The sequence below is a fragment of the Delphinus delphis genome, chromosome 1 (genome assembly GCF_949987515.2).
Source record: "Delphinus delphis chromosome 1, mDelDel1.2, whole genome shotgun sequence".
Classification (NCBI taxonomy): domain Eukaryota; kingdom Metazoa; phylum Chordata; class Mammalia; order Artiodactyla; family Delphinidae; genus Delphinus; species Delphinus delphis.
In genome coordinates, this window is record NC_082683.1 from 95,565,718 (window position 1) to 95,619,083 (window position 53,366).

At 40.9% G+C, this 53,366-nt stretch overlaps 1 protein-coding gene and 1 long non-coding RNA gene across 4 annotated transcripts; one reads left to right on the plus strand and one right to left on the minus strand.

The window, feature by feature from the left end:
• Positions 1-1,606: 1,606 nt before the first annotated feature.
• PSMA5 (proteasome 20S subunit alpha 5) lies at positions 1,607-24,911 on the minus strand. 2 transcript variants are annotated; one of them, XM_060026717.1, is made up of 9 exons: positions 24,869-24,911; positions 20,686-20,752; positions 14,017-14,143; positions 11,709-11,776; positions 10,663-10,770; positions 10,463-10,521; positions 9,770-9,872; positions 8,462-8,548; positions 1,607-1,850 (listed from the first exon to the last, which is right to left on the minus strand). In XM_060026717.1, the coding sequence occupies exons 3-9, from the start codon at positions 14,063-14,065 to the stop codon at positions 1,773-1,775; spliced, it is 552 nt and encodes a 183-aa protein (XP_059882700.1). In that variant the 5' UTR covers positions 14,066-14,143; positions 20,686-20,752; positions 24,869-24,911; the 3' UTR covers positions 1,607-1,772. The 2 variants fall into 2 exon arrangements, with proteins under 2 accessions (XP_059882700.1, XP_059882691.1); XM_060026708.1 differs by having other exon boundaries at positions 24,763-24,889.
• Positions 24,912-25,084: 173 nt separating this feature from the next.
• On the plus strand, positions 25,085-43,183 carry LOC132421794 (uncharacterized). 2 transcript variants are annotated; one of them, XR_009518778.1, is made up of 4 exons: positions 25,085-25,504; positions 31,469-31,655; positions 42,634-42,829; positions 43,070-43,183. It is a non-coding gene; the product is annotated as an uncharacterized lncRNA (long non-coding RNA). The 2 variants fall into 2 exon arrangements; XR_009518773.1 differs by having other exon boundaries at positions 42,634-43,176.
• The last annotated feature ends 10,183 nt before the right edge of the window (positions 43,184-53,366 follow it).

The window sequence follows — 53,366 nt, forward strand, 5'->3', positions numbered from 1 at the left end:
TATTCAAATCATCAGAATTTGAAATCAGAGTACAACTTCCTACAAATGTTAGTGAAGACAATACACAATCAATTCTGCATTATTCACACGTGGATTAGCCATGTTGTGGATAGTACATTTCAAATCTCAATGAGATTTCCCTATTACTCAGTAGGTATCTAGGCTTCTCATGCCTGGCATTGTACCAAGAGTTGATGATTTAAAACCTGAGTTCAAGTCTCAACAGCTTAATTTTCTGAGTCCATGGTCACACAGCCTTACATTCTTCATCTGTTAAGTATAAGTAACAATATCTACTTCATGTGGCCATTCCTTTTAATAGATATTTATTGGACTATAATTGCTTCACAATACTGTTAGTTGCTGTTGCACAACAAATCAGCCATATGCATACACGTCCCCACATCCCCTCCCTCTTGAGCCGCCCTCCCACCCTCCCTACCCCACCCCTCTAGGTCATCACAAAGCACTGAGCTGATCTGTGCTGTGCTATGCTGCTGCTTCCCACCAGCCAACTATTTTACATTCGGTAGTGTATATATATCGATGCTACTCTCACTTTGCCCCAGCTTCGCCATCCCACCCCAGGTCATCAAGTCCATTCTCTATGCCTACCTCTTTACTCCTGCCCTGCAACTAGGTTCATCAGTACCATTTTTTTTAGATTCCATATATATGCGTTAGCATACAGTATTTGTTTTTCTCTTTCTGACTTACTTCACTCTGTATGACAGACTCTAAGTCCATCCACCTCACTACAAATAACTCAATTTCGTTTCTTTTTATGGCTGAGTAATATTCCATTGTGTATATGTGCCACATCTTCTTTATCCATTCATCTGTTGATGGACATTTAGGTTGGTTCTGTGTCCTGGCTATTGTAAATAGTGCTGCAATGAATATTGTGGTACATGTCTCTTTCTGAATTATGGTTTTCTCAGGGTATATGCCCAGTAGTGGGATTGCTGGGTCCATATGGCCATTTTTGAGGCTCCAATAGATTGATTCTTTAAATCATCTCAACCAGTCATATGCTGGCAGCTCTAACGGGGGAAGTTCATAGTATATTCCAAAGTCTAATGTAAACTACTTCTGAATTACCCAGTTCTCTCTTACTGATTTGTAATTGATTGCCAGTGAGGCCAAGATCATGAATTTGATGCTTTTATAGTCCTTGACTTCATAAAAAAAAAGAAAATCTCATTCCAAATTGTCTCTTAAGGCACAAGAAATAGTACAACATTGTAGCTGGCTTATTCCAAACCATCAGTTTTGGGGAGGGCCTCAAAACATGTTCTTTTGATGGTCAATTAGTAGCATCTCCTTCATATAAGGAAAGCAGCAAAAAATTATTTACTCAAGAAGAACTACAGAACTGAAGTTTACAGTGGTATTAGTACCTATAACACATGAGGAGGAGTTGGACTAGCTGGGAGTTCATCTGTCAACACCAAGGAATTCATAATATAGTTGATTCTGTTGTACAGAGCCACTAAAACAATTTTAGGATACTGATAGGATAGGGATGTTAATACCACTATCCTTTCTGCCCACAACACAAGTATTTTATACACAAGACTGCTTTAGAAGAGAATAGTCTATTAACAAATATTCAAAATTTTTCTTTATTTCAGAACTGCCTTTATGTACAGACATCATAAAAAAATGCACATACACTGGAGATTTTCCAAGGAATTGGAGCTGGAAATAAAAGTTAAGGGCAACTAGGAGAACTGAAACTGTCCCCAAGAAATTCTGAGGATCACGCTTCCTTAAATGTCCTTGATAACCTCTTCAAGTTCTTCCTTTGTGAACATGTGGAAATTCTGGCCAGGCTGCACTGTGGCTAGCTGGAAAGAAAACAGAGAAGGCTTAATAAGCTCGGCTCGATCACCCTGCTTATAGCCCCAGCACGGTCAGGAGAAGTTGTTGGTGACACAGCTGTTCATTAGAACTAAGGGATCTGCTGTCCCAGGGATATCCTTTCCAGCAGCAGTTCCTAAAATAGCTGTCTGACTCCAAAATAAAAATCTTCTTGACCAAATTTTCTATTTTGAGGTTAACCCACCACATAATAGTTAACCAAATGCCTGGCATCACTGTCACTTCTTGAGGTTACTTCAACAAGGATCACAAAAGCAGCAGCAAATTGGTGTCAGTAGTTTTTTCTGTTAAAGATTCCTTTAGAAATATATTAAAAGCATATTCACACACTTGCAAGTTGAACTTGTGTATGTGACCTTGGTATACTTGCCCACTCTGTGCCTCAATTTCCATCAGTAAAATGGGGATAAAAGCACCTAACTCATAGGGTAGTTGTGAGGATTAAATGTGTCAATCCATGTAAAGTGCTTAGAACAGTGTCTAGACATTGTAATAAGCACCACATAATTAACTATTATTGGTGGGTATTATTTTCTCTAAAACTGCCCATATGGTAACTTAACAAGAAAAACATTTGTTTTGTTTTTTTAAAAGGACTGGTGATGAAAAGATCTCATTAACACTGACCATAGGAAATCAGTTACCACTAAAGATATTAGTAATAACCAGCAGTCCAGATTATAATGTATTTAAGCAATAAAAGACTAGGGTCAGAAGATGGTTAGTTTCAAATTTAACCAAACCACCAGTTCTTCCATCATCTCTGCTGACAACATAGTCCCATGTTTTAGGGTAATACTGAGGAATAGGTGTCACTTCACTTTTCCCTTTAGCTTTTGTGTTTGTTTGAAATGTCATTTCCTTATATTACCTTTTTTTAACTTTAAAATTAAACATAATAGGGCATTTTTTGAGTAACATTCACTATTGATATTTAGTATAATTTGAAAACTGCCAAAATTAGCACAGCTCAGTTACATAATGTTTATTATTTTCTGCCTCAACTACAGGTAAAATTTAGAAGAAGACTACTACTGCACATCTTAAAACACCTGAAGATCTGGTCTGGGGACAGACTAAAAAAAATGTTCTCTCAAAGCCTGCAGTCTCCACTAGATTCTCCTAAAAGATCTATCCAATTACACGAAATATCAGAAGAGTCCCAAACATATTTGTAAAATGTATGTTAAATAATTTAGTGATGTCCATATAGACCATGAGTTCTATTCCAAGGAAATTAAAATATATAAATGCTTTTCTTAAGGACATGAGGACAGAGAGATACAAAGTCAATAAACCAGAGAAGAGTGAGAGCCTATAGAGTTTATTGTCAAGTCACCCATGGCTCACAGGCTAGTCCTCCCAAACCATTACAGGGGCTAAAAACCAGAAACTGGGCAACTCTGAATTAGAACAGTCCTATAGAACCAGGCTGCAAATCAATACTAATAGGACTTAAACCAAATACTGCCTTCAGGAAGGTACCCATCACTAGATGAGTAAAAATAACCCCTTGCCATTTACTTACATAATCTATATGAAAGCTACTTTTCTATTTATCTCATTTTACTTTCTTTTTTTAAAAATACATTTATTTATTTATTTATTTATTATTTTTGGCTGTGTTGGGTCTTCCTTGCTGCACGCGGGCTTTCTCTAGTTGCGGTGAGCGGGGACTACTCTTCATGGCAGTGCACGGGCTTCTTTTTCATTGCGGTGGCTTCTCTTGCTGCGGAGCACAGGCTCTAGGCGTGTGGGCTTCAGTAGTTGTGGCACTCAGGATCAGTAGTTGTGGCTTGCGGGCTCTAGAGCACAGGCCCAGTAGTTGGGGCACACGGGCTTAGTTGCTCCGTGGCATGCAGGATCTTCCTGGACCAGGGATCTAACCTGTGTCCCCTGCATTGGCAGGAGGATTCTTAACCACTGCGCCACCAGGGAAATCCTCACTTTACTTTCAAAAAACCTCTGTGAGGCAGGTAAAACAGATATTTTCTTTTATTGATTTGATCAATAATTAATTGCTAAGCACCTGTGTACTAGTTACAGTTGTACAAGGCACTAGAGATCCAAACATGAAGAAAGTCTGTCTTATTTACTAAGAGCTCTAGACACCAAATGCTTTTAAAGTCAGGTAAGTGTTACAACAGAGCCAAGCATACATAAAGGCACAAAGGAGTAATCTAGGGGGAGTCCAGGAAGGCTTCAAGGAGAAGCAATCTTTGAGTTGTATCTTAAAGCACTACAAGAATGGGTCAGTCAAGGAGCAGAGGGCAGACTGAATATGCAAATGCATAAATGCACGAAACAAGATGATGCATTTGCAAAACTGAAAGTAATTCCAAATGACTAGAGCAGAAGTTGCATATGTGATGAGATGAAATGGAGAGGTAGCAGGAGTTCAGAGCTCATACAGAGATAGTGTATTAAAGTGTTAAAAAGTACAGGACCGGGCTTCCCTGGTAGTGCAGTGGTTGAGAGTCCACCTGCCGATGCAGGGGACACAGGTTCGTGCCCCGGTCCGGGAAGATCCCACATGCTACGGAGCAGCTAGGCCCGTGAGCCATGGCCGCTGAGCCTGCGCGCCCGGAGCCTGTGCTCCGCAATGGGAGAGGCCACAACAGTGAGAGGCCTGCGTACCGCAAAAAAAAAAAAAGGACAGGACCCCAAATCAGACCTGGTTTCAAACCGTGACCCCACCATTTACCAATACTGTTACTTTGGGCAAGGTCTTGCCTTCTCAAAGCCTCAGTTTCCTCCTCTGTAAAATGGAAGTAGGAATACCTATCTCATAAGGCTATTGTGAGGATTAAAAGATAATTGCATGTAAAATTAGCAAGGTACCTAACAGGTTAAACATATGCCTTAAGAAGTAGTGAACTACTATGACATGAAAAGAAGTTTGGAATTTATCTTGCAGACAGTTAAGAGTCAGAAAAGACTTTTTACAAGTGGAGGACAATTGAGATTAGATATGCAATTTAGAATATCCACTTCAGTAGCACAATGGCAGGGGAAATGGAATGAAAATGAGGAGGGTAAGGCTAGAGGCAGGAAGACTACCTAGGAAATCTCAAAACATACAAGGCAGGAGAAAAATGAGGGCCTGAACAAGAGAAGGCCCTAGGAACAGGCATGAAGAAGAGGCACTGATATGAGTTATTTAAGGAGGCAAAGAAACAAATCGGTGAAGGCAAAGGGAGGTCAGAGTCTTCCAGGTTTCTGCTGTGAATGACAGGTTCACTGAAGGTGTCATCAACCAGAATTAGAAATAAGGGAAGAGGAAATGGTTTTCAGGAAAAATGATGAGTTTAGTTTTACAACGGTCAAAAATTTGAGGTGTCTGCTTCAGAAAAGGTCATATAAGAAGTCTTAAAAATGACCATGAAATCTGATAAAGAGGAGTTATGTTAGCAAGGGGCAGTCTCAGGGAAATAATAACAGAAACCAAGGCAGTGATTGAGAAATAAATGAGCGCGAGGCAGTGAAGACAATGAATACAGATTCATCATCTAGCAATTAAAGGTTAAAAGATATGATGAATGGAATAGCAATAAAATGTAACAAACTCCTGAATTTCAAAATTATTAAGTGAAAGAAGTGAGACACAAAAAGAATACACACTGTAAGATCCATTTATAAGAAATTCTAGAACATGCAAAACAAATCTATAGTGACAAAAAGCAGATCAGTGGGAAGGAAGTGACTAAAAAGGGGCATGAGGGAACTTTTGGGGATAACAGAAACGTTCTGTATTTTGTGGTTGTGGATACAAGGGTTATACCTTTGTCAAAATTCACTGAACTGTAAACTTAAAACAGGCACACACTACAGTATGTACATTATGCCTCAATGAAGTTGATCTTTTAAAAAAGGATACTAGGTAGAGAGAGGGGTTGACAAAGGTGGGTTTTGTTTTTTTGTTTCTCTAAAGATGCAACTTGGAAATTTTCCCTTTTTGAGGGGAAGTGGCTGTTGAGGAGAGGCTGGTGACGCAAGGGACAACTGGAGGAGCAGGGACCTCAAAGAGATAGAGGAGGGTGGGCTCTAGAGCAGTGGCTCCCAAATGCCTGACCTTCTTAGGCTGAGCATCAGAGTCACCCAAGGAGATTTCACAAATAGAGATTTTTGATGGACAGCCAAAGACTGATGGACAGACAGGTTTGGAAACCATGAGTTAGAGCTTGGAAAAGTGGAAGTGCCCCTGTGTTAAAGGGAAGAAAACTCTAGTCAGGGATTAATGATAGAGCGTGGATGGGACACACACCTGATACTCTCTTCAAAGCAACACTGTAGTTGCACTGAAACTGAATGAGCTAAAAAATATCTTTGAAGTTTTAGTTGAACCAAGCAGGGCTTAGAACCTTCACTGTGAGATCAAAAGAGCTACATGTGAATTACTCTGAGGTAGCAAGGAGATAGTCTTAGTGGAAATGCCAAGACCCTATCTCATTCAGTACCACAGAAAACAAAGCACAAAAGGAACTGACAAAATCCCTCCTAAGGGTCAATATGGGCTATCGTTGCATATTTTGCGCCTCATCATCTCAGAGACTGGCACGAAGGGGAAGCATTTTCAAATCTTTGCTGAGAAGGTGAAAAAACAACTATTTATGAAGTAAGTTTTCCATTTCCATTCCATAACCCCCTCTCCCCATGCCTGCTGAAGAAGCAAGCCAAACACCCCTCCCGCAGCCCCAACCTCTCTCCAACTCTTCTCAGACCTTCCCACCATTAGGCCAGCCCCTTGTTCTGGTGCCCAATTTTGCCCCTTTCACTGCAGCCTAAGGAACCGGGCTCTATTGGTGACAGATTGACAAACAATACTCTCCAGTACTCTCTCCATTCTTCTGCCCATAACCAGTCAATCCTTTGCCAGAGATTTATCTAAATATACATTTTCTCAATCTATGCTGAGTATAGCTGAAAAGTATCCTGGTAAGTGCTGATCGGTTTAATTACTGATTTGTGATTCCAGCTTCAGTTGGCCTTTAAAATTTTTTTTTTTTTTTTTCCTTCCTGTGGTACGCAGGTCTCTCACTGCTGTGGCCTCTCCCTTTGCGGAGCACAGGCTCCGGATGTGCAGGCCTAGCGGCCATGGCTCATGGGCCCAGCCGCTTCGCGGCATGTAGGATCTTCCCAGACTGGGGCACGAACCCGTGTCCCCTGCATCGGCAGGCAGACTCCCAACCACTGCGCCACCAGGGAAGCCCTAAAAACTTAATTAAAATATAATATACATACATACCATGCCTCCAAGGGTAACCACTATCCTGACTTTTCACAACAACTTGTTTTGTGATTTCAGCCTCAGCTAGCGTATTTTAATGTGACCCAGCAATCCTTTTACTCATCCCTGTCTTCCCTTTTCCCTATCCATAATGACGTTTCCAAATATTTTCCATTCCTTTTAATTTCACTGTTGCATTCACCCACCTTCAGCAGATGATCTAACAATCACCAGGGAAATATAATACCTCTCTCCCAGTTCACCTCCAAGCCTGCCTTAACTTTACTCATCATTACCTCCCATCCTGCTGTCTACTCTTAGGATCCTAAATAAGGGCATTCAGAATCTGGTCCACGTCTCTCCAGTGTCATCTCCCTATCTCACATACATCTCACACTCCAGCATTCAGATAAATCCCTCAGAGTCCCCTTTTACGCACAACGTTATTTTACATGTCCTGTTCCCTCTTCCTGGAATACCATTCTCTTCCCTTCTCCTAACTTCACCTCTTCCAGTAAGCTTTCCTAACGCCCCAGTATAAGTTATATGTTCCTGTGTCAATCCATTCATATTGCTATTACAGAAGTATCAACCCAAGCTGTTATTATCTGTATGTCCTCTATACTACTTAATGGGAACTGGATTTTCTGTGTCTGTATCCCTGGCATCTACATAGTACCTGGCATGTAATGGGTATTCAATATAATGCTGAATCAATTCTATTTTTCAAAACCAACTCCTTCATTTGTACCATGCCTTCTCTCTTCTAGAACTTTTCCATCACTATCTAACTTCCACTTTTAATTCTTTTTTTTTTTTTGGTGGTACGCGGGCCTCTCACTGCTGTGGCCTCTCCTGTCGCAGAGCACAGGCTCCGGACGCGCAGGCCCAGCAGCCATGGCTCACGGGCCCAGCCGCTCCGCGGCACATGGGATCCTCCTGGACCAGGGCACGAACCCGTGTCCCCTGCATCGGCAGGCGGACTCTCAACCACTGCGCCACCAGGGAAGCCCTTAATTCTTTTAACATTTTTCTATCCACTACTTGCTTCTCAGACTATAAAAGTATTTTCAAGTCTTTCCCCATCCTTAAAAAGACAAAAATCCTTTTCTTTAATGCTGCCTGCTGCTGACATTAATTACTTCTTGAGAAGGCAGCATATTCTTGTTTTGTCCACTTCATCACTCCCTTTTATTCTTTAACTCACCAAATTCTGGCTTCTGCCATACCACGTTACTAAAGTTGCTTATTCACAGGATAATAACTTCTTGAGAACTGAGCATACAAAAATGTTACTATCTTGATCTTCAGCAATGAGAGCTATGATATCTGAATAAAACAGAAAAATACCTCTATGTTAGTTGCATTCAGCTTCTCCTCCATTACTTGTTTGAGGATTATGAGTGAAGATTTGATGGCTTCTTTCAGTGTCATAGACTTGAAACAAAGAGGGCAAGAAGAGTAGCCATTAATTGTACATAATCCCTCCTTCCTTCAAAGATTTCCCCTATATCTCCCTGAAGAAATGATTTAGCAAATATTAATAAATCAAACATCTCAATAAGTACAGTGCATTACAAGTATCTCCAGAATTCAGGTAAATGGTAAATAAGTAGAGTACCTTTATTCAGAGAAAAAAAAGTCTTATTTTGAACCAGAACAAAGTTACCAACTTTAATATGTTAAGTGATCTTTGAAGAAGGGGAAAGTTAGACTTCTCTAGTTATTGTCTTTTGATTTAGAAGCAAGATAATATTGATGATATCCTGTGAATAATAATTCCCAAATGATCTAGAAGGTAGCCCAATGGTTTAGAAAATCTGCTCTTTGCTTACCCCATTTTGTATCTAATTTCCTGCACACGTAAAAGCAATACTAGAAGTTGATTTAAGCAGGCATCCCTGTATGAACCACCTGAATGACAAGTAGGGCAGCCTTCAGCCACTACAATGAGTTACCCCAAACCAAGGTTTCCCATCCCACAAAGATAAAAAGTACCAAATGCCCACTTGCTTGGAGAGCCAGACTAGGAAATATAAACTGCTAAGTAAAGCTGTGAAGATAAAGGATAAACAAATTGTGGTATATCTATACCATGGCATACCACTCATCAATAAAAAGAAACTACTGAAATGTGCAAAAATACGAACGTATCTCAAAAACAGTACGTTGAACAAAAAAAGGCAGACATGAAAATACAAACTGTATGATTCTATTCATAGAAAGACCAGACAAAACTAATCTACAACGGTAAATGTGCCTGAAACGGGGGAAGAGACTGACTGGAGAGGAGGCAAGCATTCTGGGGCAGGGTGATGGAAGTGTGCTATATATATATGTATCTATTTTAAATTATTTATTTATTTATTTGGCCGCGCCGGGTCTTAGTTGTGGCATGCGGTATCTTTTAGCTGCGGCCTGTGGGATCTAGTTCCCTGACCACAGCTCGAACCGGGGCCCCCTACATTGGGACCGTGGAGTCTTAACCGCTGGACCACCAGGGAAGTCCCTATATTTTGTTTTAAGTGCTGGTTACAAGGGTGTATACAATTGTCAAAACTCATAGAACTGAACTCTTAGGTCTGTGCATTTTATTTTATGTAAATTATACCATGATTTAAAAAAAGGATAATAGAAGTCGTGAGAATGCTTAATTACCTTGTGGTAAACTTCTTGCAAGGAGCTCTGGGCACCCTCTGAGGCAGAGCCAATCGCTCGAGCATCACACTGTACAAAGGTTCCAGATGGGTCCATATGAAACCTGCAAAACCACCAAAAAGAAGAGGATTAAAATGCTTAAGAACGGTGGCATTTTATGTAACAAACGTCTCACTAAAAAATATAAATGCTTGGCCCTGCAGCCAGGAAATACCGAGGCACAAATCCAAAAGATGTTCTATGGCTGGAGAAACCAGATCTTTTAAAAAGTGTTTAAGAAAACTAATAATAATTTCCTCAGGGATTTAGAAGAGAAGTATGTATAAGAATACTTTATATAGAGAGTATATATAAATATGATACTTATGTATGCCTATCTAAATACTATTTGAGGACAGGAATCAAATCAATATTCCAAAGCAAGGCTCAAACACATTTTGACTATAGCAACAAAGTTACTTCTAATTTCTTTCCAGAAATAGCACTGATTCCAGTAGAGGAGTTCTTCATAAAATCCCCAAATTTGTTTTTGTGTAAGCAGCACAGAATCAATGAACTTTATAGAATTAGAAGCCCTTCATTTTTACAACTCTACAATAATCTTCTCACTTGATTTAAACAACCAGTCCCATCCCAAATGAAAATAATTCTCCCAAAAAGGAAGCAGGAAAAAAATGGCCAAATGGTACTTACAGCTGGGGTCCTTTTTCATCAACTCCTCCAAATAACAGTGCTACTCCAAAGGGACGAGACTAGAACCAAAAAGCAGGAGGTATTAAGATAAATAGCTATGAAGTAGGGGGGCGAGAAGAGACAGGAAAGACATGTTCCGAGGACAAATGTCATCAGTTCCACAGGACAGCAAGAAAGCTTCGCACAAGCGTCAAACTCACCATGGCACCTGGATCTGCATCTTCTTCTCCAAACTGTAGAGCCAGATTTGACACAGCCTGAGTCACACTCTCCACTGTCATGGTCTCATTGTAGGTGAACCAGTGGTTCTAAAAGAAGAGCAAAGCATGGTCTACCTTTCGTAAGAATGGCATTAAAAGTAGCCCACCATCTCACCACACACATCCCTTTGAACTGTGGTTAAAAACTGAATGCTCAAGCTCTGGTGTGTTTTCCTTAACATTAAACTCAAATGCTCGGGACTGCATGAGAGGAAGAGAAATAGCTCTGGAAATAAAGTTATATCAAAAGGACTCTAAGCAATGACGACTTTTCAAGGGAGAGGACTGCTCCCTTGAAAAACAGAGTTAACCCTTCAGAGCACCAAATCTAGTCTTTTCACAAAGTGAAGGCTAATAGCTGAGTGCCGCTTTCCCTCAAAGGCCCTATCTTAGCATTCTGTTGGAGTTTAAATTAAATGACTTATTCTTACATAAGTACTGACAGCAAACCTGCAAATAAGCACAAAAAAAATTTTTTACCAATCAGATATTTTTTTCTTACCAGTCTACTACTCTGTAGGCAGCAGGAGCTCAGTTAAAAAAAAAAAAAAATCAGTATTCCTAACCAGCATTTATCACCTGGTACATATCATTACTCACTACAGGAGAGCTGTCATTTGCAAGCCTAGCTGCAAAGGCAGTTGGGGTGAGAATTCCTTTAGCTATTTCTACCTCTTGCTATGGTGCTCCCACAGAAAGTCAATTAGGGAACAGAATACAGTGCAATGCTTGCTTTATATAAGGCAAGTCAAAAAGAAGCAAGAGACTGTCAGCACTATTTACCAGGGCTTCCTCAAAGCTGCAATGGTTGGATGGCTAGACTCCAAGCCTCAGAAAGTTGTAACTAGGGATTCTACCCAAAATCACTCCCAAGAGCTACATCTGATATTAACACAGATACCTGCAGTACAGCCCAGGCAGTTATATCATCACTAAACAAGGAACACAAGCATCATGGTAAAAAGGAGAGATGATGCTAATTTTACCTGTGTTTCCACTCTGGCTTTATCAATTAAAGTCTTAGCATCAGCAATTAGCCCACTCATGGCACAACCTGCAATGTAAAAGCAACAGTGACCCGATAGCCAAATCCTTGTAGAACTCTTTCATCCACTCAGGAAATACTGAAATTCTGGAGTGAAACCATGGCAGCCATTCAGCAATCCCATAGCAATATACCTAAGAGATTAGATGGGAAATTATCTACACTGAACACAAGTATAATTATATCACTAACAAATAAAAACCATTCATAATGAAACAGAAGTCTAGCTATTAAGGTAGGAGACAGAGAAGAGCAGCTACTCAAACATGAATTTCCACACGTTACATCCTCAAGCATTCCTTCAGCACTCTTTGGTAGCCCGTGATGCACTTTCAAACTAAGCAAGCACTAACAGTCCAACAGGAGAAACAAGGGAAAAAAAATAACTATCTCACTATGAGCTACAATGGAAGACCCTAGAAGAAAATCAAGTCTTTTCACTTTCTGACCAAACACAAACTAGTTATATGAGAGATGGCCCAAGATGCCAAGATTATGGCTGTGACGTTACACGTCATGACTCAAATCTAAATTTCCAGCCTGGGTCTCACTCCCACATTTCAGACCTATAAAGCCAAACGACTCCCTTAATATATCTACTTGGATATACCACAGACTCAACTCATTTCCCTTCTAGGCTCCATCTTTTTCCCTGGCCCTCACAACCAACTGAATCCCAAATTCTATCAATTGCTGTCTGATTAGCCTGTCTGGCATTAGTCCTTACCTCTCCGTCTTCTGGCCACCACCTTGGTTAATCCTTCATTATCTCTTTATTTGGACTATTAAAAAAATTTCTGACCTGGTCTCCCTGCCTCCAGTCTCAGCCCCCTTCACTGTACCTTCAACACTACTATCAGAATGGTCTTTCTCAAATTCTAATCTGATCATATTTCCTCAGTGCTCAAAACCTTGGCAATGCAAAAGGATCAAGTTCAAGCTCTTTAGTGTGGTAAAAAGGACTTCCACTGTTTGATCCCAGACTCATTTCTTGCCACATTCCACCTGCCAGTCATGCCAAACTGCGTGTGCCAGGGTATTTTATATTTTACACCACCACAGCTTTGCTCTTCTATTCCCTCCGACCAGAAAGCTCTCCCCTGTTACACCCAGACACTTATTCACTTGGTAAACACTTCCTTGTCTTTTAGAATTCAGTTCAGCTCAAGCATCACCTTTATGGAATCCTTTTCTGAAAACCTCACTACCACTGGCCCCAGGGAAAACTAATTGTTTCCTCCATTGTACCCCTACTAAGCATATACTACAGCCTTTCTTAATACCTACTTCACTTAATTGCATTGACTTATTTACATATCTACCTCTGTTATTAAACTGTATGCTCCTGGAACACACGGGGACTATGTCTCATTCCTTTGTGTGCCCCTGGTGTCTAGCACAAAGTCTGGCACATAATAGGTTCTCAATTTGTTGAATGAAGTGACACTGACCTACCTCCAAAAGGTAGATGGCTTCAGAGAAAGTAGATAAAATGTTCTAATCTTAAAAGACTAAATCTCAGTTTCTGTATCTATGAAAGAGATAATGTCAAGCTCCCTGAGTCACTATGGCATTTGATTCTGACGCCCTCAAGCAATTAATTATTTTACCAATGTTTCAGTAATTAGATGACTAGATAGGTTAAGTAAATGTGGGCAGTCAACTAAAATGCCATGCTATAAATAAGTAGAACTACTCATCATGCTACAATGATGCCAGAAGCCACGGCAGGGGAATTTAACAGGGACCCAAAAAAGGGAGGAAGGGAAGGTGAGGGGAGATAGACTGAAATGATAAATCTGAAAACAGAGGAAGAGTACCGATCTGGGTCAAAGTCTATCATCCTTATACTCTCTGCACCTTGGTCACTCTGAAGATCTTTAAGAATTTCTCTTTGCTTAGTGGACACCCCTACCTTCCCACACAATCCTCTGCTCCAGGTAGCCTCCTAATGTTATGCATCGATGAGGACCCAGCCACCATAGGGAGCTGGCCTATGATTCAACCTTCACATATTTCAATAACCATCACATTTGCCAAGTATAAATCTGAGGGAGAAAGGAACGTCTGGGAGTAGGTGAATCCTATAACTGCTTCCTACTACCTATATTATGCACAATGGCCTACTACCTGGAAAATGATAACTAACAAGGGATAAGATGCTCACCTAATGAACCTCCCTTGAAACATCAAAGAAGACTGATTAACCCAGGCAAGATCCTACAGAACAGCCTTCTCCTACTCCTTACCTATGTGAGCATCAATCTCTACAATTTTCTCAATGCTGCTGGGCTCCATGAGTGGAGAGGTAATTCTCTTCTCCACAGCTAGGCACACACCCTCTGATGTCTGGATCCCAATGGCTGTAGAACCAAGCTAAAGAGAAACAGGTTATGGTTATCATATAGAAGTCAAAGAACAATCTCACATACTCACCAGGAATCTCTCTGTATATCTTCACATGATAGAAGCTTCAATCAGCCATATCTAATACACAGAGAAAATAAGGAGCACCCTAATAATGTACTATTCCTGTCAATGGCAAGAGCACTGATTTACAGAATTTTGTGCTTCTAAAGGGGAAGTTCAAGGTCTTGAAAATGTCCGGAAAATGATCAACTCTAATGCCAGTTTTTTGGAGAGGGGCAGATTCTAAAGTTCTAAACATAGAGGGCAAGAAGTAATACAACTCTAATGTTTTTTCTGGACTTGGTATCTTTTTACCTCTGCTACCTTGATCTATCCAAAAAGGTGATATCCCTCAAATCTATGTGACTCCAGAAAAGTCATTTACTTAAAAAAAAAAAACAAAGAAAGAAAAAAGAAAAGATAAAGAAACACCAACAACATAAAAATATCTTTCAAGGTCACTAGCAGTCTACAATATAGCTTGATTTCATCTCTCCATCTCCATGTCACCATCCTAGTCACCCACCCCTCTTTGTCTCAGTTTCCTTATCTACAAAAGGGGGATAATAACAACAATACCTACACATCAAGAGGGGTAAACACACATACATAAAATGCTTAAAATGGTAACTTGTACGTAATAAATGAGCAACAAATGTTAGCTATTTTTTTATATGCCAAGATTACTTCAATAGCCTCCTTAGTCTATCTTTAATCTCTCTCTCCCAATGTATCTTTCATATTATGGCCTGACTGATACAATAAAATACTATTTTCATTATATTTCTCCTTCTCTAAAGAATTAATATCTCTCTATACTGCCTGTAACATAAAATCCAAGTAAAGCTTCCAGAGTCCTCAAAACCTAATCCTACTTTACTCTTCCAACTTTATTATTTATCATTCTCCAGCAAAATCCCTCAGGTATAGCCAAATCCATTTTCTCATGCTATATTATCCGCTACCCTTGTTCTGCCCATGCTGTCCCACCTGGAATACGTTCCTCCCTTTGCCTATCCAAATTCCACCCATCATTCATAAAGGCTTCCATAACTATGCGTGCTCTCTCCTCTAAATAATCACTATATTTACTTACAGTAAATCACTATATTTACTTAGTTCTACAAAGCAATGACTATCAGTGTGAGCATCAGATTCCTGGCGTCTGTTATTGCAAAGTATTCCAAAGAATTTCATAAATCATTGTGCATAACATGCTTAAAACGCATGCAGACTGAATGATCATGTCTCTTACATATATGTATTATTTTTCAAATGTGTAAAGTTGTGACTTTATTTAGAAGTGTTATTAAATATATATACCTGCTTTTCACTGTATATTTTCTTAATGGTACATGCATAACTACAGGAGATAAAATGTCAAAGAATTTTATGTAAAAAATGAGTGCTCTTACTTCTAAGTAAAGGTGTAGACTGAATACATACATTAGCTCTACTCCTTCTCCAAGCCTTAGAACAGGAGATTAAAAGGCTTAAGCGGGGACTGGATAAATCCACTAGGACAAAGAGTGGACAAAGACACAGACACAAAATTTTAAAGCAAGAAGATGGGTTAGTGATTACTTACTTAGCAAACCTGAGAAATCCAAATCCTAAGCCAGTAGTAAAGAAAGTCAAGAAACAACCTGATTTCTATCATAGGACCCCCCAAAAAGGGAATGGTGGCAACAAGGACCTCTGGAAATAGAAACAGAACAGCTAAAAATTATAAAATTAGTTCAACGTTTGCTTAAGAGACAGATTTCCAGATCTCTTACCCTACGTTGTAAAGCTAGATGATGGCCCCCACTCCCACTCCTGTAGAAGACTCTGGAGAGAGTAAAACAGAGGGTCTCTAGATTGGGGGATGCCACCATCGAAGGCAGAGTACTACAGGAAAACGGGAATTAAGTAAAAATTGACAAGTTTAATGTTAAGAACCCCAGCCTTCTTTCCCTGCTCAGCTCTCAGAAGTGAGCAGGCAGAAACACCTTCAAGGCATGAAATGAGAAGAGGCAGTTTTCTCTAGAGCAGTAGTTTTCAAATTTTCTGACCCAAATCTACATTAAGAAATATACTTTATATCATGACCAAAATACACAAACAGGTACAAAGAAATAAATATAATAGAAACAAAGTTTCATGCATAAAAGAAAACACTCACCAATACTATGAGCAAAGCATTCTGAGATCTACTGCTCCAGTCTACGTCAAAAAGAAATGCTCCCATGACCTACTAAATTGATTCAGTGCCCACTAATAGGTCAAGATCTGCAGTTTAAAAATATATATCTCTAAAGAATCTAGCTTGTTCAAGGGGAAAAAGAAATCTAAAGAAAAAATTTTTTTTTAGTCCTTGAAAAAGGTATTTTCATCCATAAAACAAGAACAGGACACTAATAAGAAAAAGGAAAAAAAGCAAAAAAGCTTGGAAATTGAAAATACTTTCTTATGAAATCATTGGAGAATGGGTTCTACCAAATTGAAGGAATACATCAAAAAAGAAAATGACTTGCGATCTAACACAAGAGGGAGTTAAAGAGAGTTCCTAGGATGATGATGATAGAAGAGCCTAAGTATACAGCTGTGCAGCAGGCCCAGAGAACCAGTCCAGATTAGAGCTGGTCAAAGGCTCAAAGATTTCTTTAAGAATCTTTCACAGGATACTTAATGTGCCTGAGTGTTTTGAGAGGATATACATAACTTGGAGAGACCTTGGGGATGAATTATTGATATTTACATACTAAATTAGGCAAAATTTTTAAAGAGAATTACAAACTCCCAGGAAAACACTATTGTGCAGAAACAGAAAAACAGCTCAGGTATGAAAAGCATTTACGTAGTCTTACCAATAGAAATGTTGACTAATGATCTAACAAAATTATGATAGATATGACATACATTGAGAGGGTTGCCCTATCTCTACCCCAGTAGGAAACTGTGTATCTGTGTGTCACTGGGGGCAGAAGTCGTCATCCTTCATAATGAAAAGTCTGTGGATAATACCTAGGTGAAAAAAATGTAAGTCTGTGTTCCTATCTTAGAGATATGGAAGTAAATGCCAAGAAAATTAGCTAAAAGACTTTAAAATGTTGCATCTGAGAAGCTGAAGATAAAGAGGGGCAGGCTCAGGGATTTCTGCTTTTGTTACAAGGTTTATAAAACTATTTTACCTTCTGACTAAAACTACATGCACGTATGCCTTAAAAATACAGTTGACCCTTGAACAATACAAGTTTGAACTGTGTAGGTCCACTTACATGTGGGTTTTTTTTTTCAATGGTAATACAACAGTACTGATCTGTGGTTGGTTGAATGGGTGAATGAGGAACCACAGATATGGAGGGCCAACTATATCAATAGATTATAGGGCAATTTTAGACTGCTTGGAGGGTCGGTGTCCTTAACCCTTGCCTTGTTCAAGGGTCAACTGTAAAATAAAAAAGTCAGAAACCATTGTCAGAGAATTTAATTTGGCACTTAGTTGTCCTCTAATTGTTTTGTGTATAGTGTATTGATCTTGAATCTCCAACTGAACAGAGCAGAACAGAATTCATACCTACTTTGTAAATTTTTATTTATTTATTTATTTACTGCTGCATTGGGTCTTCGTTGCTGCGCACAGGCTTTCTCTAGTTGCGGCGAACGGAGGCTATTCTTCATTGCAGTGCGTGGGCTTCTCATTGTGGTGGCTTCTCTTGCTATGGATCATGGGCTCTAGGTGCATGGGCTTCAGTAGTTGTGGCATGTGGGCTTCAGTACTTGTGACTCGCAGGCTCTAGAGTGCAGGCTCAGTAGTTGTGGCTCACAGGCTTAGTTGCTCTGCGGCATGTGGGATCTTCCCGGACCAGGGCTCGAACCCGTGTCCCCTGCATTGGCAGGCGGATTCTTAACCACTGCGCCACCAGGGAAGTCCCCATGCCTACCTTAAAATTTTATCTAGCAGAGTTATTCTCAACCGAGAGCCATTTTACCCCCTAGGGGACAACTGACAAAGTCTGGAGACATTTCTGGTTGTCACAACTGGAGGAGTGAGTGCTACTGGCATCTAACGGGTAGAGGCCAGGGATGTTGCTAAACAGCCTACAATGCACAGGTCTGTCCCCCACAACAAAGAATTATCCGTTCTAAAACGTCAATAGTCCCTGTAATTATTTTGTGGAGGAAGTTCTCATAGCACAAGAAAAAATTTTCAACTTGTTCAATTTGGCCTCCAACTTAAATAGCTTTCTAGGACTTCCCTGGAGGCGCAGTAGTTAAGAATCCGCCTGTCAGTGCAGGGGACACGGGTTTGAGCCCTGGTCCGGGAAGATCCCACATGCCGCGGAGCAACTAAGCCCATGCACCACAACTACTGAGCCTGCGCTCTAGAGTCCGCGAGCCACAACTACTGAGCCCACGTGCCACAACTACTGAAACCCGTGCACCTAGAGACTGAGCACCACAAGGAAGAGTAGCCCCCGCTCGCCGCAACTAGAGAAAGCCCGCACGCAGCAACAAAGACCCAATGCAGTCAAAAATCAACCAATCAATTAATTAAAAAATATAATTTCTATGCTTCTACTCCAAAAAAGGGTCAATATTTTGAGACAGGCTATTTTACAAAATATATCAAGATAATTTTCTCTTGTACATTATATTTATACCCAGACATTTCAATATTACGATTCTGACTAAACTCCACCCCCACCCTGGGTTGGGACTGGGGAGATGGAGGAGGGAAGAAAGGGAACACTTGAACTGACTATGTATTATTTATTTAATATAATTCACTAGCATAGTAACCAATGTCCAGATGCTCAGAATAATACAATAATTTTGACACTGTCACAGATTTCCATTTCTTCCCCCAAACCTAACTCTAAAAGGCACTCTGCTCCCATCTCTGCTGGCTATATCTCACCCATGCCATCCATACAGCACCTCTACGTGATAATTTCTATTTGTCAGCCATTTTCAGTCATTTCTCCAGCTCCTTTCATACTACTAAATCCTTATAGTTATCAAATTGCTTTCACATTGGCTAAGTTGCCAAGACAACAACAAGGTTGTTTCAACACCTAGGAGTATGAATTTTTACACAGGTTAAGCAGCATACATTAATGGCACTACTCCATCCTAGCTCAAACTAGGGCTACAGAGATCAGATACTATCTCGTTATCTCTAAGCAACGTGGAAATTACTAGCACTAACGGGCTTAAGGAGAACCAAAAAAACTGAGAATTACTCTTCGCTTGCACATCTGGATAGAACTATTACCTTAGCTGAGGCTCAAAATAAATGCTACAGCTTGGAATTGTGATAATCTCAGACTTCATAGTAACATATGGTTTAAATATAGGGCACACATGATTAGAAATAGAAAACAGGCACTTTTTGTAGCTGGCCCATCGTTTTCTGCCCACTATCTACTACAATGCTTCCACCTTCACTTCTATGTCTTCAACTAAGAATCTTCTTTGCCCTTTCCAGATTCTCATACAACTATTTTCCCCAATACACTCTTTCTAGAAGAGGTAACTTAGAGGGAAACACAATAGTTCTCTTCAAATATGTGAGGAATTGCCTTATGGAAGAGGTTTAAACATCCTGTATGGTTCAAGGGCAAAACTAGGGCCAACTGAAGGAAACTTCAGGAAGCTAGACTTTCAATTCAATATAAGGATAAATTTCTAAACCATTATGAACGATTTCCAAACAGAATGAGCTATCTAGTGAGAAAATATTCTGTCACTAGATCTATAAAAACAGAAGCTGTTTGGGGATGCAGAGGTGATTGAAACAGAGTGAAGAGTTGGACTAGATCAGTGATTCTCAACCGTTGCTAGACACTAAGAATCACTGAGGTAGTCCTTAAAAATACTGATGCCTGGACCTTATCCTAAACGACCTAATTTAGATCTAAAGCAGAATTTAGATTATCCATAATCCAACAAATAGAAGATCCCACATAAGTAACTTTAGTATAAATAGCTTACTTTCTAACTAATTTTTTGAATACTGGTTTGAACTATTCGATTTTGTTGTTAGATTACAGGACACATCTCTTATTCAGACCCCAAAATGTCTAGTACAAATTGACAAATTTACCAACAAGAATACAGGTGATCAGTTAAATGATTTGTTCAAGATGATAAAATATCTCCCAGGTGCTAACTCAGGAATTCTAGACCCCTTTCTTTATAGCCAAGAAGATTATAAACACAAACATGTCCTTCCAACCCCACTAAGAAAAAGCTACTTACATAACTATGAAGCAGTTATTTGTTTAAAAAGTTCCAAAGTAGTTGTTAGGAATGGGATTGAAATTGTTATACAAATGGTTAATTGTGCCCAACACTGTAAATCAACCATACTTCAATAAAAAAATAAAATAACTGTGGTTGATTAAAGGGAGATAAAGAACATTTTCTAAAGGAATAGCTAAAACACATTTACTCCAAATGTTCTGCCAGCAAAGTACTAAGTTGCCATGAAATTTCAAAAACGACCCCACTTGATACTATACCTTGATAGCCTCAATGGCATATTCCACTTGAAATAATCTTCCTTCAGGAGAAAAAGTATTCACACCCCTATAATTAAAAAAAAGAAAAAAGAAAAAGGTATTAAAATTGTCAGAAAAAATAAGCATAGAGACACTAAAGTCAAGTTCCTTGACATCTAGCTCAGATGGCTACAAGATGTGCACACTGTCTTTATGCTCCTTTACCCACAACAATCTGTAGCTGTTTTTTGGTACACTAACAGTTTTTCAAGAGAATGGAACCTATACATAGAACACCTCTGCCCCACTCCCAAAGTATCTTCAAACTGATCAAATGAAAGCAGGTGACTTTCTGCCTCTATCTTGAATCAATTTGGAATCCCTCTGGTAAATTCATGCCCCCAAACTATCAGGCAATTCCTAAGAAAATGTGCATTTATCCTTATCCTCTTCCCATTACGTGAATTTGATGTTAATATCTTACTTTTTAGTAAAAGTCAGCCACAGGGACATTTCTCTATTTATTTGTATGAATTAGTATTGTTATCTGAAAAACAGACTGAGATCTGTTGCAGTTCCTAAAGCCTAACCTAGTTAATTCACTCAATACATTATACATGCCAGACTGCTCTTCTCCCTTAAACAATTCCCAACCTTTCCTTGCTCATCTGTTAGAAATCCCTTTGGAAAAGAAGCATCATGGTCTTAGCTATAAAAGCTTTCCGCACACAATGGACACTTTAAGAATATTTGAACAAATGAATGAAAATAGTTGTGCTCCTTGGTTTATGGAGTCTGGAGTTTATAACGTGTAAGATGATATAGAGCAGTGTTTTCAAATTTGTTTTATCAAAACCTCTTTTTTTAAAAAAATAAATATTTTTAATATATATATATATATCCCAAATATAAAACAGATAATAATACAAGTTGACATTTACTGAATATGTACTATATGCCTGGCACTGTTGCAAACCTTTAAATGACAACACACTTAATTCTCAAAACAATCCCATGAAATAGTATTCTAAAGCGATACTACTTTAGAGATGAGGAAGTTGAGACACAAAGAGGTTGACTAATTTGCCCAAAGTCACTCAGCATATAAGAGGCAGAACTGGAATGAGAATTCAGGCAATCTAAAACCAAGCTTTCAACTATCAGGAGTCAAAAGAGAATCTCACCATTCCAGCCTCCCATTTTCCCCAGAGGTACTATCCCTAATGTCATTTAAAAGGAAATTTAGGACTCTAAGAAACAGCTTTTAAAAATCACTGAGAGGAAAGTCCGAGGGCAGAAGACCTGGGATTAAATTCTAGTTCTGCCACTTACTAACTTTAATTTGCTCAAATGAAAAAAAAAAAATCTATCCTGCCTCTGTCATAATACAATTGGTATTGAATTGCACAGATTATGAAAGCACTTTGTAAAGTGTAAAGTACTGTGTGAATACGAATACAGTATTTTCACCCTAATTCAGGAACTTTATCCTGTTGAGGTATTACTAAGTCTTTCCTAATGTGGGCTCTGCTCTTGGCCCTGTTTTCAAACTTTCTCTGGGTTATTTCATTCATGTCAAGCACTAACTACTTCCAAATCTCTATTACCAGTTTGACCTCTTTCCTGATTAATCTGAAAGCCTCCTGAGCATTTCCATTTCGATATCCCATTAGTGCCAAACACTTGACATTTTCCAGTCTGAAATATACAGTCACCCTTGCAAAATCAGCTACATCTCCTGCCATTCCTACTTCATTTTTACTTTAAAACACCTCGCATCTCCCAGTTCCCCAAACTATAAAGTTCTGAACGATCTGACTCACTCCTCCCTTTTTCCCATAATTAACAATATGCCAAGTCATATCAATTCAAATCAGTTCCCCCCATGCCCCCCACACAGTAACTCTACACTCCCTTCCATTCTCAATGCCCTCATTACCTTTCAACTATTTTAATAGCCTTCTAACTGGTACTGATTCTCTTTCCTCTAATCCAGTCAATTAATCTCTATACAACGCAATTATGATTATGTAACTTCTTAAAATTATAATTTATGCCACACAGATGCCTACAAAATAAGACCCAAACTTCTCAACCTCATATTAAAAACCATCCAGTATCTAGCACCATAGTGTTTTCCCAGATCTCCCCCCATTCCCATATGTGTATCATATGTGCCAGCAGACTAGAATTTTCGCAAACACTATGTATGCTTTCCCACTGCCCCTCCTTTGTTCATCCTATATTCTCTGCCTCAAAACTATTCACTCTCACTCTCCATATTTATTAAAACCTTACATCTAAGACTCAGTTTATTTATGTTTTTTAAAATTTATTTATTTATTTAGGCTGTGCTTGGTCTTATTTGCAGCAAGTGGGATCTTCATTGCCGAATGTGGGCTCTTAGTTGAGGCATGCATGTGGGATCTAGTTCCCTGACCAGGGATCGAACCCGGGCCCCCTGCATTGGAAGCGCGGAGTCTTAGCCACTGAACCACCAGGGAAGTTCCTAAGGCTCAGTTTAAATATCAGCTCCTTTTGAAGTTTTCCATAATACCCTAATATTGAATGCAATCTCTCTCGTCAAACTCCCATAGTGTTGATTTGAGCTTCTCTAATGACATGAACACATTTCTGAATTATACTATAGTTACTTTTGTAAATAGTTCTTTAAAGGACAGTCTCCCATATGAGAAAAAGGAACATGATATTGTTCACTGCCATATGACAAGCATTCAAGTACCTTAGCTAAGTGAATAAAAAAGGACTGTTTTAGGCATTCTTTAGAAAGATACAAAAATGAGTAACACAAAGCAGTTAATAAAGATGTTAAGTAAATGATCACAAAAACCTTAATAAAGGTTTTCTGATAAGAATAACAATTTCCATCATACACACCCCTTACTCAAAATTATATCACCCAAAGATGATTCTTTTCAATGCTCTGGAAGCTAAATACTGACTAACAAAGTTATTTTATAGGACAGTAGGAAAAGGAGTCCGTTTTTTTTTTTTGTTTTTTTTTAAGGAGTCAGTTTTAAAACCTCACATACATCTTCTATGAGTCAGTAAAAGGATTTTTTTCTTAAAGTGGTAGTTCTAACTGATAAAACTTTTGACAGGTTCAACATATACTTGACAAGAAATGCAGCTTCTCAAGCCATCTAGTACAAAGAAAACATCTGCCTTTCCTGGCTTTAAAATTTAAAAAAAACAATAGCTATGTGAAACGTAACTGATCAAAACAGAAACTGAAAGTAAAAATGTCTACAGCATAAGTATGTACAATTTAATATTACTTAACATTTCCAAGCTCTGAAAGATTTTTTGTTTTATACAAATACAACCACCTCACAGCTTTGATTTCAAAAACAGATCTGGCTGCAACACACATTTAAAGTAACTTGCTTTAAACTGTTTAAAAAGTCAGAAAAGCTTGGGTCTAGTTGAATCAGCATGATGACAAAACTCTTGAGAACACTCTAAATTCCAGTTCCCATAAAATCAGACACCATACACTATATCTGGGCGAAGCTGAGACTTCCTTCGCGCTTCTGCAGAAACTATACATCACATCACGCCCCATTACACCTCAATCAAAGGAATGGCTGCTCTGTTCCCACAGCTAAGAAACGGAAAACGAGGTTGTGCTCCTATAAGGAAAAGGGAGCTGAAATGATCAAACCCATTAAGTGATCTCTAATTGCTTTTTCTTCCAGGCACACGTTTACATTTTTAAAAAGGCAGTCACACTCAGCACAAAAAGATGAAGGGGAGAAGGGGTGACTCCTGGCCTTTCCAGGTTAAAGGTCGGAGTCGCGGCGCGCCAGCCGCCTTTCCCCAAGCACAAAGCGGAGCTTCACGCTTCCGCACCGACTTCGGACCCAGCAGTGACTCAGCGGTAGGACAAGTGCGGCCGACAGGCGCAACTCTAGCCTGGGGAATCACAGCGGGCGGCTGGGGAAGGCGAGAGATCCCCGGGCCGGGCCAGACTCGGGATCCTGGGGCGCCCCCATGACACGGCAGAACCCAGGCCCAGACCGGGCCCCGGGCCCGCCGACCCGTAACTTCCACCCCATTTCCCCCAACCACACAGACCTGTCGTACTCAGACCGGGTGAGAAACATGGTAAGGGCAGGAGAAAGCGGCAGCGGCCACTCGGGGATTCTGAGGGCCAAGACGAGTCCACCTGCACCCAACTCACCCACACCGCCACACAGCCAAGTCTCCGTTACCAACTGCGCGTGCGCTCGCAACCCCTTCAGCCCGCCCTCCTGTACCTGCCTTCTATTGGTTGGTCGGAGTTCCCGCCGAGGTGACTGGGCCAACGCGCTTCCCCCGCCCGGCCTCGGTAGTTCCAGAGAGGGCGGGACAAAGGTCGTTCTTCCGCTTTTAATTGCTTGTGGTTGCTAGGGGCGCTCGGAACGGTAGGTGTGTGGTGAGAGTTCACGTTTTAGAGACGTTGTGAAGCCATCCCAAGATTGGCAACTGGGGAACTTGTATGGAGAGTCGGTCTGTCTGAACCCTGGTTTGATAGGTCCCTCGCCGACTCCCGCAATCCCCGCCAGAGCACGTTGGTCCCAGTCTCTCTTCGCTCTTCACCTGCCCGGCCTTTGGCGGGACTCCTCGCTTTTCCGGCTCCGGCGCGGACTTCCTCCAGGTGCTGTGTGACGGCTTCCAGGACTCGACCTGGGAGGTGATGAGGTGCGCTCCGGTGCGTCTGAGCGGGCGCCGGGGGCGAGTCCAGTCGCTTCAGCACTCCCCTCTCATGGCTCGTTTGTTGAGAAAAGTTGGTGAGTTCTAGTCGGTAGGAATGTCTTCAAGTTTCCGCACGGTCAAGGTAATTTTACTAGCATTTCCTTCCATTTCTCCCCGCTGCCCCCAGTACAGGCTTTCGACCTGGTGACCCAGAGCTCTGGATGTGGGATTCAAATTGTTCACTGTTTTTCTGTTATTCATGAATTAGCTGAAGGTGCCGTCTTTTTTGTGCTTCATGCTTCCATTCCCTAAGCATAGGAGAGCAACTTCACAGCTTCATAGAAAGACTGTAAATGAATTATGTGTTCAAGAAAGATAACCAGTTAGGGAGTCATTTAGTGGGCAGTGTATGACTGAAAGGGAAACGCAAGGGTTCCGATTCTGGTTAAAGATATACCACTGGTCAAGGCCTTAACCTCTCCAGGCCTGTCTCTCTCAAGTTAAGTTCATAATTTAGCCTTAGATTAGGTTTGTAAATGACCAAGGCAATTCAGTGGTAGGGGAAATGTAGAAATAAGCCTTTTGGGTATTGACATCTGTTTTGCCCAACATTTATTTCTTTCCCTCGTAAATTCGACAGGAATTTCGTTTTGTGGTCCCTAGCCAATAAGAAGTTTGGCACCAGTAAAACTGAGGAGAAATTCCAAGTGGCAATCCTCAGGGACCTTTTAGATTTCTGAGAAAGGAATGGTATCCTTTAGTTTCTGGTCAGCTTAATGTGCCCTTTCTATTAAAAAATTTTAGTTAATTTCAGTATGCCCTCTCTTCTGAAGTTCTCTTGAAATTAATATATAGTAACTACCTATATACCTACATAAATATTACCTATGTACCTATATAGGTACTTGAGCATAATAGTATTTCCTGAACACCCAGGGATGCAAGGTGCTCTGCAGCCCTTACTCATATCAGATGTGGTGGTGAATGTCTCACAAGATTATTTGAATGTAGACTCCTCTGGGTAAATGTGTTTGTGCCTTATATATCATAAGTGAAAGGGAGCCACAGGTAGCTCTCATTGTGGATAAGAAGGGAAATCTTGGTTTCTCCCAAGAAAGTGGACGATTATGGAATAAAAATCCAGCACCTACGGACTTCCCCGGTGGCGCAGTGGTTAAGAATCCGCCTGCCAACGCAGGGGACGCAGGTTTGATCCCTGGTCCGGGAAGATCCCAGAAGATGCCGCAGAGCAACTAAACCCGTGCGCCACAACTACTGAGCCTGAGCTCTAGAGCCCACAAGCCATAACTAGTGAGCCTGCACACCACAACTACTGAAGCCCGCATGCCTTTGAGCCCTTGCACTGCAACTACTGAGTCCATGTGCTGCAACTACTGAAGGCTGCACGCCTGGAGCCTGTGCTCCACAACAAGAGAAGCCACCGCAATGAGAAGCCCATGAACTGCAACGAAGAGTAGCCCCCGCTTGCCACAAGTAGAGAAAGCCTGCGTGCAGCAACAAAGACCCAATGCAGAAAAAATATAAATTAAAAAAAAAATCCAGCACCTAGTATAGTTTCTTGCCTATAATCAATTCCATTCAATAAATGCTTCATTAAAAGTTGAACCAGCTGTCCCTCTGAAAAAATGAGCCACAGAAGACAGAAAGGAAAGGAATGGAGTAAAGCATGAGAGAATGAGCTAGATTCAGAAACTGAGAAAGGTGTATAAACATCTCGGAGAGCTAGGCACATGGCTCCTGGAGCAAAATAAAGTGTGGCAGAATGGTCAGGGTGGACTGGAGACACTACTGGAGAAACCAGTAAGAACTGATCCCCAAACTGAATTCTTTATGTTCCTGTAACTGTCTAACTTATAAATGACTGAACATGGCTAATGTGCTTCATTGCTGTAATGTTTGGGTCTCTGATGGGCAGTTTTGGCTGGAGAACCCATCATCCTAGCTTGAACTTTCTTCAAATTGTGCTGTGGTCTGAGACCCTGCCTACTCTCAATCCTTTCTTTTCCCTCTCCTTCATAGGTGTCAGGCCTGAGTCACAGTTTGCAGACTCTCCCACCTTCCCTTGCTCCCTTCCCTTTTATCTTTCACAGATAGTTCCCCTAAAAATATCTTGCATGTTGTTATGAATTGTGTCCTTCCCAAAATCCATATGTTGAATCCCTAAACCCACAATACTGCAGAATGTGAGTGCATTTGGAGATGAGTCCTTTAAAGATGTGATTAAGTTAAAATGAAGGTGTTAGGTAGGGTGAACCCTAATCCAGTTTGGCTGATTGCTTATAAGAAGAGGAAATTTGGACACGTAAGGAGACACCAGGGGCATGTTTGCAGAGGAAGGGCCATGTGAGGACACTGTGAGAAGGTGGCCATCTGCAAGCCAAGGACAGAGGCCTCAGAAGAAACCAAACCTGTTGACACCTTGATCTTGGACCTCTAGCCTCCAGAAATAAAGGAGAAATAAATTTCTATTGTTTAAGCCACCCAGTCTGTGGTATTTTGTTATGGCAGCCCTGGCTAATACACATGTCAAATCCCACCTTGGCAACTGCCTCTCAGAGGGCCCTAACTAGCACAAGTGGTACCAGGAGAGGTCCAAGAAAACATAAAAAGTTGAAGTTTCAGGACTGGCACACTCATTACCTCATAAGCAAAGACGATGCTATCCTGAGCAGTTTAGGGGCATGGGTAGCTCCTAGCACAAGGTGGTGACCCAGTTGCTAAAGATTTAGTCAGTAGTGACCTGGGAAAACATCCCAGTGGAGGAGAAAGCCCTTGCAGATAGAATTTCAGGCATGTGAAATATATGAGTGGGAACATGCCTACAAGGACAGTGGAGTTGGCTGGTTACTGCTAAGTTGTATTGACACTCTGAAAAGGAATAAGGAGAAAGCAAGGGTTCTCCCTGGGTTAATGCCTAAGTGTGAGAGACAGAAAACCTCTTTAGTAGCTTACAAAGAGGCTTTTATGTCCTATAGTGGAAGAGCTGACACAGTTAAGCCACAGACTCAGGTCGTGATAGAGGCAACAGAGTTCCAGAGACATTTAAATGTGCAACCAAAGCAGGTCAGGGCCCTGGTTGCAAAAACCTGAAACCCTGAAACAAGGGATAGGACTTCTGGATGGACATCTGTAAGGATGTTAGTTCTGCAAACCCACATGAACTTACAAAGTTTGCAGAGGTGGTTCACCTCTTCGTATTATTCTCTGCATGCTGAAAGACACTGCAGAGCCACTGCCCCATGAGGCAACATTGAAGTTGCCCCTACTTCCTGTCCTGGCTGCCAGGCCAGTAACTAGAGTTAAATCCTAACAAAACCCAGCTGAGGGACTTCCCTGGTGGCACAGTGGTTGAGAGTCCGCCTGCTGATGCAGGGGCCATGGGTTCATGCCCCGGTCCAGGAAGATCCCACATGCTGTGGAGCGGCTAGGCCTGTGAGCCGTGGCCGCTGAGCCTGCATGTCTGGATCCTGTGCTCTGCAGCAGGAGAGGCTACAACAGTGAGAGGCCTGCGTACCACAAAAAAAAAAAAAAAAAGAACCCGCCTGCCAATGCAGGGGATGTGGGTTTGAGCCTTCGTCCGGGAAGATCCCACATGCCGCGGAGCAACTAAGCCCGTGCACCACAACTACTGAGCCTGTATTCTAGAGCCCACGACCCACAACTACTGAGCCTGTGTGCCACAACTACTGAGGCCAGTGCGCCTAGAGCCCATGCTCCACAACAAGAGAAGCCACCGCAATGAGAAACCTGTGCACTGCAAGGAAGAGTAGCCCCTGCTCGCCACAACTAGAGAAAGCCTGTACGCAGCAGCAAAGACCCAACGTAGCCAAAAATAAATAAATAAATTTATATTAAAAAAAAAAACCCAGCTGAGAACATACTGGGCCTGATAACGGAGGAAAGAGATTAAATACAAAGAGCTGTAAGAATTAGCTCGCATATATAGACAGAAGCCAGGGGAGTACCCTGCAATTGAAATTTGAGGTTGCTTGATCAAAGTGGCTGGAATATAAGACTAGACAATCAGGAATTCATTGAATTGGGAGCACTTTCTTGAGGCACAGGATTTAACACCCTGGCAAGAACTCTTGGGGATGAAGAAAACTCACTGCCGGGAGGCTTTTAGAAACCTAGAGAAAGTGACGGCCAATGCTGAGTAAAGTAGAAATGCCCCAGTTGCCCTGGCATATGATACAATAATGAAAAAAAAGACAGGAAAGTGGGCATGCAGGAATAGGTTTGTGAAGCCAGAAGACCCATCAGAAGATTATGTTCAACAGGAAGGCCCAGAAAACACACCATTCACTGAGGCCATCAGAAATCTGGTGAGGGGCAAGAGCATCACCAAGAAGTTCTCTGCTGCCTGGGCTGACAGTAGAAACAGTCACAGAGCTGGGGCTCATTAATAACTATGGGAATGATATTCCCCTTCCCCCAGGTAAGAGAGACCAGATGGTGGCACTTAGTCACCAGAAGCCAGGAGGCTACAATTATGACAAAGACCAACAACATCTGACAAGAGTGGCAACCAAGGGGGCCTGACCCACAGCGAACTGTGGAGATGGATATAGAACTTGGCATCTCTAGGGGCAAAGTTAACATCTACAACCAAAAAAAGGCCAAAATGGAGAAGCAAGAGCCTGAGTATGGTTCCCCCCCACTGCACCAAAAGTCATTATCCCTTGTTCAGTGTCTGGATTTGAGCCACTCTTCAGATCTGAAACCCATTGACTTAAGAGGTGGCAGATCCTGCAGCACTGCAGCAAGTATACATGTAATGATTCCTCAGTCCTTCCCCAAAGAGACCTGTGGCCATTTACTTTGGTGACTGTACACACTGGGGAAGAGGAATAACCAGAAAATTTACTCAGAGTCTGAGTTGACATCAGTACCCTGAGACCCAAAGCATTGTCGTGGCCCCTGTTAGAGTGGGGGCTTATGGGGGCCTTGTAGTAAATGGGGTCCTGGCTAAAGTCCAGCTTACAGTGGGTCCATTGTGTCTATGCACCCACCCGATGGTGATTTCTCCGGTTCCTGTGTGTGTAATTGGAATTGATATATTTGGCGGTTGGAGTGATACCTACCTACATTAAATCCTTGACCTGTGTGAAGTAAGAGCTATCATAGTGGGGAAGGCCAAGTGGAAACACTCACCCCTGGCCAACATAGTGAATTAAAAAAACAAATATCACATACCAGGGGCATAATGGAAATTAGTGCCACCATTAAAGACCTAAAGAATGTGGGTGGAGGGAGGATGGTCCCTATCATGTCTCCACTTAATTAGCCAGTCTGGCCCTTGCAGATGGATCCTGGAGAATGACTGTAGACTACTGCAGGCTTCAGTAGTTGACCCATTACATAAATAATATTATGCTTGTCAGACAAGCACAAGAAAGAGGTGGCTAGTATGCTGGAGGTATTGGTAAGACCAGTGCTCCAGAGAGTAGAAAAATGCTACAAAGATTCAAGGACTTGCCACTTTGGTGAATTTTTAAGGGTCCACTGGTTAGAGGTGTGCTAGTAGTATATCCTTCCAAGTAAAAAACAAATTGTTGCTTCTTGCATCCCCTACCACAAAGGAGAATTCACAGGGCTTGGTAGTTCTCTATGTTCTGGAGCAATACATTCCATACCTGGGAATACTGCTCCAGCCCATATACCAGGTAGTATTGAAGATTTCCAGCTTTGTGGCCCAGAACAGGAGAAGGGCTCTTCAGAAGGTCCAGGCTCCTGTACAAGCATCTCTGCCACTTGGCCATATATTCCAGTAGACTCTTTTGTATTAGAGGTGTCAAGAATGGGAAAAGATGCATTTTGGAGCTTGTGATAGTTAATTTTATGTCAACTTGACTGGGACATGGAGTACCCAAATAATATGGTCAAACATTTTCTGGGTGTGTTGGGGTGGGGGGTGTTTCTGGATGAGATTAACGTTGGACTGGTAGAATGAGTAAAGCAGATTGCCCTCCCTAATGTGGGTGGGCCTCATTCAATCAATTGAAGACCTGAATAGAACAAAAAAGCTGAGTAAAAGGGAATTCCTCCTGCCTGACTGCATAGCTAGGACGTTGGTCTTTTCTAGCCTTCAGACTTGGACCAAAACATCAGCTCTTCTTGGATCTTGAGCCTGCCAACTTTCAGACTGGAACTTATACCATCGGTGTCCTGGTTCTCAGGCTTTTGAACTCAGACTGGAACTAAACATTGGTTCTCCTAAGTCATCAGCTTGCGGACTGCAGATCTTGGGACTTCTCAGCCTCTCTAATCATGTGAGCCAATTCCTTATAATAAATCTACATCTATATCTATATCTAACTCCTATTGGTTCTGTTTCTCTGGAGAACCCTGACTAATAGAGATACTATCAGTGGAGTGCAGCTGTAAAAAATAACTAAAAATATGGAAGCAGCTTTGGAACCGGGTAATGGGTAGAGGCTGGAATAATTTTAAGTTACATGCTAGAAATATAGACATTATGGGCAGATCTAGTGAAATCTCAAACGGAAATGAGGAATATGTTATTGGAAACTGGAGGAAAGGCGATCCCTGTTATAAAATGGTAAAGAACTTGGCTGAACCGTGTCCTAGTGTTTTGTGGAAGGTAGAATTTGAGTGATAAAATTGGATGTTTAGCTGAGGAGATTTCTAAGCAAAGTATTGAAGGAGGGGCTTGGTTTCACCTGATTGCTAGCAGTAAAATGTGAAAGGAGAGAGATGAATTAAAGAAAGAATTGTTAAGCAAAGAGGAACCAGAACTTGATGATTTGGAAGATTCTCAGCCTATCCATATTGCAAAAAATGAGAAAGCATGTTCAAATACCAATGGTGTGATGAGATTATCACTTGATAAGGAGTTTACAGGATTACATGAGCAGAAGCACTGCCAGTTTGAACTGAAGGGGACAGAGATGGGGAAAAATGAAGGACGGCTGTTAGATTTATTGAATTGGACAGGACAGAGTGATAGATGATCACCAGGGCCACTGCCTCAGTTTTGACAGGCAGGCGGCTTCTGCCTGAAGCCTTGGGAGTGGGACTACCCAGCAAAGCCTTGGGGGTGATGCTGCCACCCCACTGGACCTGGATGGCTGAGCACTGAGCCAGAGGATTATTCTCAAACCTTAAAGATCTAATGGAATTTTCTTGCTAAATTTTGAACTTGCTTAGGACGCATCCCCCCTTCCTTCTTTCCTGTTTCTCCCTTTTAGAATGGGAATGTCTATCCTGTGCCTCTCCCACCACTGTATTTTGGAAGCACATAACTTGTCTGATTTTACAGATTCACAGCTGGAGAGGAATTTTGCCTCAGGATGAATCATACCTTGAGTCTCACTATATCTGATTTAGATGATATTTAGATGAGACTTTAGAGTTGATACTGGAGTGAGTTAAGACTTTGGAGCCTATTGGGATGGAATAAATGTGTTTTGCATTTAAGAATGACATGAATTTTAGGGGCCAGGGGTGGAATGTTATGGACTGAATTTGTCCCCCTGCCCAATTCTTATGTTGAAGCCCTAACCCCCAATGTGATGGTGAAGAAGAGATACCAGAGAGCACTTTCCGCCCACCCCGTGAGGACAGAGTGAGAATGAGAAGGTGGCTCTCTCCAAATCAGGAAAAGGGATTGCCAGAGCCTGAACATGCTGGCACCCTGATCTCAGACTTCCAGCCTCTAGAACTGTGAAAAAATGAGTGTCTGTTGTTTAAGCCACCAAGTCTATGGTATTTCGTTATAACAGCCCAAACTGACTTAAGACAGAACTTATGGTAAGCCTCAGTGGAAAAATCACAATGCAGTCACTGGAACTTGAGCAAGGCCATGCCATCTGCAGCAGAGAATTATATACGTTTTAAGAAACAGCTACTAATGTGATACTAGGCCTTGGAAGAAACCGAACACTTAACCGTGGGACTCCAAGTAGTCATGTGTCCAAAACTGCCTATTACGCCCTTGGTTCTTTTGGTGTTCAGATGGACCCAGCAGCATTTATTGTAAGATGGAAATGGTGCATCTGAGATGGAGCTCAAGCACAACTGAGGTACTTGTAAGCTGCATGACCAGGTAGTCCAGACCCCCATGTCACCCACCACAACTGCACCAATACCGTGACCAGCTGAAGGAGGGGTAAAGCCTGAGTTTGGTTTATGGGTGAGTCAGCTTAAGATGTGGATGTAAGCCAAAGTTAGACAGTGGCCGCATTATAGTCACATACTTGAGAAGCTTTGAAAAATAGTGGAGAGGAAAAATCTTCCTAATGGGTAGAGTTAGAAACATTGTCCCTGGTCATCTGGTTTGTGTATAAGGAGAAACAGACTGAAGTAAGAATATATATAGATTCTTGGGCATGTGTCAATGGCCTGGCCCGCTGGTAAGGGGCCGGGAAGAAAAAAGACTGGAAGACCAAAGACAAGAAGGTCTAGGGTAGAGTCTTGTGGGTGAATATACATGAGTGGGCATGAAGTGTGAAGATTTTTGTATCATATTTTGCACCCACTAGGGAAGAGGTACTAAACAATTAAGTAGAGAAAATAACTCATGTAGTTGTCATTACCAGCCTTAATCATTGGCTACCTTGGAACCAGCCTGATGGGCACTGTTGTGGGTTATATTGTATCCCCCCCAAATTCATACGTTAAAGTTCTAATCCCCAATACCTCAAAATGTGACATTTGGAAATAGGGTTCTTGCTGTTGTAGTTAGTTAAAATGACATCATACTGGAGTAGGATGGGCCCCTAATTCAATGTGACTGGTATCCTTATAAACAGAAGGCCATATGAAGACAGAAATATGCAGAGGGAATGCCATGTGAAGATAAAAACAGAGATTAGGGTGATGCAGGAGAAGCCAAGGAACACCAAAGAAGCTAGGGGAGAAGCATGGAACAGATTTTCCCTCACAGCCCTCAGAAGGAACCAAGCCTACTGACACCTTGGTCTCAGACTTCTAGCTTCCAGAATTGTGAGACAATAAATTTCTGTTGTTTAAATCACCAAATTTGTGGTACTTTGTTAACGCAGCCCTAAGAAACTAATACAGACACATAAATGGTGTGGCCTCAGTGGTAGAGATAGAAGCTATATATGGGCCCAGAAAGTATGGACTCCAACTTTTTAAGGCTGATCTAGCTACTAATGCCTAAATGTCCAACATGTCAGCAATAGAGACCAATGCTGAGCCCCCAAAATGGAGCTATTACTCATGGAGACAGTTGGCTACTTGGTGACAAGTTGACTACTTTGAGTCCCTTCCATTCTGCGGGGGCCAGTGCTTCATTCTCACAGTGATAGATAGCTATTCTGGATATGGGTTTTCCTTTCCACCAACAGATCCTCAGCCAACATTACTGAATTGGGATTTGTGGAGTGTCTGATCCACAGGCACAGAATCCTGCATAACATAGCATCCAACCAGGGCAACTGCTTCATGGTAAAAGAAGTGCGAGAGTGGACCCATGACCCAGTACCACACCAGCCAGAAAAAGCTGACCTGATAAAGAGCTGGAATGGCTTTCTAAAGTCTCAAGTGAAATGCCATTCATTTCACTTATTCATTATTCCAGCCTCCCACATGCTGCAGAGGCAACTCTGAAAAAACAAGATGCTATCATTCAGGATATGTTATACACATTAAATCCCAGGCCTTTATGAACCCAATAGGAAAAGTACATGGGTCCACTAACCAAGGAGTGGATGCAGGAATAGCTCCATTTACCTTTACTACCAATGACCCACTAGAGGATTTTGTGCTTCCTGTACCCGCAAACCTGGGATATATAGGGCTGGAGGTACTGGTCCCCAACGGGATTGCACTCCTGTTAAGGGACACAGCAAAGGTCCCATTGAACTGTAAGCTATGACTGCTGCTGGGGCACTTTGGACTCATTATTCCAGGGACCAGTACGTGAAAAGAGAAGTCACCATCATGACAAGGATAACTGACCCTGATCAGTAGGAGAAGGTATCACGGCTTTTTACAGAATCCATGTGATCCACTTGGGCATCTCCTGATACTCCCTTGCCCCACTGTAACTGTGAACACATGCAGCAACTCTGGACTAAGAAGGGTGTGGTTACTAGGAGCTCAGTCCCCTCAAGAATAAGGGTTTGGATTATACCACCACATAAGCCACCAAGACCTGCTAAGATGAAAACTGAGGGTGAGGGGAATTTAGAGTGGATAGTGGAAAAGGGAGAGAATGAGTATCAGCTGTGGCCTCCAGACCAATTTCTATAGTTCATTCCACTAACCTTCCTCTTTCAAGTTTCTCATCAGGAAGAGAGGCCCATGGAAACCATGGAAGAGCTTCTCCCCAAACCAACAAGAAGAAGTGTATAGATCAGTGGGTCAAAGGAGTGGACTGTGGTGTTTCTGAAAATGTGCCACTGGATTTCCTGCTGTGCATAGCATAGTTAACTGATGAACCCAGATACTGATCTGGATCCACCAGTGTGTTCACATCTGAGGCCACATTTCCCACAACCTACTCCTACCTAACTACTGAGCATGGTAGAGTAATAATGCAGGTTCATTCCTTCCAGACTTGGGACTCCTCTAATGGGACACTTTGGCTTGAGAACTACTGTTGGGATTCAGAGCTCAGAGGGAAATTGAGAGAAAGGAAATTTTTGCAAAGACAGTTTAAAAAGAAAATAAAGGGACTTCCCCGGTGGTGCAGCGGTTAAAAATCTGCCTGCCAATGCAGGGGACACGGGTTCGAGCCCTGGCCCGGGAAGATCCCACATAATGCAGAGCAGCTAAGCCTGTGTGCCACAACTGCTGAGCCTGCGCTGTAGAGCCCGTGAGCCACAACTACTGAGCCCGCGAGCCACAACTACTGAGCCCATGAGCCACAACTACTGAAGCCCGTGCGCCTAGAGCCCGTGCTCCACAACAAGAGAAGCCACTGCAATGAGAAGCCCATGCACTGCAACGAAGAGTAGCCCCCGCTCACCACAACTAGAGAAAGCCTGCGTGTAGCAGCGAAGACCCAACACAGCCAAAAATAAATTAATAAATTAATTTTTAAAAAAGAAAATAAATATAAAATCAGAAATTGATAAAAATAGAAAGCAAAAAAATGAGAAAATCAACAAGAGCAAAACTTATTAATCTCCAAAAAGACAAAAAATTAATCACCTCCTAGCAAGGCTAATCAAGGAAAAGTTTAAGAGAACACATTACTAATATCAGCAATAAAATAGGGGCATCACCACAAGTCCTATAGCTATTAAAAATATAAGAGGATACAACTTTATACCAATAAATTTGGCAATTCAGATGAAGTGGAAAATTTTATTGAAAAATAAAGCTTATCAACACTGAAACAATAACAAACAGGAAATTCTATATTTTGTATTTTAAAGGAATTGAACTAATCATTTAAAACCTCTCTACAAAGAAAACTCCAGATAGCATCACTGATGAATTCCTTCCAACATGTATATTTCTTTCAGAAAGGCATAAAAGGCATATTCACACTTCCTGATGCTTATATATCACACAGTCTATTTGTGGATTAACTTCCCCCTGCTCCATGTCTCATTCATTTAGCACCTACTATGCATTATGTTAAGAGTTGTAGAAACGAAGATGGATAAAGCTTTTGGCAGAGGGAGCCTTCAGGTTGGTGGAAGAAGCAGATATATAATGTAAATGCAATGAAATAAGTGCTAATGAAGATTTTTGTAAAGTACTATGAGAGATGGGTGTGAATCCAGGGAAGGAAAGGCTTTAACAGGCATGAGAAGTGAAACAATATGCCATGTGCTGTTGTCAAAAAAAAATTGATACCTCAGGATTATTCCTTGGCTTCTGCTTTTCATTCTTCCTAATTTCATCCACTCTCATATTTGTCCCTTTCATATATAATTTAATCATTACAAAATTTGTATCTCTAGCCTCTACCCTCTCTTGAGCTCCAGGCCTAAATATTCAAATATCCAGACAACTCACCTACTCAAGGACTTTGCTTCCACACTTATTCTCCTCTCCTGCATCACCAGTCCTCCCTCCCTTCTTGAAGAAACCCTCCCTTGATGGCATATGTCTCTTCGGCTACTACACTACTTTTCTGCTCCCCTTTATATAGAGAATCTTCTCACTTTCTTTCTACTGCATCTTAACCTTTTATGATACTTAAAAACTTTTTTTTATAAATTTATTTCTTTTTTTTTTTTTTTTTTTTTTTTGCGGTACGTGGGCCTCTCACTGTTGTGGCCTCTCCCGTTGCGGAGCACAGGCTCCGGACGCGCAGGCTCAGCGGCCATGGCTCACGGGCCCAGCCACTCCGCGGCATGTGGGATCTTCCCGGACCGGGGCACGAACCCGTGTCCCCTGCATCGGCAGGCGGACTCTCAACCACTGCGCCACCACGGAAGCCCTATAAATTTATTTCTTATTGGCTGTGTTAGGTATTCGTTGCTGCGCGTGGGCTTTCTCTAGTTGCAGCGAGCAGGGGCCACTCCTCGTTGCAGTGCGCAGGCCTCTCACTGCAGTGGCTTCTCTCGCTGCAGAGCACAGGCTCCAGGCATGTGGGCTTCAGTAGTTGCAGCACGTGGGCTCAGTAGTTGTGGCTCACGGTCTCCAGAGCACAGGCTCAGCAGTTGTGATGCACGGGCTTAGCCGCTCCGCAGCATGTGGGATCCTCCCAGACCAGGGATTGAATCCTTGTCCGCTGCATTGGCAGGTGGACTCTCAACCACTGCACCACCAGGGAAGCCTGATACTTAAAAACTTTTATGAGTCTTTTATCCCTGCTACTCTTCTAAGACTACCTTTACCTGGCTTCTACCCTCTTGATCACTACTACTGTAGTCCAAACCACCATCATCTCTCACCTAGACTTATCAAGGTCACCAATAACCTTCGTGTTGCCAAATCCAATTCTCAACTTACTTGACCTAACAGCAGCATTTAAGCAGTTGATCATTTCCTCTTTCTTGAAAGACTATCTTTACCTGGCTTCTACCCTCTACTGATTTTCTTCTCACTTCACTGGACACTTCTCAGTCTCTTTGTTGGATCTTCTTTCTCTTCTCAACCCTTAAGTATTAGAGTATTCTAGTGTTCCATCCTTGGACTTCTACTCAGTTTTAGCTTACACTCATCTTAGAAAATCTTAACCAATTCCATCATCTTAAATGTCACCTATAAGCCAATAAATCCAAAAATGTATATCTATAGATTTAACCTCTCCCCTGAACTCCAGACTCATATCTCCAATAACTATTCTACTTGGAAGTCTAACAGTATTCCAAACTAAACATGTCTAAAATCAAACTCTTGAGTCCCTGTTTATCAAACCTAATTCCCTTCAGTCTTCTCCATCTCAGTAACTGGCTCTGTGATTCAGCCTGTTGCTCAGGCCAGAAATATTGGGGTCATTGTTGACTGCTCTCTTTTTCTACTACCCTCATTCAATCCATCATCACATTGCATCAGCTCTGCCTTCAAAATATATCCCAGGGCTTCCCTGGTGGCGCAATGGTTAAGAATCTGCCTGCCAATTCAGGGGACGTGGGTTCAAACCCTAGTCCGGGAAGATCCCACATGCTGTGGAGGAACTAAGTCCGAGTGCCACAACTACGGAGCCTGCGCTCTAGAGCCGGTGAGCCACAACTCCTGAGCCCGTGTGCCACAACTCCTGAAGCCATCATGCCTAGAGGCCATGCTCCACAACAAGAGAAGCCACTGCAATGAGGAGCCTGTGCACCTCAACGAAGAGTAGCGCCTGCTCACCACAACTAGAGAAAGCCCACATGCAGCAATGAAGACCCAACACAGCCATAAATAAATAAATACATTTATAAAAATATATATATATATCCCAAGTCTGATCAGTTCTCACTAACTTGATCACTACTACTCTAGTCCAAACCGCCATCATCTCTTACATAGATCCCTTCCTTGTAACTGGCTACCCAGCTTCCACACTTCCCCCATGATAGTCTTTTGGGAGTGATCCTTTTACAGTATAAGTTAGGATATGGTACTCCCCTATTCAAAAATCCTCCAACAATTCACATCACACTTAAAATAAAACCCAAGGTTTTTTCCATGATCTACGAGGTCTTTTGCCATATTCTGACATTATCCTCTCCCATTCTCCCCTTCCTTTTTTTTGTGCTTCAGTCACACTAGTCTCATTGTTATTCCTCAAATATATGACAAGCACATTCCCATCTCTGGACATTTGCATTTGCTGTTCACTCTGCCTAAAATACTCTTTCTCCAGATATTCACATGGCTCATTTCTCTGTTCAAATGTCACCCCCTCACAGGGACTACTTCATCTAAAATAACTCCTTCATTTGCCGGGATTTTACTCTGCTCTATTTTCTTTCATAGCTTGTAACATTAAAGGGATTATATCATGTATGCATTTGGGTTTTTTAAATTATTTTTTTTTATTTTTTAACATCTTTACTGAAGCATAATTGCTTTACAATGGTGTGTTAGTTTCTGCTTTGTAACAAAGTGAATCAGCTATACATATACATATATCCCCATATCCCCTCCCTCTTATGTCTCCCTCCCACCCACCCTATCCCACCCCTCTAGGTGGTCACAAAGCACCAGGCTGGTCTCCCTGTGCTATGTGGCTGCTTCCCACTAGCTATCTATTTTATGTTTGGTAGTGTATATACGTCCATGCCGCTCTCTCACTTTGTCCCAGCTTACCCTTCCCCCTACCCGTGTCCTCAAGTCCATTCTCTAGTAGGTCTGTGTCTTTATTCCCACCCTGCCCCTAGGTTCTTCATGACCTTTTTTTTTTAGATTCCATATATATGTGTTAAAATACGGTATTTGTTTTCCTCTTTCTGACTTACTTCACTGTGTATGACAGACTCTAGGTCCATCCACCTCACTACAAATAACTCAATTTCATTTCTTTTTATGGCTGAGTAATATTCCATTGTATATATGTGCCACATCTTCTTTATCCATTCATCTGTCGATGGATAGTTAGGTTGCTTCCATGTCCTGGCTATTGTAAATAGAGCTAATGAACATTTTGGTACATGACTCTTTTTGAATTATGGTTTTCTCAGGGTATATGCCCAGTAGTGGGATTGCTGGGTCATATGGTAGTTCTATTTGTAGTTTTTTAAGGAACATCCATACTGTTCTCCATAGTGGCTGTACCAATTCACATTCCCACCAGCAGTGCAAGAGGGTTCCCTTTTCTCCTCACCCTCTCCAGCATTTATTGTTTGTAGATTTCTTGATGATGGCCATTCTAACTGGTGTGAGATGATATCATATTGTAGTTTTGATTTGCATTTCTCTAATGATTAATGATGTTGAGCATTCTTTCATGTGTTTGTTGGCAATCTGTATTCCTTCTTTGGAGAAATGTCTATTTAGGTCTTCTGCCCATTTTTGGATTGGGTTGTTTGGTTTTTTGATATTGAGCTGCATGAGCTGCTTGTAAATTTTGGACATTAATCCTTTGTCAGTTGCTTTGCATTTGTTTATTGGATATATTATCTGCCTTCCACACTAGAATGCAAGCTCTATAAGGGCAAGGATTCATGTTTTGTTCAGTCACCAAGTCCTATCAATTCTACCCCTTAGAAATATCTTCATTCCATCTTCTTCTCCATTATCACTACCTTCGCCTTAATTCAGTTGCCATCACCACTTGCTAGGACTATTATAGTATTCTCCTACTTGACTTTCTGCCTTCACCTTCTTTTGATGTCTTTCTCTCCCGTTACTTACCAGTTTGATAGCACTGTAGTTGATATGTATTCATGTCTCTCCTACGTAGAATCCTTTGTAGGGGACACCCTCTTTGCCTACTGGATAAAATTCAAGCCCCTCAACACAGCATCCAAGTCACCTCCTGCAACCTCCTCACCTTTACCAGCAGCACCAAACTGCTTATATCTCCTCATGTCCTTGCCTGTGTCCTTGGGACATACTGGTTCTTCTACTTAAATGTCCTTTCCTGACTCTCAGAGATAGATAAATACTTCTTCCTTTGGCCATACTTCTATTGCATTTATTATACTATGGTGGAATTTTTTTCTTTTTTTGCTTACATGTAGGTCTCTTATTAATCTATGAGCTCTTAAGGGAAGAGAGTTGTGTTTTATTCAGGCCACAGCTTCTGTCACACAATAAGGGGTAGATGAAGATTGGAGTAGGGCATGGAGAACGTTCACAGTAGAAGGGACTGTGTGTGTAAATACTCCGAGGCATGAGGGGGCTTGGCATCTTCAGAAAAGAGAGAAGGGCTGTGTGACTGACCCAGTGAATAAAGGGGAGAGCGGCAGGAGGCAAGCTAGAAAGACTGTGGGAACCAGATCACGCAAGGCCCTTGTCGAACATGCAAAAGATCTTGAACATCATCCTATGAAGCCTCTAAAAGATTTTAAGGAGAATAAAGGTAAAATTTGCACTTAAAAAAAAAACCCTCATGAAGCTTGCTATGTAAAGAATGGATTGAATGAGTACAAGAACAAATAGAGAGAGACCTGTTGGACACTAGTGCAGTCATCCAGGTGAAAAGGGATGATGCATTGGCCTGGGTTGGCAGCAGTGGGGATAGTGAAAAGTAAACAGATTCAAGATATATCTTGGAGGTAAAATGAACAGGACTTGATAGGACAAAAGGGGGTGAGGAAGATAGATGGCACAACTGAATGGCTCATGGTATCATTTGCTGAAATGCAGATTTGTCCTAGGAAGTTCAAAGGAGCAATAGCTAAGTTTTGAGAAGTTGAGTTTGAGATGCCCGAGTATGAGACATATAAAGGGATATGCTGAAAAGGCGGCTGAATATGGAGGTACGAATTTCAGAAGAGAGGTCTGAGCTGGAAGAATAGCTAGGAGTCATGAGCACACAGACTGTGTCTAAAGCCATAAGAGTTGATACGAGAGCCAAGGAGACATGGTAGCATGAAAACAGAAGAGGATTATGGATGATGCAGAGTTGAGAAGAAATTCATGGGATTGGAGATAATGAGAACAGGAAGCTAAGAGGCCACATGGACTTTATAATTGCCCAGGGGAGTGGCAGAAGTTGAGGGGACAGGAAGGCCATGAGCCAGGTGCTTGCAGATCTTCAGAGAATGAGAAAAGTGGCCAAGAGTTTGGAAGATCATTGCATTCAGAAGGGAGAAAAGATGAATGGATAGATGACATGAACCTGAAAAAGGCACATTTTGCAAGAGGGAGAGGGAATAGTGAGGAGAAACAACCTAAATTTCCCCTTAATTGTATTCTCTCTTTCAGATAATGAGGATCTTCAAGAATGTCTTCGAACTGCAGGTTAAATAGGCTCAAAGAAATCCCACCCCTATTGTTCCAGACTAAGCCCATCCCCTGGGGCTTAATCAAGGCAGAGAAGCTGCCAGAGCGAGGAGGCCAAACCTGTGGGAAGGTGGCATGGAATAAGAATGGCAACTAAGAAGCTGTACTAAGAGTTCAGGTGAGAGCAGGTGAGAGATTGAATGAATGCAGAGGCAGAGGGGACAGCAGGGAGAGAGAGCTTGAGGAAACATCTCTAACATAGCTGGAGACTGAGTTCAATCATGTGACCAATGATCCAATCAGTCATGCCTTCCCAGTGAAATCCCAATAAAATGTCTTGATGCTGAGGTTCAGAGGAGTCCCTGGTTGGTGAACACGGGTGTGCTGGGAAGGTGACAGACATGTCCTGGCTCCCCAGGGAGAAGATATGGGAGCTCCATGTTGAAGACCCTCCCAGACCTCACCCTATGTGTCCCTTCATTTGGCTGGCCCTGGTTGTATCCTTTAAATAAAACTGTAATTGTTAAGTGCAGTGCTTTTCTGAGTCATTTAGTTCTGTGATTTATTCTTGTGAATTATTGAACCTGATGGGATAATGGGAACCCTTGAATTTCTGCCAGTTGGTCAGAAGTGTGGGTGACCTGGGGACTCTCAAAGTGTGGATGGCATCTGAAGTAAGGGCAGTCTTGCTGAGGACCATGCCCTTAAACCTGCGTAGTCTTACACTACCTCCAGGTGGTTAGCATCAGAATTGTATTCAGTTGGGGTTTGTGTTAGAGTAACAGGTAACAAACAGAGAATTCTACTCAAACTGACTTTAAAAAGTGAAGGGAATTTATTGGTGCACATTACCAAAAACATCCACAAGTAACATGGCTTCAAGCATGGCTTGACCCAGCAACTCAAATAATGTGACCAGGACCTAGTTTTTCTCTCCTAGTTTTTCCTGAGACTGGCGTCATCCTCAGCAAACTCTCCCTTCCTGGTGCAGGATGGCTGCCAATAGTTCCTGAAGCTATGTGCATGTGGATTTACATCCAATTAAGAGAGAGATTTTTATTCATTCAAATAGATGTTCAAGAATTGAGTATAACTGGCCAAAATTGGGTCATATTCCCATCCTTGAATGAATTATTATGACCAGAAATAGTGCCATAAGTCAATCAGAACCTACTTTTAAAACCAGAGGTGGGATTTATCTTACTTAAACCATTTGGCCATAAATGGCTTGCCTTATACAAAATCTGGGTACTACTGTTGGAAAAATGGGGAAATAAATACTATGGAAGCAATCAGTAATGGAACCGTGTTCAGCTGATATTTATTTAATTGACATCTCATTTTGAAAATTAGCTGCATTCTGGAAAACAATCCCAGATTCCTTTAGTTCTTAAATTCTACACTTAAGGGTTGTTCTGTCTGTACTCCAGGTGGCTTAGATACCCTGTGAGGTTCTCTTTACAACCTAATGATTTGCTGGTACAATCCCAAATGAGAGAAATACAGCTTGTCAGATTATGGTACAATTCATCTTCTCCAGAGATCATTTATGTGACAACTTAATTATTCAGAGAATAAAACCCTAAGATGTGCCCACACTTAAAGAGCTGACAGAAGATGATTCTGCAGAAGAACATCTCCATGCCCTCAGTTCTGAAAAATCACTTGAAACTACTGAAAGAGATGTCACAAAGTTTACATACCAGAGTTCATGGACTTTATTTATGGGCAACATTCTTCGATCCTCTCTTAGAGTCAATTTGCCATGATTCTAGGTGCAGTTCTAACAGGTTTGTTATCTGATGTAATGATCAACTTTGTTTTTGCTTGTTCACTGTTCTTTATTTAGGCAAAAGCACCCTGATTTTCCGTTGGGGAAACTAGTTCTCTCTAACTTTCAGTTTTGTGGTTTTGATAGGACTGATACTACCCACAAGGTCGAAGAATGAGTACAAGGATCTGGCCAGTCCCTTGGCCACACCGTGACTGATTCTGAAATGGGAATGCGGCCCAACCTGGGCTATTGAGAGCCCTACCCAGAACTTCGCCTGCAACTCTTATGGGGTTGCTAGGTTGTTACGATGTTAAGACCAGACATGTTGTTGGGCTATCAAGGGGGAGAATCCAGCTGGAAAATGAAACCGACATAGAGAGAAAAGCAGAGGAGAGATAGACAGAGACAGAGGCAGAGAAGGAATCCACTTCTGATGTTATTTGGGTTGGGCCCCTGGAACGAGTCATGACTAAAACTCTTGGATGTTTCAGTTACAGGAGGCAACAAATTTCCTTTTCTGCTTAAGCCTGTTTGAGTCAGGTGTCTGCACTAAAGTAGTTTAAACTAATTCATCTGGTTTTCTGCAACAAGCAAATTGGAAGCAACAACAGAGGAGGGTTTTTGCTTGGAGGCATATGAATCAGCAGCAGTTTCACTAATTTTTAAAAAATGTTATGAATTCTGCACACTTAATGAAATAAAATCCAATATTTTGGTACTTGGTGCTGACACCAAAGGAAAGCAAAGGAAAACTACAAAATCTCTCTCTCTAATTTAAAAAAAAAAAAAAGGAAAGAAAGCAGTTTGGGATCCAGATCATGACATCATATCTTACAGTACAGGACAATGTTTGATAGTCCTGATGTGACATTCCTTATTTTTATACCTGTCATCAATGGTCTTTCACACTTAAAACCATCTTTGATTCCTCTCTTAGTGAGTAGTTACAATACTAGAGCAAAATTATATTTTTAAACTTTCTGCTTTAATTTCCTGCAAAGCCAAAATACTGGATTTTTTTACATGTTTAGAATTTATAAAGTTTTAAAAATATTAATGTAACTAAATATTATTTAACACATTTAAAAACAAAAATTCTAAACAAATTACAAAATATCCTTCTGGCCACTACTGGCTCTGCTGCTTTCTGCAACTTCACTTCTACCCCACACATATCCATACACATCATCTATGATGTAGCTGGTTAGGAAGAGCTTCTAGACTTTCCTGCCCAGTTTAGCAACCCATAGGGTTTTCAGGACTACTTCTTCTGATTGAAAATGATTTCTCTCCTGTGAGCCCAAAAGAGATGGCCCTAGCTGGGTCTGACTCTTCTCCATCCCCTATGGGGAGATTTCCTACTTCAAAGACTCCTCCTTTTTAGTCCTCGCTCAGCATTTTTGCTGAGAGAGCGTAGTGGAGGATGAAGTTTGTAAGAGATGAAGTTTGGAAGAGGTAGGGAGTTACTGGAACGGGGTGGTAAGGAGGGGATGGGAGGGTTTATGGTGATAAATGGTATTGGTTTATGGTTAGTGATGAGGAGGAGGTTAGAGCAGGAGGAGGAAGGAGGGTTTGAAGAGGACCTAAGAAGAGTAAATAAAGCTGCTGACTGAGGTCTAAAATAATGGTATTACACCAGTAAAAATACCTTAATTTCAGTGCTTAAAAATAGCACAGTATACGGGTACACTGGAATATAGAAAACAGTAATGCAGTCATGATTCCCTCTTCCCTGACCTTCAGTCAGAGTGCCTCTAAATCTTGTTAATTCAATTTCAGACACATGCCACTCCACCTGGAGATTCAACTTCCTGAAGTATTCTTGGCACAAACCTTGAAAGGCTCTGGTTCTGTTTTAAGAAGGAAAGCCATGTACTTACATCACTTATACACACTGCTGCCAGATTAATAGTTCTGAATCACAGTTCTACCACACAGCAACGAATATTTATTGAATATTTGGTATGTGGCAGGCACCAGGCTCTCTTTATATTACCTTATTTAACCTTCATAACAGCCCTTCGTAGTAGATACTGTCATTAACCCCATTCTGTAGATAAGAAAATAGAAGCTTAGGAAAATTAAGTCTCTTGAAAAGGAAACATAGCTCCTAAGTGGCAGAACTAGGTTTGGAACTAATCTGTCTCACTCCACTTGGGTCCTTAACCTCTATTCTTTTTTTTTTTGCGGTATGCGGGCCTCTCACTGCTGTGGCCCCTCCCATTGCGGAGCACAGGCTCCGGATGCGTAGGCCCAGCGGTCATGGCCCACGGGCCCAGCCGCTCCGCAGCATGTTCTATCCTCCCAGACCGGGGCACGAACCTACGTCCCCCGCATCGGCAGGCAGACTCTCAACCACTGCGCCACCAGGGAAGCCCTTAACCTCTATTCTTTATCACCTCTTCTGCTCAAAATCTGAGTGAGTAGTCAATAAAGTCTAAGGGCTTATCACTTAAGGCCCTTACCCCCAACTGCCATTCCAATTTTATTTTCTACTATGGCCCTTCATACATCTGATTTTCAGGGCAAATAGAAGTATTTGTTGATCACCAATATGCCTCAGCAATACACACTTCCATGTCTTTGTTTATGGAGGAATGTTTTCTCTGTGTCACTGGTTCCAGAAAAAAATAGAAATATTTAAATCACTGTTTCACACAATAATTGTCATAGTTTTTATTTTCCATTACAATAACAGCCATTGATTTTTACATATATACATATATACACACACATATATATATTTCTTCCCTTAAAATAAACTATTTTCTTCTGAAGTATGTACAAAGATTAAGTGGTTTGGAAATGTATTAGGCCTTTACAAATTGTTTATAAATCCAAATCCAACAGAATTAGGATTCCAAATAGTAGAAATCATTTTACCAGAAGTCCAAAAAGTCTTCAGGGTCTCCCAAGATTATCTAAAATAAACACAGAAACAAAAAACTATTCAGGACAGAAATTTGGCAAGTGGTCAGTCTCCTTTTGTAGGGTGCCTCTACTCCTAACAGGCATAATTTTCGAAAAAAAAAACCTGCTGTGGAATAAATTTCATGGATTAAAAAAAATGCTGAGTGACGTTACCTTGAATGTACAGTCGATTTGGCCACAATACAGCTTCAGCTTTTTAAAAAGCAGTAGCTCTCCAGAAAACAGAAAGAGAAGGGAAGATTTTTCCAACTTATTTTAGGAGGCTACCATTACCTTGATAACAAAACCAAAGAGAGTCCAAAAAAGAAAACTACAAACAAATAGCCCTCATGAACATAGATGAAAAAAATCCTCAACAGGGGAATTCCCTGGCGGTCCAGTGGTTAGGACTCGGTGCTTCCGCTGCATGGAGCCAGGTTCGATCCCTAGTCAGGGAACTAAGATCTTGCATGCCGTGCACTGGCATGGCCAAAAAAAAAAAAAAAAAAAAATTCTCAACAGAATTTAAAAATTGAATTCAACATTATATAATATACACATATATATTATAGAATATATATACGTAAAGAATAACACATCATGACCAAAAATTCAAAGCTGACTGATTCAGTATTCAAAAATCAGTCAATAGACCCACAAAAATATAGTCATTTGATCTTTGACAAAGAAGCAAAGGCAATTCAGTGGAGAAAAAATATGCTGTTCAACAAATGGTGCTAGAAAAACTGGACATCCATGTGCAAAAAAAATGAATCTAGACACAGACTTTATACTCTGCACAAAAATTAACTTGAGATTATAGACCTAAATGTAAAATGCAAAACTATGAGACTCAGAAGATAACATAGGAGAAAACCTAGATGACTTTGGGTTTAGTGAGGTCATTTTAGATACAACACCAAAGGCATGACTCATGAAAGGAAAAATTGATGCAGACTTCATTAAAATTTAAAACTTTTAAAAAAGTTTAAAACTTTTTTAAAAAGCTATGCAAAAAACACTGTCAAGAGAATGAGAAGACAAACCTAACACTGGGAGAAAAAATTTGCAAAAGACATATCTGATAAAGTATTGTTATCCAAAATATACAAGAAACACTTAAAAGTCAACAATAAGAAAATGAACAACCTGATTTAAAAATGGGGAAAAGATCTGAATAGACACTTCACCAAAGAAGATATACAGATGGCAAGTAAGCATATGAATAGAGGCTCAACATAACATGTCATTAGGAAATTGCAAATTAAAACAACAATGGGATACCACTATACACCTATTAAAATGGCTAAAATCCAAAACACTGACAACACCAAATGCTGGCAACGATGTGGAGCAACAGGAGCTCTCATTCATTGTTGATGGGGCTGCAAAATGGTACAACCACTTTGGAAGATAGTTTGGCAGTTTCTTATAAAACCAAACATACAATATGGCAATTGAACTGTATTTGCCCAGAGGAGTTGAAAATTTACATCCACACAAAAACCTGCACGTGGACATTTATCGTAACTTGATTCATAGCTTCCAAAACTTGGGAGCAATCAAGATATTCTTCAGTAGGTGAATGGATACACAAACTGTGACAATGGACTACTATTATTCAGTGCTAAAAAGAAATGAGCTATCAAGTCATGAAAAGACATAGAGGAAACTTATGTATTATTATATATATTTCACTTATATTACTAAGTGAGAGAAGCCAATCTCAAAAGGCTACATAATGAATGATTCCAACTGTATGATATTCTGGATAAAGCAAAAATAGGGAGACAGGAAGATCAGTGGTTGGTTGCAGGGTGGGGTGGAGGGAGGGATAAACATAAAACACAGGATATCTTTAGGGTAGTGAAATTATTCTGCATGATACTATAAGAGTGAATACATGTCATTATACATTTGTCAAAATCCATAGACTATATAATACAAAGAGTAAACCCTAATGTAAACTATGGACTTTGGTTGATAATGATGTCAGTGTTGACTTATTGATTGTTACAAATAAATGTACCATACTGATTCGGGATGTTGATGATGGGAGAGGCTGCATGCAGGGAGGGGATAGGGAGGCGGGAATTCTCTGCAGTTTCTGCTCAATTTTACTGTGAACCTAAAACTGCTCTAAAAATAAAGTGTATGTATGTATGTGTGTATATGTGTGTGTATATATATATATATATATATATATATATGTACGTATGTGTGTATGCATACACTTTATTTTAAAATTATATATATTTTATATATGTATTTATGTATCCTTTTAATAGTCTAAAAAATATATCAGTGTAATCTACCATACTTGTCATAATTGTCCAAAGAAGAAAAAATACATTATCATTATCAATTGATGCAGAAAAAGCATTTGACAAAATTCAACATCCATCCATGATTAAAAACTCTCAGCAAACTAGAAATAGAAAGGAACTTCGGACTTCCCTGGTGGCACAGTGGTTAAGAATCCGCCTGCCAATGCAGGGGACATGGGTTCAATCCCTGGTCCAGGAAGATCCCACATGCTATGGAGCAACTAAGCCCGTGCGCCACAACTACTGAGCCTGCGCTCTAGAGCCCACAAGCCACAACTACTGAGCCCATGTGCCACAACTACTGAATCCTGTGTGCCTAGACCCCGTGCTCCACAAGAGAAGCAACCGCAATGAGAAGCTCGCACACCGCAACGAAGAGTAGCCCCCGCTCACTGCAACTAGAGAAAGCCCGCGTGCAGCAACGAAGACCCAACGCAGCCAAAAATAAATGAATAAATTAATTAATTTTAAAAAAGAAAAAAAGAAAGGAACTTCCACAGGCTGATAAAGGGCATCTATAAAAAAACCTAGAGCTGATATCATATGAAATGGTGAAAAGCTGAATACTTTCCCCTAAGATCAGGAACAATGCAATGATGTCCACTGTCACCACTTCTATTCAACATCATACTGAAAGTCCTAGCCAGTGCAATAAGGCAAGGAAAATAAATAAAAGGCATACAGGTTATAAAGGTAGAAGTAAAACGTTCCCTATTTGCAGACAATGTAATTGTCTACATAGAAAATCCTAAGGAACCTACAAAAAACTCATGGAACTAAAATGTGAGTTTAGAAAGGTTACAGGATACAAGGTCAACAGAAAAAAATCGTATTTCTACATACTAACAATTGTCAAAAGGAAACTTAAATTTTAAATTATATAATTTATAATGGCTCCCCCCCAATTAAATTCTCGGGAATAAATCTACCAAAACATGTACATGATCTGTATGCTTAAAACTTCAAATGCTGATGAAAGAAATCAAAGACCTAAATTAATGGAGGGGCATGCCATGTTTATGGATTGGAAAATGCAACAGGGAAATGATGTCAGTTTTGCCTAAATTGATCTGTAGATTTAATGCAATTCTAATCAAAATCCCAGCAGAATTTTTTGAAGATATGGACAACCTGATTTTAAAATTTATTTTGAAAGGCAAAGGAGCTAGAATAGCTAAAACAATTTTGAAGAAGATGACTAAAGTTGGAGGAATTATATCACCCTATTTTAAGATTTACTTTAAAGCTACAGTTTCCAACACAGTGTGGTACTGGCAAAGGCATAGATACATAGATTAGACAGACAGTCCAGAAATAGACTCACACAAATATGGCCAACTGATTTTTTTACAAAAGTGCAAAAGCAATTAAATGGAGAATGAATAGTCTTTTCAAAAAATGTTGTTAGAACATTTGGACGTCTACATGCCAAGAAAGAGAGAGAGGAGAAGGAGGGAGGAAGGAAGGAAGGAAGAAATAAGGAACCTTGACCTAAATTTCATACCTTATACAAAATTAACTCAAAAATATCTAAATGGAAAGCATAAACTATAAACATTTAGGATAGAACATAGGAGAAAATACATGTGACCTAGGGTTAGGCAAAGAGTTCTCAGACATGATGCCAAAATCATGATCCATTTTTAAAAAAAGATGAATTAGACTTCACAAAAGTGTAAAATTTTGCTCTGCAAAAGACACTTAAAAGAACGAAAAGACAAACTATAGACTGGAGAAAATATTAGCAAATCACATATCCAACAAAGGACTTGCATTCAGAGTATATAAAGAATTCTCAGAACTCAATTGTAAGAAACAACCCAACTAAAAAATGGGCAAAGGACTTGAACAGACACTTCACCAAAGAACATACACAGATGGCAAATAAGCACATACACAACGTTCAACATCGTTAGCTATTGGTGATGCAAATTAAAATGGCAATAAGGTACCACCACGTACCTTTTAGAATGGCTAAAAAAATTCTGACAGTACCAAGGTCTGGAGAAGATGCAAAGCACCTGGAATACATTGTTGGTGAGAAAGCAAAACGATAAGCCCACTCTGGAAAACAGTTTGGTAGTTTCATATAAAGTTAGACATATAATCTAGAAATCCTACTTCTTGGTATTTATCCTAGAAATAAAGACTTACTTCACTCAAAAACCTGTACAAAAAATGTTTTTTTTTAACAGCTCTACTCATAATAGTAAAAAAATAAAATGGAAATAACCCAAATGTATTTTGGCAGGTGAATAAAGAGTGATGGATCATATTTTGTAATAGGATGGAATACTACACACACAGGGGTTCAATTTTATATGCCATTTTAATTTTGTTTTTAAGGAATAGATTTGAGACAAATGAGGAAGAGTGTTAAAATTTAACAAGGCTGGTTGGTGGGTGTGTGGATTTTGCTGTGTTATTCTGATTCTTTTCTGCTTGTGTTGTATTCTATATGCATATTGTTGTCGACATCAGTAATGAGCAGATTATTTCATATTTGTGTAGTGTGGGCATTTACATACCTCACACCACTTAAGCCTCATGATCACTTTATGAAATAAGGACAGAAATTATTATCCCTATTCCATAGAAAAGGAATCTGAAGTGGATTGGGGACTCAGTAGTTCCTTGTTTAGCCTAGATTTGCATGGAAGTCCACTGGAGAAGTTCCCTTCAAGCCCAGGTGACTTGACCCCAGTCACTCCCCCCACCCCAACCTTGGAAGGCACTTATTTAGTGGGGGAACGAATTGTATTAATAATAGCTAAATGTTCAAAAACCAGTCATCCTGAAGTACCAGAAGGGGCCTCCAGGAATGATTCCCAGGCGATGGATACACATTTACAAGTCAATTCTTAGGAGGTGAAGGCAGGTTCTTTGGCTACCTCCCACTGGCTCACTCAGTGACCTTGGGCAAATCACTTAACCTTTCACTACTTATATTTACACTCCGGTAAACCGAATGTGTAATATTCATCATTACTCATTCAGGCTCCTGCGGAACACATCTTGAAAATTAGGGACCGATTTACGGTGGATCATATGCAACAACGTCAACTTTTCAACACAAAGTACATCTTCTAAGCCAACCCCCCGCCCCCGCCATTCCTCAAAGAATATTTTCACTCTCATTTAAATGGCGAGGGCTATCTTAAAGGAGATTGAGTTTATACTTTTAAATGATCCATAACTTTTAAATTACTAACGTAAGAATGCTTTTGGTGTTAACAAATTAAAGCAACGCCTAACTAGACAGAACAATAAGTCAGTTACATTCTATTGCCCATTTCGTCTGTACTGGCTCTTGAAGATTTTGGAAGCAAGCAGTTTGTTAACCGTAAGTTTTAGAACTTTATTTCAGCCCTGATAATGCCTTTATGAAAATCCTTTAGGTTCTGAGTATTATGGTGTGAAAGAAGAAAAAACGGCACAGAGCAGCTCCAAATCCAGGAAAATTGGTAAAGATAAACTAGGAACCGATGATTGCCAGCGCTCCAGGCTGGTTCCCGACTTTGGCTACGGGTCGGGGCAGCTGTGATGTCTCGCTTGGGACTGGCCCTGGAGGCTCCTGGCAAGGAACCTGAGCCCCCTCGCGGCCGAACTGCCCGCAGAGGCCACAGGTCCCTTTAAGGCATCCTGCGGGCAGGGACCCGGGAGCTAAGGGGGCGGGAGGAGGGTTCTCAAGCGCACGCCACGTG

Coding starts and splice junctions, on each gene's coding strand:
- PSMA5 (XM_060026708.1), bottom strand. CDS start 24,791: ATGTTTCTCACCCGGTCTGAGTACGACAG. Junction 14,144..20,685: donor ATGCCATTGAGGCTATCAAG/GTATAGTATCAA, acceptor GTTTCTCTTTAG/CTTGGTTCTACAGCCATTGG. Junction 10,522..10,662: donor ATGCAGATCCAGGTGCCATG/GTGAGTTTGACG, acceptor TTTTGGTTCTAG/TCTCGTCCCTTTGGAGTAGC.